This window comes from Erpetoichthys calabaricus, chromosome 2 (genome assembly GCF_900747795.2).
Source record: "Erpetoichthys calabaricus chromosome 2, fErpCal1.3, whole genome shotgun sequence".
Classification (NCBI taxonomy): Eukaryota; Metazoa; Chordata; class Cladistia; order Polypteriformes; family Polypteridae; genus Erpetoichthys; species Erpetoichthys calabaricus.
In genome coordinates this window covers 319,610,177-319,682,265 of record NC_041395.2, presented here as the reverse complement: position 1 = coordinate 319,682,265, position 72,089 = coordinate 319,610,177, and the positions used below count along the sequence as shown (strand labels likewise).

Here is a 72,089-nt window from a genome sequence, read left to right as displayed (position 1 = left end):
AAATACTTGCTGGGGAACTGCACAGTACTTGCTGTAGAGACACCACAGCAAACTAAAATAAAGAGAGGCAGGATAGGAGATCTTCAAACAGACCCAACACATCAATCAACAGCCACAGAGGAGAGGATAAATGTAATATTAATTATACTTACTGTATTGTCATATACTGTACGTTTCTATTTTATTTTTATTATAGAAACAGAATGAGGTCAAGGTCCCTTGCCATTTAATATAGACTGTTCCTACTAATGTTTATGCACTACTGTTCTAGTGCAGGTTATTGTAAAGGGCTTAATGTTTAGTTTTATTATGTTCTTTATGTTGTCAGAGTACAAGCTGAAATTCTATGCAGCTCACATTATGTTAAGTTGTTTGGAAATGGTTATATCGTGTTCCACTTTTAGTGTCATCACAAAGGCACAATCATTAAGATTGGCTCATTTCATATTGTAGTGTGGTGCTTGCTGGCTCCAAGTGCCAATGGGTTCTTGCTTTTTTAAATCGTTCAAGTAGCTCTCACTGGTTAGAATTCTTGTGCAGCTTTGTAGGCTTCCCATTTTTAGTTGCACTGAATCTGCTTATTTGCCTGATGGAATGCCAGCCCATGCTGAGGGTGACATATCTGTTGCAATTAAAAAATGAGAAAAAGAAACTTCCTTCAGTATATGAAGATTTTTTTTTGCACATAGCAAAATATTTGCATGTGTTGACTCTGTGCCTAGGATTTAGTAACACGCTGGCCAGTAAAATGTGCAGTTTTTCATACGAAAGAAGAAAAAATAATTCAAAAGTAAGGCACGGTTTGCAATGTGTTACATTCTTTAATTAGACAGAATTTTGTTTGTCCCAAGGAGGAAGTTACTAGCCTGGTACACCACAGCGTAGGAAAAGTGCACTGACCATCACAGACTGGGAGAAGAAGTGAAGGATGTCACTTCACACATTAAGGGAACGCACTCTCCTAAGGAAGAAGAGCCTGCTCTGCCCTTTATGTTATAGTTCCTGTGACGATGCGGGTTCGGCTTCATGCTCCCATCTGCTGTTTGGGAGCCCTTGAACCCTACACCGTCGGTAATGTTACCAATGAGCTAGACAGTGAAGCAACAACATAGCAAGGGGATGGTACAAAAGTGCAAAAGTGCTTTTATTTAAAATCCAACAAAACAAAAACAAAGTGTCCACAAATAAATAAGTGCAGTGCTTCCCAAAAAAGAGTCATTAAATAAATAATCCATAAAACAAACGTGGAGGTTTAAAAATCAATAAATAGAACAAAAACAATCCTTTAAAAGACATTGAGGTTAAAACGTTGGAAGCCATCTCTTCTAAACTTGGGATTAATAAAGTATCTATCTATCTATCTATTATATAGTGTCTATCTATCTATCTATCTATCTATCTATCTATCTATCTATCTATCTATCTATCTATCTATCTATCTATCTATCTATCTATCTAAGCCCGGTGAGTTCGTCTAACTATTGACTCCCCTGCTTCTCCCTATTCAGGCTTTGCAGCAGGGGAGCCATTCTACCTGCAGCTGACCTTCTTTCTCTCATTCGCACAGGTCTGGAGGCCTCCCGATCCCTAGCTTCGGTCGTGCACTCATCCCAGACCCGAGACTTAGCTTCTCTCCAACGGCCAGGACTCCCACGCTGGAGATTATCTGCCCAAGTCTCCCGATTCCCGCTGTCTTCCACGGCGAGTCACCTCCCTCGCTAGTCACTCCCGCTCTTCTCAAAATGCTCAGCGGGAGCGACTACAATCAACTGCCCTAGGTGTAAGATAAACACGTCGCTAGGGCCCACAGTCCAGCTGCACTCGAGCCTGCTCTCGCTCGTTCGCTCGATCTCCTTCATGCGCTCTCTCTCTTTCTCTCTCACCGGCTTTCTCCTCACTTCCTTACAGCAACCTCTGTCTCTTTCTCTTTCCGTTCATTTTTCCGTTCATTTCCCCTTCTAGCCGGCTCGCGCTTCTATATATATCGAGAGGGTATAGCAGCTGTCGCAAATTAGCAGCCCCAGAGACAATCACGGATGTGGGCGGCCTCTCATCTGTGCACTTAGGTGAGAAACGGCCACATCTCAAATCGCCCCGAGAACTGCTGCAGCCACACAACCACCACGCCCCCTCGCTAAGCCGCGAGCACTGTGATTATTTAATTAAAACTGGCCTTTGCTGACAGCTGTGGACCCGCTATACCACAGTTCCTCTGTCTTACAAGACCAGTCCAACCTATCATTAATGTGGACCCCCAAGTATTTGCAGAAGTGGACCACCACTACATCCACTCCTTGAACAGTGACCAGACATAGAGGCTCTTTGGTATGGCAGTCAGTTCCTTGGTTTTGCTGATGTTGAATTGCAGAAAATTCTCTTTGCACCAAGAAACAAAGTTCCCCACTGGACTCCTCTCCTCTGTGTATCATCCCCTTTATCAGTGCTCCCTATAAGTTTCTGCAAGTGACATGACCTGCTGTTATATTTATAGTCTGAGCTGTACAGGGTGAAGGAGACAGGTCTGCTCCTCATGCTGCTCACAAACATATCAGAGAAACAGTCCTCGAGACTCGCAAACTGTGGTCAGAAAGTCCTTCATCCAGGACACCCTATAATAAGTCACTATATAACATATTTAATTACTCTTTTAGTGAGCAATAAGTAATGTAACTAAGGTACTTCTCAAAGTAACAGTCCCCAGCACTGACACTGGCAAAGAACACCAGAGGTGATTCTGCATTCTCAAAAATGTCAGTTCTGTGATGGAGCTTTGCTGGATTCTCTGGTTGTCCATTGACAAAGACCCATTTCATTCTGGGAGGGTTCTCTGCATAACACATTAGTGCGTTGGGCTTTGAAAAAGTTCCTAACATAAATCTTTCAATTATGATGGACTGCCTAGCGGGATCCAACCGATCAAAAAGAGCTGAACTTGGCCTGAGTTACTGTATGCAGCAAGAGTCCCTTTTCAAATCAGAAACCCACTGGCATTTCACAGATTTCTTATCTATTCATAGATACTTCTGGACCCTGTCACAGATCGAAATAAATAAAAGGGTTCTTTCTAGAACCTTCATATGGATGGTTGTTTTGGTAAAAAAAGGTTTCCCCCTTTGGCCCCTTTATTTTTAAGAGTGTAGGGACTCCAGGCAAAAAACTCCATGAGGCCCTCCGACCCACCCTCTGCTGAGTCCTGACATGCTAACATTTATTACAATTATTATAGTACAAAGATCAACAAGGGGAATTTAATAAACATAAATACTTTATTTTAAATCTGTAAAAATATTATGTAAATAAAACCATACAGTAAATAGATAGATAGATAGATAGATAGATAGATAGATAGATACTTTATTAATCCCAATGGGAAATTCACAAATAAATAAATAAATAAGTAAATACAAAATCTGAATAAAAAATATATTACAAAATTTAAATAAGGCTCTGAGCTCTTTCTTATTTTCAAAGGTGATTGACAGGTTATAATAATAATAATACATTTTATTTATATAGTGCCTTTCCCATGCTCAAGGCACTTCACAGAGTCTTAGAAAAAACAGCAGAGTGCTTGTAACACTGGATACAAATGTTTTCCTGAATAGAACAATGAAACAGATAACAAAGCATTAAATAGAATAAAGAACAATAAACCAGAGTAAAATACTAAATTCAATACTAAAAGAAAAACCTAACTAATAACCTAATTTGTGATATAACAGACACACACGAATTATCCTGAGCACCTGGACAGTGAGGTCAACTGAAAGAAAGGACAGAATGTTAAGTTAAAAGCCTTCCTAAATAGATGAGTTTTAAGTTGTTTGAATGGAGTCAGCTGATGTAATTAATTTCAGGATGTCATTCCAAAGTCTTGGCAATATCGAGCTGATGGCCCTGCTGTCACCCATAGAGTGCAGGTTAGTGTGGGGCACAACAAGATTACCAGAATCATAGGGCCTTAGTAGGCAAACAGGCACATAGTGATTGAGAAGGTCACTGATGTAGTCCGGCGCAAGGCCATTTATAGCTTTGTAGGTTATTAATAAAATTTTATATTCAATCCTGTAAGACACAGGGAGCCAGTGAAGGCAGGCTGACACACAAGATTAGACAGGAGTCCACATGGACTATGATGTTTGCTGATGACATTGTGATCTGTAGCGATAGTAGGGAGCAGGATGAGGAGACCCTGGAGACGTGGAGATATGCTCTAGAGAGGAGAGGAATGAAGGTCAGTAGGAACAAGACAGAATACATGTGTGTAAATGAGAGGGAGGTCAATGGAATGGTGAGGATGCAGGGAGTAGAGTTGGTGAAGGTGGATGAGTTTAAATACTTGGGATCAACAGTACAGAGGAATGGGGAGTGTGGAAGAGAAGTGAAGAGGAGAGTGAAGGCAGAGTGGAGTAGGTGGAGAAGACTTCCAGAGTACAATGGAGGTCAGCAAGAGTGAAAGGGAAAGTCTACAGGACGGTAGTGAGACTAGCTATGTTATATGGGTTGGAGACGGTGGCACTGACCAGAAAGCAGGAGACAGAGCTGGAGGTGGCAGAGTTAAAGATGTTAAGATTTGCACTGGGTGTGATGAGGATGGACAGGATTAGAAATGACATTAGAGGGTCAGCTCAGGTTGGATGGTTGGGAGACAACGTCAGAGAGGCGAGATTGCATTGGTTTGGACATGTGCAGAGGAGAGATGTGGAGTATATTGGGAGAAGGATGCTAAGGATAGAGCTGCCAGGAGAAAGGAAAAGAGGAAGGCCTAAGAGAAGGTTTATGGATGTGGTGATAGAGGACATGCAGGTGATGGGTGTAACAGAGCAAGATGAAGAGGACAGGACAATATGGAAAAAGATGATCCACTGTGGCAACCCCTAAAGGGAGCAGCCGAAAAAAGAAGAAGAAAAAAATTTAAATAAGTAAAAAAGTAAACAAAATGCAATGTAAATGCAAAGTGCTCATGATAATAAAAATAAATACATATTTCAAACACAAAAAAAGTAAAGTGCACATAATAAATTTCTAAAGCAAAATAAAAACCCCAAAAAAACCCAAAAATGGCTAGTAATAGTATTATGGTAACTTTCAAAAGTTAGTCGGGGCACACAACTGGCACAGGACAGATTGAGTTTATGTGTAGCGCCGAGTCCGTCATTGTCTGTGATTTCATTTGTTTCTGTGCCTTTGGAATCCAGCAGGTTCGATGTGAGAGACTTGCATTCCAGTACCGGCTGGACAACAGACTTTGGGCCACAGGTTGCTTCTTTTACTCAGACATTGTCTTTTATTCCAATTTAAATATTTGTTTTACTGATAGGTTCAATTTCTTTCTCACTCCAGATGAGTTATCAGCTTTTTTCCCTTGGTTTGTTCAGAGTGTACGAGACTCTCCTGTGCTTCAGATCAATGCAAACCCCCTGTAACTAAGATCTTTGATTCAACATTACAGATTCTCTGCTACTTTCTACTGTTCTGCTTCGTATTCTCCTCCTGTTTTTGTTTTCTTTTTGTTTGCTCTTTTTGCTTCTGGATATTCTAAAAGATTAGGCACAACACAGATGAAGTGTTGGGGCACCAGCCAGCAATCCCAATATATTATATAAATAATGTGCACTGAAAAAAATCCAGGCAAAAAAAATATTGACGTCTTTCCAGATATGAGTCCATTAACAAGACTGGCCTCTTTGGGTAGTCGTGGCTGTTGTACTGGTTCTTCCCTGGAAGGGGAGGTGCTTGTTATGGAAGTGGGCGTGTCTTCAGTGATCAATAATTCTAAAATCTTCTGGTCTGCAAATAAAAAAGAAGAAGTGAATGACAGTGCCCTCTCATGTCCTGGAGTGGAATTACATTAGTTACATAAGCCCTGAGAATGCCCCCTACTTGTGTGACAACATGTAAATCCTCTTCATGATGTATGATTATGGTGCTTTTTACATTTAATATTTCTTAAAAAGTAATGTTCATCAATCACACTCTTGCAGTGAAGATTGGGTCCCTCCCTTGGGCCTGTGTTGTCACAGTTTGTCGATGTGTTGCTCAGGGTTATCCCTTAGATTTGTCATTGCAACGAGTACCTATGTAAATGGACACCTTCAAGGACCCTCTTCTGGTTTGGGGCCCCAGGCGTTTGCCTGCCTTGCCTTTCCTGTCACTATACCTCTGGAACACACACACATGGGATGGGAGATGACTAGAAAAGTGCATTATGGTCAGCATCCTGGAATCGTCTTTTCTCTGCTGCAGATGACACTTTTACAACCCTGTTTCTGAAAAAGGTGGGACGTTGTACAAAATGTAAATTTAAAAAGAATGTGATGATTTGCAAATTATGTAAACCCTATATTTAATTGAAAATAGTACAAAGACAACATATTAAATGTTGAAACTGAGAAATTGTATTGTTGCTTGAAAAATATATGCTGATTCTGAGCTCGAAAACATGGAGTTTAAACGATCTGAAAATCTTCACATTCTGTTTTTATTTACATTTTACACAGAGTCACAGAGTTGTTTTTGCTGCATATTTAGTAAAGAAGCCAACTGAGGACCTGCAAGGTGTTTGTTTTTCACACTACACTCTCCTTATTCGTCTTGTGCAGGTGTGCATCAGGAGTTTTCCTTTCTTTGTATCCTGGTTAGATCCAGTGTGCCCTCAGCACTCAAGACAGTAACAGACACCTTTGTATGAAATCTTCTGGTTTCTTGTCAATATGTCACATAGAATGACCTTCATTCTGCAAGAAAAAAAAAACCAAAAAAAAAAAACCACAATATACAATAGACTGAAATGTTTCTTGAGAAGGCTGTTTGAGAAGTGAACTTTAGGAAAGTACCATGCAACCCAAGTGAACAGAATAACAGGTTTCAGCTGTGCTAATGCAATTCCAGAGGTTTCACTAATAACCAATTAGCATGTAAACCTGACTATTAAGGATACGCTAAGGGAGTTGATCATTAGGTCAGCGAAGGAATAACTGCAGAAAATGGGAACTTGTGGTCAAGTAAGAATAATCAATTAAAAATCAATCATTTCAAACAGTGACAACCATTATAAACACTAGTAATGCCTTGGCTATATTTTTAAATTAGTTTCATTGCATTTTGATTAATTTCTATTAATAAAATATATAAAAATTTTCTTTAAATAAAACAATTTTATTTACTTTAGTTGTAAATGTAGGGCGGCACGGTGGCGCAGTGGTAGTGCTGCTGCCTTGCAGTTAGGAGACCCGGATTCTCTTCCCGGGTCCTCCTTGCGTGGAGTTTGCATGTTCTCCCCGTGTCTGCGTGGCTTTCCTCCGGGCGCTCCGGCTTCCTCCCACAGTCCAAAGACATGCAGGTTTGGTGCATTGACAATCCTAAATTGTCCCTAGTGTGTACTTGGTGTGTGTGTGTGTGTGTGCACGCCCTGTGGTGGGGTGGCACCCTGTCCAGGGTTTGTCTCCTGCCTTGCACCCTGTGTTGGCTGGGATTGGCTCCAGCAGACTCCTGTGACCCTGTGTTAGGATATAGCGGGTTGGATAATGGATGGATGGATGGATAGATAGTTATAAATGCACTAAAAAGCAAAAAATATTTTTTTGTTTAACCACAATTTTTGTGGTTATATGTGACTAAATAAAATTGTGGGTTGACCATAAATTAATTGATTCAAACAATTTTTGAAACTTGTTTAGCGTGATGAGGAATTCCAATGTTGTTCTTTTATTTATATTTTATGATGAAAGTAGCTATTATATTAATTAATTGAATTGAATAGTGCGCCCAACTCAAGGGCCCAACAGCGTAGAGTCACTTCTGGTGTTTATGGGATTCGAACCGGCAACCTTCTCATGAAAATGGGGCCATCCATCCATCCATTTTCCAACCCGCTGAATCCGAACACAGGGTCACGGGGGTCTGCTGGAGCCAATTCCAGCCAACACAGGGCACAAGGCAGGAACCAATCACGGGCAGGGTGCCAACCCACCGCAGGACACACACACACACTAGGGCCAATTTAGAATCACCAATGCACCTAACCTGCATGCCTTTGGACTGTGGGAGGAAACCCATGCAGACACGGGGAGAACATGCAAACTCCACGCAGGGAGGACCTGGGAAACGAACCCAGATCTCCTTACTGTGAGGCAGCAGCACCACGACTGCGCCACCGTGCCGCCGGAAAATGGGGCCGTGTGGTCAAATAAGAATAATCAATTAAAAATCAATCATTTCAAACAGTGACAACCATTATAAATACTAGTAATGCCTTGGCTGTGTTTTTGAATTAGTTTCATTGCATGATTAATTTCTATTGATAAAATATATACAAATTTTCTTTAAGTAAAAAATATTTTATTTACTTTAGTTATAAGTGCACTAAAAAGCAAAAAATAATTTTTTCTTTAACTACAGTTTTTGTGGTAATATGTGACTAAATAAAATCGTGGGGTGACCATAAATTAATTGATGCAAATGATTTTTGAAACTTGTTTAGCATGGTGGGCAATTGAAATGTTGTTTTTTTTTTTTTGTATTTTATGATGAAAGTATCTATTCTAATAATTAGTTGAATTAATTAATTTATGTGCACCCACCTCAACGGCCCAACAGAGTAGAGTCACTTCTGGTGTTTACGGGATTCTCATTGCCAGTGCATATCCTGTACTGAAAGCCAAGATTATTTTTTCTAACATGACATTGCTTTGGAATAGGAAGAGAGTGGAAAGAAGAACAAGAACTCCGCTGCTTGCCTTAGCATCCAATCCCCCCACTTTTTTGCAGCAGTAACAGCTTTAAGCCTTCTGTTTTGTCTGTCCAGGTTGGTCCATCATTCACATGTGATTTTAGTCCATTCCTCCATTTGTGTCAGGCTGTTCCAGTTAGTTGATGATGCTTGTGCACCGCAGTTTTGAATAGTGAGAAAGATTATCAGTTGGATTGAGATCAAGGTAGTGATTGGCCTACGGAGAACGTTCAGCTTTCTCCATTCGCCATTCATCTGCTGGCTTCTTTGGAGGCTGGGGAAGGGGGGTATGCAGGCCCTCTAAATGGGAAAATGGGCACAAAGACATTAAGCAAATGGTCTTACAGGGAGAGGGTCACCGTAAACCTTTGGCTGTGTAATGAAGGGCAGACAAGGAATCTTAAGAAAAAAATAAAAGGTTTATTATCAAAAGGCTCTGAAAGTTACAGTCGGTCAATCCAATAGGTGACATAAGTGGCTGATAAGGGTGCCATAATCAAGGAGGACCCCCCTGACCTTCAAGTCGTCAAAGTCTAATAATACAGCCTACCTGCTATGGACAGCGAGGGGTGATGTGCATTCACCAACACCCAAGGCTCGAAATGGGCTTCGACCGGCACTACTGAAATTCCAAAATGCTCATAAAGCACAACAAGGAAAAATTGGATATGCGTGAAGGCAATCGGACAGCAAACCAGTCCCGATACAGAATCCAACAATTGTGTCATATGTCATAAACTGTAATCTGCTGAGAGAATTAAAGGCGTGTTCCACCCGAAAAGGATATTTTGCTTACATATTCCATACCTCGTGTGCGTTCGAGTGATGGTAAGAGAAAAAGTTTTAATCTCATGATTTTATTCAGAAAGGAGGCAAGAAAGTTTATGATTCAATGCAGTACAACAGCAAACAATTTCAAAACGTCCATGACACATCCATGAAAAAAATCTCGAGTTATGTGGCATAATCCACATGCAAAGTAAGAATATTGGAGAAAGACATTCAAGTACAATTTGATCATTCAGCGTTCGACTCTTCATTTGTCACTTTGTTTAGGTATCTGTTGAGGTTGGCAAGCTACACACCAGCAGGAGCAGAAAAAACAGTGCAAAGTTACCCCAACAACCAGCCCTGCATTACTAGAAAACTAAAAAGTCTCCTGAATGAGAAGAAGAAAGAATTCAAACCCCGAGACAAAGAGACGCCCAACGAGTGCTGAAGGAAAAGCTGAGAGGAGGGATGGAAGCTTCCAAAGCTAAAATGAAAAAGAAACTCACTCAGAACAACATGAAACATGCTTGGAATGGACTGGGAATAAATACTGGACTCAAGCAATCCAGAGCTCAAGTGCTAGAAGGGGATTTGGACAAAAGCTATCATCCTGAACCAGTTTTTCATAGATATTTCCCTTCCACTGCCACCTTCTTTCAATGATCAGACCACCCCTACTACATCAACAACTCCTACCACCTCAACTGGAATGGACCCCGATTAGTCCACCTCTGACTATCAGTAGGGACTGTCCATAACTGAAGACCAAGTGAGGAGTGTCGTGCCCCACACAATGTCATATGACGTTCCGGGTTGGCTCCACCCTCCCATGTAGCTACTGGGAGCCCCTTGAACCCGGAATCATTGATAGTCATAGATAGAGATGAGCCGGGCAAATGAGTACACACACGTACAGCAAGGAGTCGGTGCAACAAGTGTCAGTGCTTTTATTAAAATCCAAACAAAGGTACTCAATAGTGCAGTGCATCAAATCTTCTTCAAATAATAAATAAATAATCCAATTAAAAATGCATGTGACTGTGGAAGTTACAAACAATCCATTAATTGATAATCTTTAAAACTGAGGATGAAATCCGAAAGCAGGAAACAATTCTAAAGTCTCAGTCCCTGGTGCTTACTTTCTAAAACCGACGTCTCCTCTGGTTACCCCACATGGGTATCCTGAAGCCTGCTGACAGGACATCTCATAGGCTTGGGTCTCTGCTGTCCCATTGGCTCCTAGCAGGGTGCCGCACCGAGCCTCGCACCTCCCGCTCTCGCTGCCACTCCTCAGGGCTTATGTGAGAGCAAACATGGGGCCACTCCAGTTACCCTAAAATGCTCAGCTGAGTGATTCTCTTTTGCCCCAGAGTGTCAGCCCTATGCTCCTCCAGGGGCTCTCCTCCTTCCTTCTGCACCCCGGTAGCTCCTGATCCTGCTTTCTTTCTTTCTCCCCATCTCTGACCTCCATATCTTTCTTTTCTGATCTCCTTGTCTCTGTCTTCAATCTCTTTTCCTCCGCGCCTTTATACCACCTGATTGGGTGCAGATGTGATGCACCGCTACCTGTGAGGTGTGAATGAGGCACCTGACTGATCCGCCCAAAATTTCACATGTATGTGCGATCAGCCAAGCACCCCAATCAACCCCGGAGCGAAGCACGTTAACACACACCCACACCTGATTGGAGCCCACACCTCCTGAGATGCGATTATTTATTTTAAAACTGTACTGTGACATGGACCACTTGTCACATAGCACCGATCCAGGCACCAGGCTCCATGTATCTATCCTGAGCTGCAAAGCTAAAACTAAAACTGTGAGAAGTCTCTTGTAATGTTCAAAAATGTGGATGCACACATTACTGGGACACTATCTTTTACAGTGATCATGTGGTGACATTACACATCACAACAACATTGGCAAACACATTGTATTCTTATTAAACACAATATGGCCGTGATCATGAAAAGCAAGTGTTACAATGAAGGTGTACATGACATCATGTTAAAAATAAACTATAACCATAGAACTGCAACAGAATCATTTAAAAAATTAAATAAATCAGCTGCCATCAAAAAACAAGGATCCTAACAGCTGGGAGACTGCCATGCTTGGTACTGCTTACTAAAGCATGTGTGACTAGGCACTCCAAGGACCACTTGCACAAAACCACAAAAACAAGAATGAAAACTGAAAGGCAAAAGCCAAAAGGTCAGAAATGAAAGGGTTAAGCTACAAAACAAAATGCTTGTGCCAAGCACCATGAGAGCGCTTTAGTTTATGGTGCCTGATGTCCCAACAGGTGACTGTGTTCAGTAATTGACGCAAAGCAAAAGACATGGATGGAAGAAGCTTGGGGTCTCAGAAGGCACAGGGCAGAGTCACAGCCCACTCCAGACAGCTACTTGGTTAAATATTATAGTTCTGTATTTTGTAGATAATCTATTCTTCTATTCATTTTCAAACTTTTTTTTTGCAGTTTTTGGATTATAAGGGACACAGCCTATTCTAGCAGCATTGGGTCAAAGAAAGGATTCGGTCATAAACCCAGAATCACTCACACAAGCCCTAAAGTGCACATCTTCAGGAAGTTACTGTCATTGGCAGCATTCACAAAAACAGGGTGACGCCTTTCACTCTGAGGAGCTGACACACCTCATCCTTCTGTTTTACATATGAGTCAGAAATACAACCCACCCGACCGTTACCCCTTAACCAATCAAATACAGGCAAGTCATATACAGTAACAGAGCTGGCTCTATAGTAGCCCAGGAGGAAGAGGGTGGGATTCATGGGACGGCCCAATGAGGTGACTTGGCTGCATTCAGTAAACAAATATAGGCCGCCCAAGGGACATCAGCTCATCTTTATTAGGTGTTCTAATGCCCATGGGGTTCACTAGTATAACCTTAACCTGTAACTTTTCCCCCAAAGTTCAGACTTTCAGGATTCCATGTTTGAAATGACCTGTCTCGATAATGTTTTCTACTGCTTTACCCTCATGTTTTATCTATCTATCTATCTATCTATCTATCTATCTATCTATCTATCTATCTATCTATCTATCTATCTATCTATCTATCTATCTATCTATCTATCTATCTATCTATCTATCTATCTATCTATCAGCACCTTTCATATCTATCTATCTTATTGAGAAATTTATATTGCAAGAACTTCAGACACATTATAATCCATCCCTCCATTTACTGAGCCTGCCTATCCAGATTAGGCTTGGGGTACACTCATTCACACAGTCACAAAGTCACCAGTTAGCCTAACACAAATTTTAGGGATGTGGGAGAAAATTGAGTAAATCCAAAGACACAAAAAGAACAAGCAAACTCCATGGGGAACAACTGGGCCAGAATCTGAAGCCAGCCTGCTGGAGCTGTGTGTCCATGGCGCTAACAACCATGTCAGCAGGTCACACATAAGGCATAGCACACTTAGGAAAATCCACAAAATATAATGGACAGGGATACGTAACTTCTTCTTCTTTCAACTGCTCCCGTTAGGGGTCACCACAGCGGATCATCTTCTTCCATATCTTTCTGCCCTCTGCATCTTGTTCTGTTACACCCATCACCTGCATGTCCTCTCTCACCACATCCATAAAACTTCTCTTGGGCCTTCCTCTTTTTCTCTTGCCTGGCAGCTCTATCCTTAGCATCCTTCTCCCAATATACTCAGCATCTCTCCTCTGCACATGTCCAAACCAATGCAATCTCGCCTCTCTGACTTTGTCTCCCAACCGTCCAGCTTGAGCTGACCCTCTAGTGTACTCATTTCTAATCCTATCCACCCTCGTCGCCCCAAATGCAAATCTTAGCATCTTTAACTCTGCCACCTCCAGCTCTGTGTGCCACCGTCTCCAACTCATATAACATAGCCGGTCTCACTACCAACCTGTAGACCTTCCCTTTCACTCTTGCTGATAGCCGTCTGTCACAAATCACTCCTGACACTCTTCTCCACCCATTCCACCCTGCCTGCACACTCTTTTTCACCTCTCTTCCACAATCCCCATTACTCTGTACTGTTGATTCCAAGTATTTAAACTCATCCACCTTCGCCAACTCTATTCCCTGCATCCTCACCATTCCACTGACCTCCCTCTAATTTACACACATGTATTCTGTCTTGTTCCTACTGACCTCCATTCCTCTCCTCTCTAGAGCATATCTCCACCTCTCCAGGGTTTCCTCAACCTGCTCCCTACTATCACTACAGATCACAATGTCATCAGCAAACATCATAGTCCACGGGGACTCCTGTCTAATCTCGTCTGTCAACCTGTTAATCACCATTGCAAATAAAAAAGGGCTCAGAGCCGATCCCTGATGTAATTCCACCTCCACCTTGAATGCATCCGTCATTCCTACTGCAGACCTCACCACAGTCACACTTCCCTCGTACATATCCTGTACAACTCTTGCATACTTCTCTGCCACTCCCGACTTCTTCATACAATACCACAGCTCCTTTTGAGGCACTCTGTCATATGCTTTCTCCAGGTCCACAAAGATGCAATACAACTCCTTCTGACCTTCTCTATACATCTCCTTCAACGCCCTCAGAGCAAACATCACATCTGTGGTGCTCTTTGTTGACATGAAACCATACTGCTGCTCACTAACCATCATCTCACTTCTTAACCTAGCTTCCACTACTCTTTCCCATAACTTCATGCTGTGGCTCATCAATTTTATCCCCCTGTAGTTACTGCAGTCCTGCACATCCCCCTTATTCTCAAATATCAGCACCAGTATGCTTCTTCTCCACTCCTCAGGCATCCTCTCAGTTTCCAAGATTCTATTAAACAATCTGGTTAAAAACTCCACTGCCATCTCTCCTAAACACCTCCATGTTTCCATAGGTATGTCATCTGGACCAACGGCTTTTCCATTCTATATCCTCTCCATAGCTGTCCTTACTTCCTCCTTGGTAATCTGTTGCACTTCCTGATTCACTATCTCCACATCATCCAACCTTCTCTCTCTCTCGTTCTCTTCATTCATAAGCCTTTCAAAGTACTCTTTCCATCTGCTCAACACACTCTCCTCATTTGTGAGTACATTTCCATCTTTATCCTTTATTACCGTAACCTGCTGCACATCTGTTCCATCTTGGTCCCTCTGTCTAGTCAATCGGTACAGGTCCTTTTCTCCCTCTTTAGTGTCCAACCTCTCATACAACTCATCATACGCCTTTTCTTTAGCCTTTGCCACCTCTCTCTTCACCTTGCGCCTTATCTCCTTGTACTCTTGTCTACTTTCTGCATCTCTCTGACTATCCCACTTCTTCTTTGCCATCCTCTTCCTCTGTATACTCTCCTGTATTTCCTCATTCCACCACCAGGTTTCCTTTTCCTCCTTCCTCTGTCCAGATGTCACGCCAAGCACCCTTCTTGCTGTCACCCTTACGTAACAAAGACAGAGACTTGGCACAAAAGGTGCAGCTGTTTAAAAACACAAGTATTTCATGCCATCTCATCCATCGTCTATTAATTGTATGTGCTGTTCTTTATCTTGTGATGTCTATCAAACAGCCACACATAATTCTTAACAACATGTAATGCCCTTGAACATATCATCGGTGACGTGGGTGTTTCAGGTTTTTCAACTCCTTGATCAAACACCAGCTTGTGCCGGTCAGGTATGCACTGACAATGTGTCTTGTCATTCAAATTGATTCATAGCTATCTTGAGGCCATGTCTGTGACCTCTGTGGTTGTCTTGTTGATCTTCAACTTCTGTTCCCTGAGATACCAAGAAAAACATTAGCTCTGCAGACACACTGACGTGCAAAAACCACACTGAGTATGCCACTCCTGCCTGAACCACTTGTTGACCATGTTCTTGCTCTTCACCGTTCTCCTGTCATTGGCCTCCTCAGTCTGTTCTTCTCAGGCGACTGCAATAGCTGAGGACATGTGCCAATATTCCCCTGTGGCGGTACAAGGGGCACAATGGTGCATCTGCTTTACTCCAACAGAAGATTTAGGAGGTCATTGTAGACTGACTCAATCATGAATTTATTATGATGAGTTTCACCCTGACAAAGTCTCGGGGTCCATGGCTTGTCCTCATCTCATCCATATGCTTGTTTACCACATACCCATCAACCTAATGATGTTCTCTTCCTCCTTCATGGCTCACTCACACCTCATTTTACTCTGGGTTTCAATGGTCCTTGCCATAGTGGGCATATCATGACACCCCAGGTTGACGAGTATGGTTCAAATAGATCAGACAGGACTTTAATAAAAGGTGTGTGGTGATAGACTCAAGGATACTATCATGACACACGTAGTCCATTACACTGGCATGCCCACTTGGGATGCCCATACTGTACCTGGCAGAGTATATGCCTGATAAAGTAGCTTTATTTAAAGTATTTTTTTCAAAGCATACTCTAAATATCATCAACAGATCTGTAAGGACAGAGCACCAGGTCTAGAGGGTGTTCTTCTTTGGCAAAACTGTCTTCCTATTAAGCATTCACATTTGTTTAATGTTATTTGGCAAGTTTTAGTGGCATCAGGCTTCACAAATAGTAGCTGAAGTGGTAATTTGCACTACAATAAGAAAGAGACATATGGACGGAAGGATGGACAAAATAATGGAAACACCACCTGAGAATGAGTTGAACTTTGAAGTAACAAAATCCCAAATACAAAAGCAGTTGCATAGGTGAGTGGCATTAGGTGGACTAATCATTAAGCATCTGCTATAAAAAGGTCAGACAATTGACACTTCAATCTGGGATTTTTAAAAGCAGCAAGAGGTAACAATGAAAGGTCCACAGAGGCCAGATTTTGGTGTTCAAATTACTGACAAAAACTGCAAAATAATTTTTCTATGTGTCGAGGGGATAAATAATGACAGAATATGCCAAACTGCATACTGGAAACTTGTTAATGGTAAATTTAGCACAAACCATAGACACATGGAATAAGTGGCCAGGTAATGTGGTAGACAGAAGAACTTTAGGCACACTCAAAACTTAAGTTGATGTTATTTTAGAAGAATTAAGTGGATAGAACTGGCAAGCTTTGTTGGGCTGAATGGCCTGTTCTCGTCTGGATTGTTCTAATGTTCCAAAGACAAATAATGTTGGCGAGTCAAAGCTCATTGACAGGGCACTACAAAGTATGGAAAGCCACAAAAGCACCACATGAATCAGCACCAGTGAAGCTAACCAGTCCTAACAAAATCTGTAAGTCATGAGTTTCTCAAAGCTGGAGTTTATGGCAGGGCTACTGTAGAAGAGTCATTTTAGGGTAACATACTGTATCATTCATCTTAAAGAAGTAGCATAAAGGGTTAATAAATATCAGAAACCTGATCAAGTACATCTGGAAACCAGATAAAAGTCAAGTGAACAACAAAATACACATGTACTCAAAGATGACTAAGAGATCAGGGGCCTCATGTATAACGCCGTGCGTAGAACTCACACTATAACATGGCGTAAGCAGCGGGATTGTGCGTACGCACAGAAAAATCCAGATGCAGGAATCTGTGCGCACGCATACTTTCACGTTCTTCCACTACATAAATCCCGATCAGCGTGAAAAGTAACGCACGTGCACGCGCCTTCTGTCCCGCCCCAACTCCTCCCAGAATTACGCCTCTTTGAATATGCAAATCAATATAAATAGCCTTCTGTGAAAAGACAATGGGAAAAGCACAGGGGAAAATATAAGAATTTCAGCGAATACCAAGTGGAGGCAAAGGAAAAACGTACTATTTGTTGGTTTAAACAGTGGTATAATCAACAAAAGAAAGTTGATCGAGTGACAGAGTGTCGGAAAAACTCGAAAGATCAAATTCACAAAGTCGCACAGTGCCCGAAATAAAAAAGAAATCACATATCAAAGTCGCTGTGAAAAGGTGAGTTGTAGCCCACCGTCTGAGTGTCATATGAAAGCTTATTAGGGTACAAACAAAAAACATAGGCACACAGTGGGGAAAAAAGCACGAAATGTCAACTTTAATCTCGAAATTTCCACTTTAATCACGTAGTTTATTTTGCCATTAAAGTAGAACATCATAAACTTCATCTTAAAATCGTTTATTTTACTAGTTTCTCAAGTAGCACGTTAAATGCTTTTTTCTGTGTTTGATCTTCTATGTGCTCTATGTGTGTGAATCACTACGTGCTTCCGTTCTTTCTCTTTCTCCGACAGGACACAGAATGCATTACATTCGAGATATTACAGCTCTCTGAATAATTAAAATACTGAGATGTATACGTGATATCATTTTCATGATGATCGGAATGAAAGCATGTTATTAAACATGGGAACACGGTGGCGCAGTGATTGTTCATATCTCACGCAAGAGGCTTGCTGCACCATGTGTGACCTTCGATGAAATAATTTATTACAGAAGTACTGTCTCTTTCAAATGTACTAACCTCCAATTCCTGTCCATACTTTTCTTTCTCCAATCGCCACACGATCAGCTCTGTAATAGACGTTAAGCCATTTGTAAGCTTAGAACGCCGATTCTTCAAAACTTTTAAGGAACATTGAAATATCTTCGTAGTACATGTTTAATTATTCTATTCGTCTATCCTTCCAGTGTCGCGTCAGCACCAGCAAGAATACAGCGCAAGGCAGGAGCTATCCTTGAACTAGCTATACGCTGCGGCACCGTGTCCTCACATGTTTAATTATTAGCAATACAGATTATTTAAATGAAGTTAAAGTTTTATCTGTATACTATAAGCAACATATTTTGCTGCATTTCATCTTAAAAATGATATTGTCATCATACGCGCTTTATAAAGTAGCGCAGGTTGTGCAATATTATAACTGTAGTGCAAGTTTACAGTGAGGTGATTGAGTGCGTTTAGAGTTCTTGGGATGAAACTGTTTCTGAAACGCGAGGTCCGTACAGGAAAGGCTTTGACGCTTTTTGCCGTGGTTGAGGTAGTGTGTACTTGAAACTATATACCGATAATTCTCTTTCCGATCATCTGCTGCTGTGATTCACACTCAGATACAGTGATATAAATACTCCGAGTGGTGCAGTGAGAGTAATATGGAAAAAGATGATCCGCAGTGGCAACCCTTAACGGGAACAGCAAAAAGAAGAACAGGTGCAGTGAGCGTAACAACGCTAAAGCAGTTCTGGTATTTGGAATACTATGGCTATTCCCTGGACCATTATATTGCAGCAGGTTAATTACAATCAGATGCATTACACTAATAAACAATATGCAGTTAATTTCAGTGTATTTATAAAGTCGCGTCAGGAATGTGGAGCTAAGAAAGAAAGGATGAGCACACAGGAACAGTAGTTTGACCATTCTGTGGACCATTATATTGTTACAGGTTAATTACAATCAGATGCATTAAATTTATGAACGATATGCGGTTAATTTCAGTGTATTTGATAAAGCCGCCGCCGTGGATGTGGATCTAAGAAAGAGTAACCACATAGGAACAGTAACACTGCTTTGACGCTGGGTGCCGCCAGTCTGCAAAACCGGGCGGATAAATTGCGTACGCCAAGGAATGAGTTACCGTGGAAATGTGCGTGGCTTTACGTCAAGTTTAGGTTTTATACATCGCGATTTGAGCGTGGAAAGGTTCGTATGCAACATTTCTGTGCGTACGCACCGTTTATGCATGAGGCCCCAGATGACCTTTATTCAACAAGATTGGACTGTTGTTATATACACAGAAATTTCAAGGGTGGTGGCTCAACCCAAAGGACAGAAGAATAATAAGCTGTCAAAGAAGAGATACGAGTCACAAAAAGATTTGGGGCAGCCACCCGTATAATTATTCCTGGCTGCAAAATAGTTGAATTGTGAGTATATCTGTGTACAGATTCGAGTCCAAAACAGAACTGTCTTGATAAGGCAAAGATGGTTTTAAGGGAGAGTAGAGGACGTGGCATACCATCCCCCCCAATCCCAACCCCCCCAACAGGATCCCCAATGGCAAAGACAGACCATAGAGTCAACCGGACCATCACACAGCTGTTAAGCATGAGCAGCCATCTTGTCTTAGTCATTAGGTTCGATGACAGCTTGAACGTGACCAATAAAGATGAGATCAAAGCTGAATGAGAGAGGTGAGAGGGAGATTGTGTTTACAGGGGGGTCTCCACCATAGTTAGGGTGCTCACCACCTGTTGAGTGAAGCCTTACAGGGGCTGTTAAGTACTTGATTTTAATTTTACACTTATTTGCTTAGCAGATGCTTTTATCCAAAGAGACAGGCTTTTATATTCTGGTGGTGCTTTGTGCCCCATTGCAAAGCACCAGTACAGGCAAGATGGTTTTCAATTTATAGAAAACTCTGGATTTTGAAACACAATTTTGCATGACAAATGCATATATACCAGATTTGTAATTAAAAATCTTTGACTTGAAAAATACCAAACTTATCCTTGTAAGAGTGGTTTTTTGAAAGTCAAACACCTTACACAGCCTCTCCACACCCGTAAAAGTAATTAATGGCATTTTATAGTTCTTTACTGGGATGTGTGGTTCTTCATAACTCCATTGCTTGACCAAAGCACCAAGTCATTCTAGGAAGGGATCTTTACATAGGAAGTGGGTTGTTTGTGCTTTAAAAACCTCCTAATATGTAGAAAAAAAAAAATGAATGAATGGTGGGAAACCTATCAGAACATTAATCGATTAAGAAAACCTGAACTTACTTGTGTTATTATCTGCAGCAAAGATCCTTGGAAAACCAGGAACCATTTTGTATTTCATAAATTTGTTACCATCTATTCATGGTTATTTACAGTGTGGAGCCTGTTATAGATATTATGAATAATTAAAGACTCTTTCTGGAACCTGCATGTGGATGGGTCTTTTGGGAATCAAAATGGTTCCCCTGTGGCATCACTCTGAAGAGCCTCTCTGGTGCCTTTATTTTTAAGAGTGCAGGATGCATTTATGGAAAGTGAATTGGAAGGGGTGGAGTCAGTTGCCCCCACCGGGCAGTTTCTCTGGAGAGAGAAGGAGATGACAATGTTAGTTGTATTGCCCCCTCTCATTCCCCCAAACAAAGCCTATAAGGTGAACCACAAAATGTGACACATCATTAAACCCTTATGGGAGGTTCTGGAATACAGAGTGCAAAACTGATGTCCACCTCCCTCATCCCTCAAACGTCTGGAGGCTTTTCTTCATGAAGAATGGTGCAATACTCCAGTACACTCAGTTCAGGATCTGTATGACAGCATCAACCAGGGGATGAGTCATCAAAAAAATTAGAGCTGACATTCTGTTATGCAAAAGAGCAGCTTTAGTGCCAGCTGCAAGAAAGCCTTTAAAAAGGGAAGGCCTGCCAAAGTCACATGAGTATCCTAACTAGTGTGGCAACGGTGAGCGGCTCTTGTAAGGACAACCAGCTACCTAAAAGAGTGGAGTAAAGAGCAAGAAGCCATTGGCACATGGTGTGGTACTATATTGGTAGGTGTTTCCATTATTTCATCTATCTCATTAAAAAAATGTAATCATATTTCCATTAAGGCAGTTATTCAATGAGTTTGGTCAAGTATGTGGAAAGTTAACTTTTATTTTTGTTAAGTACTAGCTGTACTGTACAGTTCTTTAAAGGCAGAGGTTCTTAACTGAGGAGCCTCAGTTAGCTTTCTGGGGGGCTGAACAATGAATGAAAATAATATAAAATAGCTGCAAAATATTAAAATCACTAAAAAATCAAAGTGACAGCAGGACTGTCAAGTTTATCTTTTAAAAGCTGACCTCTTCATCAATGTTCAAAATACTGTAACATCTTATCCAGGATGCAGTGTGGTGGCTGGACTGGAATCTTTCTTCTCTCATGGAGGACCGAGGCAATGCCTCTCACACTCCTTCATCTCTGTGTTTTTAATCTGTGAGATTCTTGTTAACTTGTCTCATAACAATGAGTTTTGGCTGTTTTGGTTAGGGGTTGTGCAAGTTTCTGTTGCTGAATTTTAGGATGATTTAGGTGTTTAGTCATCCAGTATTGCCTTTGGTCTTTTGTGTTTCTTGTATTGACATTTATCATATTGGAGAATTCCTTGAAGAGTTTTGTTTGGGTGAGTTTCTAGTTGGGTAAATAGTTTGATAGAACTGTTCTGAATGGACTGTTGAATCGAAAGGGATTTGGTGTCTTGATGAATCAAGTCGTTGGTTACATACCATGGCCGTGAGACCCAAGGATCTTATAAGGGAGAAGGTAAACACCATGAAGAGCTGCCTGTCATGTTAATCAGGGAAATATGCAAAATACTGGCACTGAGAGGAAAAAAGGGGCAGCCCTGTGATTGAGTGAAATAAAAAGAAAGGGCTGTGTTGGAGTCAATGGGAGGGTCTGCAGGTGCGGCAGCAAGTACGTCAGACAGATTACAACAGTGTGCAGTATGGTGGCGGGGTTGTCATTGCACTGTTTGGTGGTACGGAAACTGCAACGGGTTTCTGCAATTGCTTCTTTGTTCTGCCACACCTTCTTCCTAAACGGAGTACTGTGTTGCTACAATATGTTATAGATAGATAGATAGATAGATAGATAGATAGATAGATAGATAGATAGATAGATACTTTATTAATCCCAGGGGGAAATTCACATACTCCAGCAGCAAAAAATATTAAATTAAAGAGTAATAAAAAATGCAGGTAAAAAAACAGACAATAACTTGAATAATGTTCAACGTTTACCCCCTCTGGTGGAATTGAAGAGTCGCATAGTTTGGGGGAGGAATGATCTTCTCAGTCTGTCAGTAGAGCAGGACAGTGACAGCAGTCTGTCGCTGAAACTGCTCCTCTGTCTGGAGATGACACTGTTTAATGGATGTAGTGGATTCTCCATAATTGATAGGAGCCTGCTGAGTGCCCGTTGCTCTGCTACGGATGTCAAACCGTCCAGCTCTATGCCAACAATAGAGCCTCCCTTCCTCACCAGTTTGTCCAGGCGTGAGGCATCCTTCTTCTTAATGCTGCCTCCCCAGCACACCACTGCGTAGAAGAGGGCACTCGCCACAACCATCTGATAGAACATCTGCAGCATCTTACTGCAGATGTTGAAGGATGCCAGTCTTCTAAGGAAGTACAGGCGGCTCTGTCCTTTCTTGCACAGAGAATCAGTATTGGCAGTCCAGTCTAATTTATCGTCCAGCTGCACTCCCAGGTATTTATAGGTCTGCACCCTCTGCACACAGTCACCTCTGATGATCACGGGGTCCATGAGGGGCCTGGGTCTCCTAAAATCCACCACCAGTTCCTTGGTTTTGCTGGTGTTCAGTTGTAGGTGGTTTAAGCCACACCATTTAACAAAGTCCTTGATGAGGTTTCTATACTCCTCCTCCTGCCCACTCCTGATGCAGCCCACGATAGCAGTGTCGTCAGCAAACTTTTGCACGTGGCAGGACTCCGAGTTATATTGGAAGTCCAATGTATATAGGCTGAATAGGACCGGAGAAAGTACAGTCCCCTGCGGCGCTCCTGATCAGCAATTCCCGAGGCGCACATACTGAGGTCTGTTTGTAAGATAGTCCACGATCCATGCCACCAGGTATGAATCTACTCCCATCTCTGTCAGCTTGTCCCTAAGGAGCAGAGGTTGGATGGTGTTGAAGGCGCTAGAGAAGTCTAGAAACATAATTCTTACAGAGCCACTGCCTCTGTCCAAGTGGGAGAGGGATCGATGTAGCATATAGATGATGGCATCTTCCACTCCCACCTTCTCCTGGTATGCGAACTGCAGAGGGTCGAGGGCGTGTTGGACCTGTGGCCTCAGATGGTGAAGCAGCAGCCGCTCCATGGTCTTCATCACATGTGATGTTAGAGCGACAGGCCGGAAGTCATTCAGCTCACCAGGACGTGATACCTTTGGGACTGGGCTGATGCAAGATGTTTTCCAAAGCCTCGGGACTTTCCCCTGTTCCAGGCTCAGGTTGAAGATGCGCTGTAGAGGACCCCCTAGCTCTGATGCACAGACCTTCAGCAGTCGTGGCGATACTCCATCTGGACCTGCTGCTTTGCTGGCACGAAGTTTCCTCAGCTCTCTGCGCACTTGCGCTGCTGTAATTGTGGGTGGGGATGTCTCTCCTATGTTGGTATCAGCAGAAGGATGTGTAGAGAGTGCAGTACTCCGAGGTGAGAGTGGGTGGTCAAACCTGTTAAAGAAGATGTTCATTTGGTTTGCTCTCTTCACGTCTCTCTCGATGGTGGTACCCCGCTTCGAGCTGCAGCCAGTGATGATCTTCATCCCATCCCACACTTCCTTCATGCTGTTATTCTGCAACTTCTGCTCCAGCTTTCTCCTGTACTGCTCCTTCGCTGCCCTGAGCTGGACTCGGAGTTCTTTCTGCACGCGCTTGAGCTCATGCTGATCACCGTCTTTAAAGGCTCTTTTCTTCTGGTTCAAAAGGCCCTTGATGTCACTTGTAATCCATGGCTTGTTGTTAGCATAGCAGCGTACAGTTCTTACTGGAACTACAATGTCCATACAGAAGTTGATGTAGTCAGTAATGCAGTCAACAACCTCCTCAATGTTCTCACTATGTGATCCCTGCAGGATATCCCAGTCTGTAGTTCCAAAACATTCTCTCAGAGCATTCTGAGTCTCCGGGGTCCACTTCCTGAATGATCGTGTGGTTACAGGTAGGACTCTCACTTTTGGTTTGTAGTGAGGCTGAAGCAGAACCAGGTTATGATCTCCTTTCCCAAGCGCAGGCAGCGGGGTGGCACTGTATGCGTGTTTAACGTTTGCATACAGTAAATCAATACTTATTTCCCCGGGTGTTGCAGTCCACATACTGGGAGAATGCAGGTAATGTTTTGTCCAGCGTCACATGGTTAAAGTCTCCAACGATTAGCACAAGTGCCTCGGGGCGCTGCGTTTGTAAATTAGCAACAGCAGAATGGATGATGTCACTCGCTAGCTCCACGTCCGCCCGAGGAGGAATATACACGATGACAACAATGACATGTCCAAACTCTCTGGGCAAGTAATAGGGACGCAGACTTATGGCCAACAGTTCGATGTCCCTGCAGCAAGTGGAGATTTTGACTTTAACATGTCCAGAGTTACACCACCGTGTATTAACATAGAGAGCGAGTCCTCCTCCTTTGTGCTTCCCACAGGTACTTGCGTCTCTGTCCGCTCTAACTGTGCTAAACCTGGGTAGCTCCACATTAGCATCTGGGATGGTGTTAGTTAGCCACGTTTCGCAGAAACACAACAAACTGCATTCTCTGTAGGTTCTGACATTTTTCACCAGCGCAGCCAGTTCGTCGATCTTGTTTTATATGGCACAAGATGACCGTTAGTTTTCTCAAAGACCAACTTTAACATTCATTTCATTTATATTGCTATAGTACTAACCTGTAGTTAGAACTGGAATGGGCTGCTCACAATGACCCAACAAGAAAAAGTGAAAAGTAGGCAACAAGCCACACTGACATAAAGAAACAGAGTTTTAAGCAATGTGCCAAAGATGTAACAGTCTTGTGAAGGAAACAGAAGGCCGACTTCACACATACCGCCATGGCACTCACTTTTTAAAGTCACACAGCTGTCAGGGCTGACCATCCTACACAATATGTTTGTCTTTTCTGTGGACTTCATTGTTGTATGTGCAGAAAAAAACGCCTTTGCATTTCCACTTGTGTTAAACGTGGCTGTTGCTGATGGAGATGCTCTAGTGTTGAATCAAGAGGATGATAAAGTTGCTTTATACCAGGGGTCCTCAATCACATTCCTGGAGGGCCGCAGTGGCTACGGGTTTTCATTCCAGCTAGTGTCCTAATTAGAACTCAGTCCTTGCTGATAATGAAAGTTGGTGTTTAACTCTATGCCTTGTTAGTGCCTTTATTCATCAAAGACAAATTTTAGTTACTTTGTAGATCAGATGTCCTCAATTACAGTCCTGGAGGTCTGCTATGGCTGCAGGCTTTCACTTTAGCAAATTTCTTAATTAAATCCCTTTTATTTACTACTAAAGCAATACTTTTTTGGGCTTAATTTTAGTTCTCTTGCCTGTTACCATTCAGAACCCTTAATTGCCTATTTTAGATTTTAGCAGCTGCATTTAAGTTTTAATTGTTGCCTGTTTTCTTAATTAGACATTAGTTAATAGTGAGATGCAGATAACCAATAAACCAGAAGCACTCCAGCTAACGTGCTTACCGTGAAGTATCGGTGATAAAAAATGTTTAGAAATGAATGAGAGGTGAATTGGAAGGACCATTAAGTTTATATCTATTCTGGTCCACAAACCACATGAAACTCTACAGTGCAATTAAAATTGCTCTTGGATGAATGCAAGCATTAACAAGCTAAATAGTTCAATACCACATTTCACTATCAGCATGGACTGCTTTCTAATTAGAAAACTAGTTGGAATAAACACCTGCAGCCACTGCAGCCCTCCAGGACTGTGATTGAGGAACCCTGCTTTATGCATTTAAGTTATGAAACATATGTACAATGATTAATGCTGCATTTAAAAAATTGTGATTTTTTAAAATTTTTTTTAGAAATACTGAATAGTTGCACAGTCATGGCCAAAAGTTTTGAGAATGACACAAGTATTGGTTTTCAGAAACTTTGCTGCTTCAGTGTTTTTAGATCTTTTTGTCAAGATGCTTCTATAGTATATTGAAGGATAGATAGATAGATAGATAGATAGATAGATAGATAGATACTTTATTAATCCCAATGGGAAATTCACATTCTTCAGCAGCAGCATACTGATACAATAAATAATATTAAATTAAAGAATGATAACAATGCAGGTGAAAAACAGAAAAACAGACAATAACTATGTATAATGTTGAATGTTAACGTTTACCCCTACAAGCATTTCATAAGTTTCAAAAGCTTTTATTGACAATTACATTAAATTTATGCACAGAGTCAATATTTGCACCATTGGCCCTTCTTTTTCAAGACCTCTGCAATTCGCCCTGGCATGCTGTCAATGAACTTCTGGGCCAAATCCTGACTGATGGCAGCCCATTCTTGCATAATCGATGCTTGGAGTTTGTCAGAATATGTGGGTTTGAAACTTATGGAATGCTTGTAATTCTACTTCACTATACCATTGAAACATCTGACAAAAAGATCTAAAAACACTGAAGCAGCAAACTTTGTGATACCCAATACTTGTGTAATTCTCAAAACTTTTGGACACGACTGTATGCTTAATTTAAAAAGTAATGCCTAATCCAATTGAGTAGTAAGCAACTTTTGTTGTTGTCAAAAATACCTGCAGTGACACATTCTGAATAATTAGATTAGATAATCTATTACAATTAACTATTAATTAATCATGGTAATCACTGGTTATTTATCCTTAAAAAATGCATATTCATTTTATGTTTTAAGAACATAAGAATGTAAGAAATTTAGTACCATTGAGTCCATTAAGCTCATCTGTTTAGCTCATAGCTAATCTGTCCCAATATCTCATCCCGATTCTTCTTAAAGGTTGTCAGGGTTTCTGCTTCATCATATCTCAGTAATTTGTTCCACACTCCCACAACTCTGCATAAAGAAGAGCTTCATGGCTTCAGTCCGAAATGCACTTCACTTTAATTTCCAGTGGTGATTCAATCCGCTCAAGACTAAACAGATTTAATGCTCTGAGTCTGTCACATGTCCCGAAGTCCTGGGATGCACTTGGTTTTACTTGGTTGCTCTCCTCTGCACAGCTTCAAGTGTGGAAAACGTACAGGTCGTTTTTGAAACGTTTTAATTGTGCGTTATTCCTTAAAATACAAGCAGTGTAGCAGCACAAGAGGGGAAGTTTGTACGGAGAATCCTCACATACTCACGTGGTCCAGTGGGGGTGTCTTTGGGGAATGCAGGCTGGTAACCACTTTTCTAAGGCACTTCACACATTCGTGCAAAACTGGACTGAACAGTTTTAAAGAGCGGCTACCAATCTGGTATCGAAACGGCAAGTGGGAAATTTCAGCTCCGCCTCCTTCAACTGGTTCCTGTTCGAGCGTCTGAGTTGATGGGCAGAAAGTCAACCAATCACAGGCTAGAATATAAACACCTAGCAACAGATCTTTACTCTGAATGGCCACGATAACCTTTACTGTTCCACCTCCTCCATCCGTCGCTATTTCTGATATTTTTGTAGGTTAGAGGGCAAAGACGTGGACCTGGCGAAGGCAGTGTGTTGTACCACAGGATTTTAAAAGAAGTACTCGCTGGACGGGATTACAGAAGGGGCTGCTGCTGTTGATACCGTGTGTCGTTTGCTCCGCGTTTACTTCATTTTAAAGGCAAACGGGCATCTCTTGGTTATTTGTCGTGAGACATTGGGGGGCAGCAAAGCCAAGGCTGGTGTCGATCTCACGACTGATCGATTTGTCGAATCATTCGGTCTTATGTGAAGCCCACCCTTGCTACTAGTTGGGCGCTGCTGACCTTGACCAGCAGATAATGAAGCAACGGGGCCTACAGTCGTGCTGCTCGGAGCGAACCGCCGTTTTAGCAAGGAAGGTAGGTCGCCTCTATTTTCTGTAACTTATTATATTGTCGGCATTTTATTGTCGTTGCTGCAGTTTTAGAAGGGCGCAACCACGCCGTGTCACTGTGACTCCAAGCACCGCCTGCTTAATTTACTCCTCAAGGTTACCCTGTTTTGTATTGACCACGTGCGGCTCCCTTACGTACGAACACGCCTGCTGTGAGCCACGAGACGCCTGCATTTTCACCTTCTAGTTAAAGTAAGAGATCCAAACTGAAACCTCACGTTCGCGTTGCGCGACATCATGGGCTGGACAGGGACATATTATCACCCTGATCTTAGCCGCTGCGAATATTCGGACAGACGTGCACGCTTTGCTGTCCTTTTAACGACATCGTAAATCTGGGGATCCCGGGCATTCCGAATGAGTTGCACAGTGGTCGGACCTTCTGCATCCAAACAGGTCACTGGACCTGCTTGCACTCCCGGCCTTACCCCTGATCATGTAGAAGCCCCACGTTTTATAGAGGTAACCACAGCTGTCATCCCAGAACTCAAATAAAAGTCGTCCTGTGTGTGTGTGTGTGTGTGTGTGTGTGTGTGTGTAGGTTGATCCAGTGCTGCACTGGCGTTCCGTCTAGGGTTCTGATTTCTGTCTTGTGTGAGAAGCCCAAATCTTACTGTGACTCAGAATTTTAATAATCTGCTTAAAATATTGCATTAATGGAGTGTATTGTCTTGATATTATGACAATTCACAAACAGTAACACGTTAAAATAAACATAGAAGCAGTGAAGTTGACAAAATTTAATTTTGCTCAAATTGTTGAGCAGTCAGGACCAGAGACTAGACCATTGGATCATCCATCCATTTCTGATCTCACTGAATCCAGTTCAGGGTTACAGAGTGTGTGCCAGCTGCATTGGGCACAAGGTAAGAACTGACCCACACTGGACAGAGTGGTAGTCCAGCAGTGACCATAAACAACCCATACTGGGCCGATTTAGCAACACCAGCTGACAGGAAGTTGTCTTGATTTGCTTTAAAATTATCATGTATACTAAACAGGAAATTCTGCACGTTAAATCAAATTTTGTCCTATACCATTATACACAAATACAGTATGTAGTGAAATGCTTAGTTGCTGAATTCCAAGACTTCATTAAAGAAGAATTGGCAATAAAACATCACTTTACAAATATGAAAGAATCAGTTTGTTAAATGCATGCGACAGTATGCATTACAAAATAATTACAAAATGTGATGAACATAATAAATTGATAACTCAGTGTAAGAGAATCGACAGCAGGGCTTCATGTTTTTCTGGAGTCTTTCCACATTTAAGGTACAAGTGGACTGTGGACCAAAGCTTCTCAGTCTCTCTGGACTGACCTTCAGGCACCAGTAGTGTTTTCTTGACTGCAGCACAGAGAAGTGGCCGTCTGGTATCGCAGATAATTTTCTTTGCTCTGGTCTGGCATCTCTTTTTGTGGGTGTCCTGAAAGTTAGTGCACACCCGGTGATGCGTTTAGCTGACTGCACTACTCACTACAGGGCTATGCTTTTTCCAAAACATGCGGTAATACTTCCTGGACGTTCTTTAGTAATTTATAACAACAACCTGAAATACCGGAAGCATTTGATGTTTTAAAGACGTTACTGTGCCTCCTTCACCAAGGTTTTGGTATCTTTGGACCATGTCATTTCCGCTGTGATGTGGACACTGAGGTGTCTGAAACTGTCCTCCCTCTCCACCGGAGTGTTAATTCTGAAGGGACGCTAGTGTTGCTGCTGTCACTCCCCCAACCCCCCAAAAGTACACTATTGAATCCTTTGTTTTGCTGAAATTCAGAAGTAAACTTGTCTTGACGCTAGTGTGACAGTCTCTCCTCTTCATTCTGGTAAGCTTGCTCATTGTTGTTCGATATCAGGCCAATTACAGCTGTGTCATTAGCAAGCTTTGCAATGATACAAGAATCATATACGGTCATATGTGTAGAGGGAGTACAGCATAGTATTCAGAACAGAGCCCTGTGAGTATGTTGAGAGTGAGGGGTGATGAACCACATGGAGGTCTACCTGTCAGAAGTTAAAAATCCAGCTGTACAATGAAGTGCACAGCTACAGGTTCCAGAGATTAGTATTGAGGTAAGAGTGATATTATTGTGTTAACTGCTGACTTACATTTTATTTATATTTCACACACAGTTCCCTCTCTAGTTGTCCAGATGGGCCAGTACTGTATGTGAGATCAAGGTAATGGCATCCTTTGTGGATGTACTGGAGTGATGAGGTGAATTGTAATGGATCTAGTTCTTTGGGCAGTAGAGCATATTTAATTTTGGACTAGAGTCTAAAAACACTTCTTTGCTGTTGGTGTTACTGCGAAGGGAGGATCGTCAGTTCATACAGGTTGGACATGATTTCTTAGGTCCAGGGACAATGGTTAAGCTTTTAAAAGAATGTTGATACGACAAGCAAAGGATGCATCTCGTTTCCATCATCTATTTCACTGCTTTATCCTAATTTAGTCATGGTAACACCGTGTTGATCTGAGTCAATCAGGTTTCCCTCTCCTCCACCACATCCTCCCTTGCATGCTTCCAAGCCATCTGTCTGAGAGATAGACAAGCCATCTAGTGTGTCCTGGGTCTGCCCCAGGTCTTCTCCAAGTGGGCCAGCATCTGAACTACTTACCAAACCACCTTATCTGATGCTTCTGGACCCAGAGCCTATTATCCAACCCCAAAAGATTAAATATTATTCAAAGAGACAAATACATAATCAATAGAATTGGTAGAGGCTAATTTATACACTTAAATGCTGAGATTGTCTGTTTACACTCCAAGCTCAAGAATCTACATTATTTGGAAACCTCATAATCTGAAACTGTGCAGTAAAGTATCAGAAGTTGGAGTGCATTATTATAATTTTACGTTAATTGATAAAGCAAAAATAAGTTATAAACGGTGTGTGGATGTCAGAAGAGTTCCAACTGCCAGTGGCTGTTCAAATCCAAATTTGTAAATAACTTGAATGCGAAGCAAGGCCTGTATCGGGGGGCCCTGGGTTTTCAAAGGGAGCTGATATATGCTTATTATACAGATAAAGCCCACATTTATTTTCAGTTCACAACAAATATGCCAGATTGAGTGCATAAGCAACAAATTACAGCCGTCAGAAATTCAGCCCGCAGAGTGTGACACCATAGAATTGCATTGCAACAAGCCAGACACCTGTGGCAAAGGTAGTTTATTTTTTTTTTTTTTTTCGTATTTGTTACCCATTTGTTTGGGAATCTTTCAATAGAAGGAATAAAATTACAAACTGGCATAACCAGCATCAAATACCTTCCTGTAATACTTGTTGAGGTGCCTTCTCTGGCCGTGTTTTTTACATTGTTCGTTGAAACTCAACCGTAGCTGTTGTGATACTGAAGAGACACGAAACTCTTGCTGGATTCACAATAGTATACAAATTAAATTTTAAGAAAGGCACTTTGAGGAAATATGAATTTATCAATACTGAAAGTATATTTGTTTTAACATATTATCCATCATTCCAGTATGTGTATAAATAAAATATATATATTAGAGTAAACCCAAATATTCCCAGAATAAAAAATATATATAATGAAACTAAGAGCGTTTTAGCAAAACCCCCCTTCAAAATACTTTCCTGTAGATGCACTACACGTGTCCCAGCACTTCTATATCCTGTACTCCTCTTTTGTTACAGTGTTTAGGGCCTACTGTGTTTTTTGCTGGATTTTTTTCCTGTAGTAGCAAATTTTTTTCACTTCGTTTTCAGTTTTAATGTTGGGAATGAGATCTGGCAAATATGGGGGTGAAAGGCAACAACCACATTGTTTCAGGTCCAGAACTCTTTGACTGACAATGCAGTCACGGTGCAAGATACTGCTTTGGTGCATCAGACGTGCTTTTCATGATGTTTTCCTTTTAGATGCATCAGTAGTTTAGTGTAATGCCACTGTATAAAAGTTCACAGAGAATGAACAAGTCCATCAGCGTCAAGAAACGCAATCATCATTGTCTTTTTGAAAAAATACCAGAGTGTCTTGAAGAAAACCAGTTGTAGAGTAAATGGCAGAAATATGCACTTGGTGAACTTGGCACAGTGCCACTTGGTGGACTGATTAACTAGACCTGTAGGCACACGATACCTGGCAGCATATATGATAACTACACTTTACTTTCGTACTATTGACCAATTCCGGTAATTTTTGGGTCCCCACTCAAATGTGTGTAAATTATATAAATATTAAGCTTCTCTAAAAAACGGAATTTCCCCATGGGATGAATAAACACCTACAGGTAGATGTTTTGAAGTAATGTGGCAATATGACAGATCTGACCATGTAAACTTGTATTTGGAGGTTATGTGTGTACTTCAAAGTAATGAGGTAGTGGTTAGCTGAACCACACCATGTTGGTTGATTATGAAAGTAGAAATTTCATTTTACCTCTCTACACATCACAATACCAATACTATTGATGAATAAAGAGAAAAGTTAAGCAAAATGACACCTTTTATTGGCTAACTAAAAAGATTACAATATGCAAGCTTTCGAGGCAACTCGGGCCCCTTCTTCAGAAAAGATGTAATCGAGACGTAATCATCTTTACATCTTGCCTGAAGAAGGGGCCTGAATTGCCTCGAAAGCTTGCATATTGTAATCTTTGTAGTTAGCCAATAAAAGGTGTCATTTTGCTTGGCTTTTCTCTACATTCATAATGGCTAACACGGTACAACACCCTAGTACTTAATGAATGAATAAATTAAAAAAACCTGAGTAGTCACAAACACCTGTGAAGCCAGTTGTCCTAAACATTATGGTGCCCTGAAAGTCTTATGCACTTTACTCAAGTCTGAATTGTTAGATTTGCAATTTTAAACTGTGGAGTAGAGGGGTAAATCAAGGAAAAATGTGTCTTTGTCCCAAACAGGGCTGTGGAGTCGGAGACAATTTTGGGTACCTGGAGTCGGGGTCAGCGTCAGCAAAAATGTACAGACTCCGACTCTTAATAAATTTAAATTGTAATGAAAAAAAAATACAGTAAGTTCAAATGTCCCATTTCACAAACAATAGTCATAACTAAGTACTTCTCTGATGTAAGAATAAACCCCAGTTGTGTTACTAGTATGAAGTTCAGCTGAGCTATTATACAACTAGTGTGAAGTTGTAGTTGTGTTACTAGTGTGAAGTTCAGCTGAGCTATTATACAACCTGACATTCACATATTATAATCAGAATTATGATACATTACAAAAAGTGTTTTCATTTTATTTCAGATATAATGTGTTTAAGTTCATTTGAGTGTAAACAAGTGTAATGATGTAGGTGTGTGGTATGGCCTGATGTGTAGAGAGTCGGCTTCCTAGCCAGTAGTTCTGTGGTTGAATGACATGTATATTGCTTTCCTTTAATCAACATGGAAAATGTGTTAGCATATTAAATACAGAGGAGTTGGGGAGTCGGAGTCAGAAGTACCAGAAACTAACGAGTCGGAGTCGAAGGATTTATCTACCGACTCCACAGCCCTGGTCCCAAAGATTATAGAGGGCACTGTAGATGTCTGTCATGGACTAGGGTAGTACTTATGCCAAAAATGTAGTGGATCTTGTCAAAATCATTAGAATGAGGACTGTTAGCATATAAAACGGATTTTGTCTCATCATACTATACCTATAGAGAATGACTTAATTAGCAAAAATGTCATCTTTCAGCATGACCACAACCCCAGATACTTAGTCAAAACAGTTAAGACCTGGAAGTCAGCAGATGGCACGCTAACTGTTTTATAGATTTATTGACATATACAGAGAGAGAGAGAGTGAGGGAGAGGTAAGGAGTATGTGCTGATACAGCACAATGCCCTACCCACCATATAACAAACAAACTCAGGATTCCAGATTAGGACCCAAGTTCAGCCATGCAATGGGTGACACGTTGGCACCACACAAGTTCAGATGGAGAGTACAGAGGAATTCTTACTTGGAAGTGCAACACATACTGGCAGGCCACCAAAGACATCCCCGACCTCAATGTAACTGAAACTGTGTGCAATAACTTAGAAAGGCAGAAAAACAAAAAAGCTGCCTAAAGCAAAGCGGCTTATTGCATTCCTGCAGGATGCCTGGAGGAATGTACCACAGAACGTCCTGTAAAAAATTATACGGCAGGGTTCCAAAGTGAGTTGTTTTAGAAATATTGCTACTTTTTTTTTTTTTTTTTTTAAATCAACGTTAGATATAGCCCTTTTTAGGGGTATAGTTTTTTCATGAAGAAAAGAACACTTGCTACCTCATAGCAAGCTTTTTCTTGGGTGGCCTAAGATTTTTGCATAGGATTAAGCAAGATCAGAAAATCTGTGGACTGTGAACTTTAATGTTATCCAGGCCAAGGAAATTAAGAGACAAAGTCTAGGCTACGGTTACAGTAGCTGATGCTAATTCTGTTCCAAAGGTTGTTGTTTTTTTCTGCCCACAGTTGTGACTTATATTGAAGTGTATAACACCAAGCAGGTAGTAGGTGACAATGGGCAAGTTGACATGAACGTGACAACGGGTTTATCACAGTTTATCAGTTTATCTAAGATGTAATCGAGGTGTGATTTTTAATAAATGTCTTTAGAGTGTTTTCTTGTAATCTAACTAAATTGCGATTTCCAGTTGTTAAACTGTGAAACTAATCTCGTCAGGGTAAATTGCTATTCTGATTTAAATGAGCAACACCGTAAAACAGCCAAAGTAATCAAACAGGCCTGACCGCCTCACTGGAGTTATGCACTCTTCTGAAAATGGTTAATTAAGCACGTAATGTGTGTGAAGTTCTGTTGTGAAGAGTTTAATGACCTTCTGTAATGGATAATGTTTACTTTTTAACTGATGATTGTGAGGTGCATTTTTCTTTCTAGGCATGATGTGATGCTTTATAATAAGTTATGAGAAGATTTTTCACATGGCTATAGAGGCAACAGTTTCATCTCCTGGTCCATCTGAGCTGCCGGCACCAGCTCGTAAAGACTTTTACTTTGTCCGATCATTTGTTGCTGGAGGTGAGTTACATTTTTTAACATTGCTAATACACAGATGAATGTTTGAGAGTATGCTATATTTTAACAAACATACTGTTTCATTGGGTTTTGATGGTTTTGAAGCAGAGTTACTAAGGGCAGATGGCTTGTGGCAACTCCCTTATGGTACCTTTTTTGAAGCTGTTGATCTGTGAACTCCTTATTATCAAATTGTAAAGTTCAAATCAGCAAGGCTTTACCTTAAGTGTCTCTTATTATAGTGTACCTATCCTATAATTATGTATGAAACATTGCAATTTGGCATTCTTACTGTGTACGTATTCCATGACTTGATTAACGGTTCTGATGGACTTTTTCAAGTCTGTACTTACCTGCGCTGTTGCCCCTACATTGTGATCATTATTGGAAGAATGGTTTGAAGAAAGTGTTATATGTACATCACCTGGCTAATTTTCCACAATAAATAAATGACCAAGCATGATCATTTTTCTCATTTGTTTAGCTGTGTCCTCCATATCTATTTTTAGGACTTGTATGAATCTGATGATGATGTTTTAAGTCTTATTTATGCAGGAATACGGAAAATTCTGAAGGTTTCAGTAATTTTCAAGCACCATTGAATATTTTGAATACAATGTGTATGTAAATAGATGTACATCTTTTATAATGTCTATAATTTGTTCTCTCTTTTTTTCTTTTTCTTTCTTTTCTGTTCAGGTGTTGCAGGATGTTGTGCCAAAACCACTATTGCACCTTTAGACAGAGTGAAAATATTACTGCAGGGTCAAAATCCTCATTACAAACATCTAGGTAAGTGACGGCTGGTTTTATTGATTGTGGTCTGTGTCATCAATTAACAACAATTCCCTTGTTGTTCGAGTTGGATAGTTTTGTCCATGGCAAGTTTTGTGATACAGACACAAATGCAAACTGCAATATGCCAAAACACAAAAGATGAAAAGTATTAATATTTGCCCTCGGTGTTATTTAATAAATTACATCACAGGCAAATAATCATGCGTCTGAAAAGTATACAGGCTACTGGTTGATGTCCATTTAAAAAAATAGGTCAGTTCAGCAGTAGGTTAACACTAGAATTACCAGAGCCTATGAATAAACTCGTAGATCCGGCCCACCTTAAATCCCATCGCACCCCTCCATCAGCGTCTTTTGTCCTGTAAATGTGCCGATAAAGACAAGAAACAAGCAGCCTGCTATTCCATCCCCCCACTGCCGCAGACCGTGCACAAAGTTCTCCTAGCTCATGCCTTGATTATCTGGGAGTGAAGTGCTGGAGTTTTAGAGTGGAAATAATAGATCGTTATTTGTAACAATAATGTGTGTTCCATTTCTACAATAGTCTGTGTAAACACATTGTTAAAACAGAAATGTTTTCATATTTTAGGTAGTAAATGACAAAATGTTGGCATAAACTATATAATGTGTGAAGCCTGAAGTCCAAAGATCAAATAAACACTTTCACAAAAGGTTCAAGGATGATACAACCGCTTCTGTGGCGTAACGGTAAGATCTGCTGACTTGTAATCAAGAGTTCCTGGTTCGATCCTGTCTGACTCCGATATTTGCCATTTTACAGTAATGAGCTGCTCTTATTGTTAATATTATACAGTACACACATACATTTGGTTTGCGTCTGTAACAGACAGTGTACATTTGTAGTACTTGTAAAAGTTACCTCTTTTTTTTTTCACTTTTATTCTCTCAGTCACGATCACGACACATACTACGCATGATTGCATATTTATACTATTTATATTTTTATAATTATTAACCTTTACCATCCGAGTGGAAGTAAGTGACTGAGCTCTGTCGTTACCCCGACCACTAATCCGCTGTTCCGTTATTTGCTGCCACAGCATTGTTTTCCCACCGTTATCACTTGGCACAAACCAGCCCTTATTATTTTTATCATAATCAAAAATTATCGATTCTTTCGTAGAATCAAAATAGTCTCGAACAGTTTTCGTATATTTTAGAAGCAAATAAGAGCGCTAAAGGTGGATACAGATAATCAACAAACAACATATTTTACATTTTTTCTGTTTTTACGTGGTGAAATGCAAGTGGTGCTGCAAGGTAAAGATATCACAGTGCTCCATTGTCACGAAAAACTGACAGCTTTCAAAATGAAGCTCGAACTATGACATGGAAAGTTAGAGAATAAGAACTTTGCCCCATTTCCACAGCTGAACACATATATTGATAAAAATGAGCTTAACGTTGATGACGATATCCTTGAGGTGATGAAACAGCATGTACAGTATCAATTCTTAGCGAAGAAATTTCTCACTATTTTCCTGACCAACGAGAATTTGAAAAATACCAATGATTTATCAATAACCCGTTTGTACTCTCCATTAGTGACCTGCCTTCAGAGGACAATTTAATTCAAGAACAGTTTATTGATTTGATAAATGATGGGGGCGCAAAACATGTTTTCCGTGAAATGTGTTGTAGTGATTTTTTGGATTAAAATGGCACAGTCCTATCCCGATGTTGCAAAGATGGCTCTAAGAGTGTTGATTCCATTCGCAACCACCTATGAGTGTGAGACGGCTTTTTCCACACTACTTACTATCAAAACAAAATCTTGAAACCGATTAGACACGACAAATGATATGAGAGTTGCACTGGCCAAAACAAAGCCAAACATAGAAGAACTGGTTTTAAGGCAAAGCAGATGCATCCATCCCATTAAAATTTTAACTTAAATTTAATAACTAAGATGTACGTAATATTTTCTGAATAAATAGTTGTTTGTCCAAAAATGTTTTATTCATAGCAGCCTGTACCTATGCAGTGCCATGCAGTGGGTATGTGGCACCCTTGTGCAAAATATTTGGTGCCTCCAATATTCTTGAAATAATATTGATTTTTTTAATTTTTAATAAAAGGGTCTGCGAGCCATCGAACAATTTTTAAAGGATCCGCCATGCAAGAAATTCTAAAGAAGTTTCAGAACCACTGGTTTAAACTGACACGTGTGTTATTGGGTGAGGGAAGAAAACCAGCACAGATATGAAAAGAGAGATTCAACCCCAAGACACTCAACCTTAAGCACCCTTTACTGTTTTGTTTTTTTTTTAAACTCCATACTTTTTTCTTCATTGCAAGCCTTAAAAATACTTAACTGTATTATTTATTATTAGTTACCCTTCTGCATTATATTTTATTGGATGTGGATGATCTGCATAGTCCTAGAGCAGTGGTCCCCAACCTTTTTGACAGCAAGGACCACTTTATTAGATGCAAATTTTTCCACGGACCGGTCAGGGGGGTTGGTGGGGGGCAGTTTTATACACAATTTACATAACATTTCTATTATTATTAAAGTTATTAAGCAGTTCACATACGTTTGCAATCTGAGATTTTTCTTCTTTTTTTTTTTTGCATATAATAAAGACATATGCTTTACATTTGCCAATCCAACAGATTGCACATCACAAACATTAACACTGCTATCTTTTTTTCGTGTCTGCCGTTTCTATAGGAGGGTGACAATGAGTTAAATTCTAATGGATGTTTTTCAAATGTTGACAAGCAATAAGCAAAATGAATCACTGAAAACCACAGACAACAAAAACAGCAAAAAAAAAACAGTACGAGGAAAGTTCGAAGAAAGAGATTTTTTTACAATGTTTCTGTTTGGGGATCGTTGTGCAAACGTGCACAACTGAGCTGCGACAACAGATCTAACTGCTCTGTGGATGATTCGTTCAAGCATTTCAAGGTCACTTCGTTGTAATGAAAGCATCTGTTGAATGTACTTCATAGTAACGTGATTTCTATAGACTCATGTCATATGGGGAAACTGTCGGGACCATAAAAATACTTTGTTGTAATGGTCTCTCACCTCGGTCTCTCTCCTCTCTCTGCACCGCTGCAAAGTCCCGCCCACCAAGCGTTCTGAAAAGTCTGAGTGAGTTGCCGTTGCTGGCAGTTCTCTCGCGGCCGGCTGTCAGACGGCTGCGGACCGGGGGTTGGGGACCCCTGTCCTAGAGGATTCAACATCCCAGATTCATTCAGGTATACTTTGAAACTTCATTAGATTGAGGAAGAACCGCATTGCCATAATAAGAGCTTCTTTGAGCAACTGTGTTCAAGCTCATAATTCATTTATTTTGCTCCGCTTTTTCTGGGACCTAATATGCCTTAGCAATGAGGTCCATATGTCCCTTTCCCCAGCCACACTTGGCAATTCTTACTGTGGGATCCTGAGGTGTTCCCAGGGAATCGAGGAGCTATAACCCTTCGGCGAGTCTAGGGTCTTCCCTGGGGTCTCCTCCCAGCTTGGTGTGCTGGTAAAACCTCTGTGAGGAGGCATCTGGGAGTGACCCGTGCTTGAACCACCTCAATTGGCTCCCATTGATGCAGAATTTTAGCAGCTCTATTCCTAGCCTCTCCGGGATGTCTGAGCTTCTCATCCATTCACTATGGGGGAGCCCATCCGCCCTGCGGAGAAAGTTCATAAAGTCTCAAGAAATTTATAGCTTGGGTTTCTGTGCTTTAAAATCTCATATTTTTTTAGTCAAAAAAAAAAAAAAAAACACATACTAAAGGCTACAGCTAGAATAGAATGTGACAATTGCAGGAAAAGTTGGGTTGTAAAATTTCAAAACCATACTCTCAAACTTGTTAGTCCTCACCAGACCTGAGACTATCAATACAGCTAATCATGTACAGGTAGTCCCCGGGTTACGTACAAGATAGGGACTGTAGGTTTGTTCTTAAGTTGAATTTGTATGTAAGTCGTAACAGGTACATTATTTTAATAAATTCTATTGTTGACCAACTGTAACCAAGTGCTCTGCCAATGAATGATGGGAGTTTCACCTCTCTCTGACCTTTTTATTTATTTCTGCTTTATTTTCCATGGTGATAGTTTTTCTCCTCTTTACTGTATCACCAGCACTTGCATCAGATTTGTGTTTCAGAGGCATTGTTGAAGGGTGAAGAAAAAAGGTTAAGATGAGCTATTCTGTACAGCACTGTACACATTATCACAGCAGGCAGACACCCCAGCCATGTGAAACTGTATTGCAAAGTCCAGTATTTTAGAACATTAGAACAATCTAGATGAGAACAGGCCATTCAGCCCAACAAAGCTCTCCAGTCCTATCCACTTATTTCTTCCAAAAAAACATCAAGTCGAGTTTTGAAAGTCCCTAAAGTCTTACTTTCTACCACACTACTTAGAAGTTTAATGCAAGTGTCTATCATTCTTTGTGTAAAGAAAAACCTCCTAATATTTGTGCGAAATTTACCCTTAACAAGCTTCCAACTCTGTCCAAGTGTTCTTGATGAACTCATTTTAAAATAACAGTCTTGATCCACTGGACTAATTGCCTTCATAATTTTAAACACTTCAATCATGTCACCTCTTAATCTTCTTTTGCTTAAACTGTGTATAGGCTCAGGTCTTTTAATCTTTCCACATAATTCAACCCCTGTAGCCCTGGAATCCTCCTAGTCGCTCTTCTCTGGACCTTTTCTAGTGCTGCTATGTCCTTTCTGTAGCCTGGAGACCAAAACTGCACCCATTACTCCAGATGAGCATAACCTCCTTGGACTTGTACTCCACACATCAGGGCGCTATATAACTTCTCATTCTGTTAGCCTTCTTAATGGCTTCTAAACACTGTGCGGAAGTCGATAGCTTAGAGTCAACTATGACTCCTAAATCCTTCTCATAAGGTGTACTCTTGATTTGCCGACTGCCCATTGTGTATTCAAACCTAACATTTTTACTTCCTGTGTGTAATACTTTACATTTACTGACATTAAATTTCATCTGCCACAAATCTGCCCCAGCCTGTATGCTATCCAAGTCCTTCTGTAATGATATAACAGATTCCAAATTATCTGCTAATCCACCTATCTTGGTTTCATCTGCAAACTTAACCAGTTTTTTACTTATATTCCTATATAAATCATTTATATATGTAAAAAATAGCAGTGGCACTAGCATTGACCCCTTTGGAACACCACTCTTAACATCGGCCAGTTCTGATGAGGTTCCTTGCACCAGCACCCTCTGCTTCCTGTGTCTGAGCTTATCCACCCTTCCAGGGGGTTCCCCCACCTGTGCACCCGGAAAGCAACACACTGTGTGAAACTTTGTCTCTGGAGGACACCAGCACTTCAATCCCCCTAATGATTGAGTCCCCAACTATCACTGCCTCTCTCTTTCTGGGAACTGGTTTTGGGGTGACCCGTTGGGGATCTTCATCCCTGCCTTCCACCTCAGAATCATCAGAGACACCATCCAGCTCCGCAAGGATGTGATAACGGTTTGACTTTTCTAATTCTGGGTTTGATTCCTCCGGGCAGTGTGCACCCTTTACCTTACGCCTTATAAACATGACCCTCCTATTTCTACCTGTCTGGTCTGGAATCTCCTCCCGCGCCACCTTAGGGGTGCACACTATCTCTCTAAAAGACTGCCAGGTCTGCCAGTTCTCTACTGTAGCGCAGGGCAGACAACTTCTCACCAGTTCAGTGACCCTGAGCTCCAGGTGCTGGATCAGCTGGCATTTCCTGCAGATGTAGCCCTCCTAGACATCTGGCTCTTCCAAACCATCATCTAAAAAGTCCAACATCCAACAGGACTTGCATTACACTGGCCTCATTACTAAAATTTGATTTATGGTCCGTAAAACTGCCTTGACTTTTTTTTTTTTTTCTTTTCTTAAAAGTAAATGATTTAATTAGTAACACTAACAACTGCTTCAGCTTTTTTACACCTTGTCCCCTTAAGCTTCTGTCCTGTCCTCCCTCTCAGCTACCTGCTATTTGTTCTTCTATGAGGCTAACTTTACTTTTCTCTCTCTACTCCTAACTTTGCGCTCCTCTTATTCCTTACTTATAAGCTCTCCACTCGCACTGTTTGCATTCCCCGTATCAATGGAGCCTTACTCTGTCACCCGCTTAACTGTACTACCTAAAATAAGCAAATATATAAAACTTTACAACCTTATCTGCCCCTACAGCCCCTTGTGCCTGATCGCTCTTAACGCTGGTCGCTTACCTTTACACTGCAGAGCCCTCCCTTTATTGCTTTGAAGTCAGCTGTGGCCTTTTTTTCTTTTCTTTTAAACTAAGGAATCGCTGTTAATGACATGGTTATTTGCTTACAAATGCCAATATCAGTTACTGCTGCTTTTTACCCTGCCTCCTCAATGCCAATTCAGATATAGATAACATGTACAAGTAACCTTTCCAAGCATACCTCCAAACACCCAGCTACTTTTGCTCTTGTGCGGGCAAAAAAAAAAAGCAAAAAAAAACCCCTTCTAAATGGGGGAAAAAAACTTTAAAAGTTCCCACACGGTTCCTTAGCATCAACCAAAACCCAGGTTTTTAAGTGTAAATGTATTTTTTATTTAACTCTCACACCACAGAAAACGGCAAAAACTCTCAGCTGCCTCTAGCATTTGCAAAGTACACATCAGCACGCTTCAAGCCTCTGCACGTCACTCAGCATGTCACTTCCACAAGCCTCGAGACTTATTTCTGTTTGCCTTTTCTCCTTCCTCCTTCTTTACTTTTTAAAAAATATTCCGTCCACACTGGTGCCTTACAATGGAGGCCATGGGGCACAAAGCACAAATGGTAGATAAAAGCCCAAAACTTAACTGAATATGTTCTTTTTGAGTTTGGATAAAAGAAAATATGCCTTTTGTGTTTCCGATTTATGTTTGTGACAACAACTGAGATCAGCAAATAATCATTTTGTCAAATATTCCTGGTACAGTTTTTCTCAAGATATACAGTACTGTGCAAAAGTTTTAGGCAGGTGTGAAAAAATGCTGTAAACAAAGAATGATTTCAAAAATATAAGTAATGATTGTTTGTTGTTATCAATTTACAAAATGCAAAGTGAGCGAACAAAAGAAAAATCTAAATCAAATCAATATTTGGTGTTACTACCTTTTGCCTTCAAACCAGCTTACAATTCTTATAGGTACACTTGCACAAAGTCAGGGATTTTGTAGGATTCTAGTCAGGTGTATGATCAACCAGTTCTTCCAAACAGGTGCTAATGATCATCAATGTCACACGTAGGTTGAAACACAGTCATTAACTGAAACAGAAACAGCTGTGTAGGAGGCTTAAAACTGGGTGAGGAACAGCCATACTCTGCTACCAAGGTGAGGTTGTGGAAGACAGTTTCATGTCATGGCAAGATTGAGCACAGCAACAAGACACAAGCTAGTTATACTGCATCAGCAAGGTCTCTCCCAGGCAAAGATTTCAAAGCAGACTGGGGTTTCAAGATGTGCTGTTCAAGCTCTTTTGAAGAAGCACAAAGAAATGGGCAACGTTGAGGATCGTAGACGCAGTGGTCGGCCAAGGAAACTTAGTGCAGCAGATGAAAGACACATCAAGCTTATTACCCTTCGAAATCGGAAGATGTCCAGCAGTGCCATCAGCTCAGAACTGGCAGAAACCAGTGGGACCCAGGTACACCCATCTACTGTCGGGTGAAGTCTGGCCAGAAGTGGTCTTCATGGAAGAGTTGCAGCCAAAAAGCTATACCTTCGATGTGGAAACAAGGCCAAGCGACTCAAGTATGCATGAAAACATAGGAACTGGGGTGCAGAAAAATGGCAGCAAGTGCTCTGGACTGATGAGTCAAAATTTGAAATATTTGGCTGTAGCAGAAGGCAGTTTGTTCATCGAAGGGCTGGAGAGCGGTACAATAATGAGTGTCTGCAGGCAACAGTGAAGCATAGTGGAAGTTCCTTGAACGTTTGGGGCTGCATTTCTGCAAATGGAGTTGGAGATTTGGTCAGGATAAATGGTGTTCTCAATGCTGAGAAATACAGGCAGATACTTATCCATCATGCAGTACCATCAGGGAGGCGTGTGATTGGCCCCAAATTTATTCTGCAGCAGGACAACGACCCCAAACATACCGCCAAAGTCATTAAGAACTATCTTCAGCGTAAAGAAGAACAAGAAGTCCTGGAAGTGATGGTATGGCTCTCACAGAGCCCTGATCTCAACATCAGCGAGTATGTCTGGGATTACATGAAGAGACAGAAGGATGTGAGGAAGCCTACATCCATAGAAGATCTGTGGTTAGTTCTCCAAGATGTTTGGAACAACCTACCAGCCGAGTTCCTTCAAAAACTGTGTGCAAGTGTACCTAGACGAATTGATGCTGTTTTGAAGGCAAAGGGTGGTCACACCAAATATTGATTTGATTTAGATTTCTCTTTTGTTCATTCACTGCATTTTGTTGATTGATGAAAATAAACGATTAACACTTCCATTTTTGAAAGCATACTTTGTTTACAGCATTTTTTCACACCTGCCTAAAATTTTTGCACAGTACTGTGTGTGTGTGTGTGTATATATATATATATATATATATATAAATATTCATTTGCTTATGTGAGTTTTTGCATAAATACAGCAGTATATCTCAAAACTACATGGCACAAGAAGTTTACTGTGATTTGTTCTTTTGAGGGGAGACCATGCCCCCAAGGGGAAGTGACTATTGAGTACAGCTAGTCTTGCTTTAAAATAACTAAATCAAATAATATTGGTGTTTGTATGTTCTCATGTTCAAAAATGCCATGTATCGGCTATTTTACAATGTGTGTGTGTGTGTGTAATTGTTAGACTAGGATCAATATTTGGAACTGTTTTGGCTTGGAAAAATTGACATATTCAGTAAGTTTTAAGGCTTTTGTTTTCCACCTGTTTGTTGTAATGTAAAATACCAGTGCAGGCAAGATGTTATTAAAAATATAAATATATATATTAGTTTTATTAAAATCAGATAAACTTGATATGCATGTATGGAATGTTAACAAAACTAGTTTAGAAACAGAAAATCAAATGTTTTTGTTTTTTAAAGTCATAGAAAATGTTAGACTTTGGAACACAATTTTGCATGGCAAATGCATTCAGTATATACCATGTTTGGGAAGAAATAACTTGAAAAATACTGAACTTGTCTGTTTAACTATTGTGGGTGCTGCATATATATTTATGTTGTATATATGCCTTTTCATGTTTCTTGTTAGTCATATTTTTCTTTTTGCCTGCTTGATTTTAACTCGGTTATTTAAAATAACCAGGTGAAAACTGCAACCTTCTAAAAATTGGGACTCTTGAAAACACAGCCCTTCACAGAAATTGGATTGTCTGCAGTTACGAAGTGACATGATCTGAAGGAAAGCACAGTTTGCACACAAAAAATGAGGATAAAATCACTCAGAATTGCTCAAACATGTTAAACACTAATAATAACCATAACAATCAGAAAAAAGTAGGTGTCTGGCAACAGATTAGGTGCGCAGGATCACATGTGCAAACACGTATTTATTACACAAAAATACCTTAAAAAGGTTTCAAGAAAGGCACAATACCGTGTTTCCCCGAAAATAAGACTGTGTCTTTTATTTTTGCTCCAAATGATGCACTAGGGTTTATTTTCTGGGGATATTGTATATTTATTCAGTCAGTCAGTCAGTCATGTACAACAATATATACTTATCCAAATACAGTCATGTCATCTTCTGGAGTATCGTCATACCTCTCCACTTTCAAATCCTGTATTCCAGCCTGAATTTCTTGCTACCCCAGCCTCTTTTAGGATCCTCCAGGATGCATGTGCATGCTTCGATGTTTGATGAATGGTTCAATGTGGTGAAGTAAAATGCAGACATACAAATGTATTCATGTTGCTTTGATAGTTAAGCGTCGCATATTGCCCAAAGTAAAGACACGATATATTTTAAAAGTCTCGTACCATCTTCTGTGCCGTCTTTTTTTGCATCTTCACAATACCATCAGAGTGTACGGCGGGGTATTTGAGCCACAGAGAAGAAAAATAAGGACTGTGGAAGCCAGCCCGGACACAGACAGACGGACACTGTAGGTTTAAAACCCAACACACGTTTATTATACATAATTAAATAAAGTGACAGCACACAACCCAGTACTCCTGTACTTTTTCACCCACAAAGTCCAGGCCTCTTATCCAATGCCTCTCTCTTCAGGTCTGCCTCCACTCCTCTCCCCCAAACTTTGTCCTTCTTCCACCCGACTCCAGCCATCGAATGGAGGGAGGTGGCCCCTTTTATGCTCACCCGGACATGCTCCAGGTGCCTCCCAAGTACTGCCGGCACTCCCTGGTGTGGCGGAAGTGCTGAGGGCCAGGGCTCCTCAGGCATCTGGGCGTCCCCTGGCGGTGACCACAGGCCCCTATAGGGTTGAGCTTCCATGCTCCTTTCCTGTGGTCCCCATAGCCACCAGGGCGGTCGTCCCCTTGTGGTCTGGAGAAGGCATAATCCCTCCTCTGGTCCTCCTCTGGTGTGGCGGAAGTGCTGAGGGCCAGGGCTCCTCAGGCATCTGGGCATCCCCTGGCGGTGACCACAGGCCCCTATAGGGTTGAGCTTCCATGCTCCTTTCCTGTGGTCCCCATAGGCACCAGGGTGGTCGCCCCCTCGTGGTCTGGAGAAGGTGTAATCCCTCCTCTGGTCCTTCCAGCGTCCATAGTAAATGTCATCTTAAAACCTACCCAGTTGTTAAATCGCTACGTGCTTCTGGGGCTTCCTCCTGCATTGACAGCGGGGTGGCATGGTGATAGAGCGGTAGCGCTACTGTCTTGCAGGGAGTCACATCCCTTGTGATCCCAGCCTGGAGTTTGCATGTTTTCCTGGTGGGTTTCCACAGTGTGCTCAGTTTTCCATCCAAAGACATGAAGGTTTAGGGATTTGGTGAAGCTACAATGACGTGTGTGCTTGTGTTCACCTTGTGATGAGCCGATGCCCTGTCCAGGGACTTTGTTTCTGTCTTGGCGCGCATCCCCTAATTGATGGATTTAATCATTAAACATCCTTTTCAGAGATATTGTGGCAAGGTGTCCTCGGAATTTAATGGATGTTTCGGGCACACACGTCGCAGCTCATGAAGTATAAACCTGGCCTTAGCCGCCTTACTTTTCAGCTGACGATCTTGACTAGGGCTTATTTTTGGGGTAGGGCTTATATTACAGAGCAGTCTGAATATCATGCTAGGGCTTATTTTTGGAGTAGGTCTTATTTTCAGGGAAACACTGTAGTAATACAATTCTTCTCACTCTCCGCACCTCCCAGGCAAGTTTTGTCCTCTTCCACATGACTTCAACTAGCCTGGATACGGTCGAGTGGCTTCTTTTATGCCAGGCCCAGGAGCACTTCCGGTGTTAGGGCATAGCCCGATGGAAACACTTCCAGGTCAATCAGAAGTTCCAAAAAGTAGGGCTTGTCCATGTGGGTGTCTGTGTTGGGATCCTAACCCCTTGCATATTGGGGGAGAAAATATTTATCTGTGCTCATATTTCCCAGTCCGTCCATTATACTGGACTCCCAGCTGGGTACAGGTCATTGTTGAGTCCTAGCCGGGAAGCCAGCCTCTGCATGCCGTCCATTTACATCAGTTAGATTAAACATGCAGTACAAGTGAGCTTAATGTTCTGAGGCCTGCATGATTTTTTTTTTCTTAATTATTTATAGAGTTGCCATTAATATTTGTACTTTTTCTCATGTGGGTCAGAATTGTACACTGTTGCATGAAAGATTAAAACAAATGTGACATTTGGAAACATAGCTCTTTACAAAAGAGGTTCCCATTATGCACAAAGTGACAAGATCAAAGAAAAAGTTCAGCTCCGGATGCTGCACACTGTCTGTGGTCTACATAAGAAACCCAGAGAAAAAGCACTTATGTCTGTTCTAACATGTTAATATGCTTTTTGATTTCTTGACTTTTTGATTTTTTTTTTGGACTGCCAATATCTTTCTATATTGAGCCACTGTGAGTCCTTACATGTTTCACAAATGAAACGACAGAGTATATTTACCTCTACATTAAAATGGTTTTCAAGTATTTCCACTGCATTCGAATTATTCTGTTACCAGATGGCTTTATTTGCAGCATCTGAAACACCCAACCTCATTATTACAGAATTTGTTTTCAAGAAATTATGGCATTAATAAACAATATAGTGGAAAATATTATAAAGCTAAAAAAGTGCAAGTTGTGCTGGAAGCAACTTGAGACTTTGCAGGAAGGGACGTCGGTTCAATGCTGGGAGCAGGAACAGTTAGCCAAGGAATAACTAAACAAAATTGCATTTCTCTTTCTTTTTCCTAACCTTTATAATGGGAACAAAAATATAATGCAGGTTACCTGAATATAAAGATAATGGGCATTTTAAATTGCCCCTTATTGTTTTAAGCAATGCCAACTCAGACTATGCTTAAAAGTGTGTGTTGAGTGGAGTTGCTAAATTAGAATTGGTGACATTGAAAGAGCTTTCTAAAATGGCAATTGTAAAGGTACTATAACAATAAAAGCAAAATCAGAAATATGACAGTTTATTTTTCCATTATCAGTAATGATAAAGGTAAACAGATTTTGCATTGTGTGATGGATGTTTAACCTTTGTTGTGCAACACAGTGCGTTTAGTCACAGGTTCAGGAGTGACTTGGAACAGAATCGGCAGTTGAACAATACTTTTATAGTACCAGAGAAGTGTGTCAAAATCTATTCTTGATAGCTATTGATCCAAAAGCAGTGAGGTAGAAAAAAAATCTGTCCTAAAATATACCGTGAAAGGGTGCATATAAGAAACAGAAGGTTGATCATGGAAGTGATAAGCAAAACTAGATCTGTTTAAAAAAAAAAAAAAAAAAAAAAATTATTTGTATATATGTATGTGTGTGTTATATATATATATATATATATATAATAAACACAATGCAGAAATTAGTGAGAGGTAAAGCAAACAGCCATTGCTTTACAGTCAGTCAAAATCTTGACATGTTTTTATAATACATTCAGTTATTAATGTTCAATCTCACAGCCATAGGTGTGAGCTTAGTTGGAATGAACATCTGCAGAACAGTGTCAAATGTGATTCTTTATGTGTTGGTGGATAACAATATCCACATAAAGAACCAGCTGTAAGGGAGCTATAGGTGGTAACTTTTTTTGGATGAACTGTTTTCCCATTATGGGGCTAAAAGAAGTGTTGTGCATTAAAAAGCAATTTTGTACATCTGCATGAGGAACATCATTATTACCAACAATGGAAATCTTATGTAGGCTTGAATAATCTTTTTTTTTTTTTCTTTTTTCCCCCATTAGGAGTTTTTGCTGCCCTTCGGGCTGTTCCAAAAAAAGAAGGGTTCCTGGGACTCTACAAAGGAAATGGAGCAATGATGGTTCGGGTTTTTCCATATGGAGCCATACAGTTTATGTCTTTTGAACGATACAAAAGGGTAAGTTGAATTTTACTGTTACAGTTGTTCTTATTATGACACAAGAAATGCTGAATATTAAGGTATATGGTATAATGCTGAATATTAAGATAATGTTGCCAACTGCTTCAATACATTTGCAAAGAAGATTTGAAAAGTGTTTTAATATGTGGCCTAATCTCAGCCACATTGGTTTCCGATTTTGTGTATTTTTAATATTGTTATTGTTGTTTTATATACAGTGAATTCAGAAATCATTCAGACCCCCTTTACTTTTTCCACATTTTGCTATATTGAAGCCTTGTGCTATCATTTAAATTAATTCCCCCTCTCATCAAGCAACACACAATACCCCAAAATGATAAAGGGATTAAAGAATTTTATAAATTTTTGCAAAAAACTGAAATATCCCATTTACACAAGTAGTCTGACCGTTTACTCTGTACTCCGTTGAAATCCTTTTGGCAGTTATTACATCCTGGAGTCTTCTTTGGGTATGAAATAACAAGCTTTGAACACCAGGATTTGGGGATTTTCTGCGGTTCTTCTCTACAGATAAAAGCTTTGTCAGGTTGGACAGACACTGCGGGTGGACAGCTATTTTCAGGTCACTTCAGAGATGTTCGTGAATGCCCTTGTTTTGCACAACTAGAGCCTGGACTTGAACCCAAACATACAGTAGTTGTCCATAGGGTGCAGTCCTGTGTTGTCTTTACTTTGTGTTTAGGGTCATTGTGCTGTCTGAGGTGAGTATTCTGGAGCAGGTTTTCATTAAGCATATTTCTGTACTTTGCTCCATTCAGCTTTTACTCAACCCTGATTAGTCTCCCAGCCCCTGCTTTTAAAAGACAACCCCACAGCATAATGTTGCCAATGTCACACTTCACTGTAGGAATGGCATTGCACAGATGATTAGTGGTGCCTGTATTGTTCCAGATGTGATGCTGATTTTGGTTTCATTAGATTAGAGACTCTTATTTCTCACAGTTTGAAGAGTCCTTTGTTCCTTCTTTGCAATCTCCAGATTTGCTTCTTCTGAGAAGAGGTTTCTGTCTGGCCACTCCTCTGTCATAAAGCCCAGATCGGAGAAGTGTTGCAGTGATAGTTGCCCTTCTGGAAGTTTCTATCAATTCCATCTCCACACAGGTTCTCTGGACTTCAGCCAGAGTGACCATCAAGTTCTTAGTCATACTTCTTGCCACGGCACTTCTCCCCCAGCTTGACTCGGCTTGGCTGGCCAGCCAGCTCTAGGGAGAGTCATGGTTGTTATAAATGTCTTCCATTTAAGAATGGAAGAGAATGGAAAAGAAGGCCACTGTGCTCTTGGGAACCTTCGGTGATGCAGGAAGTTTTGTGCTCTTGGGGGACAATCGGTGCTGCAGAAATGTTTTAGGTTACATTAGTTAAAACTTTAATCCCATGGGGAAATTCACAATTCATTTTGTTGCCTGCCCAGATCTGTGCCTTGACACAATCCTGTTTCTTAGCTCTATAGGCAAGTTCCTTTGATCTCATGGCATGGTTTTCACTCTCTTTCACATTGTCAACTATGGAGCTTTCTATAGACAAGTGTGCCTTTCCTAGTCATGTCCCGTCAATTGGTGTAGAAATTGAGTGGGATGCTTCTGAACCATATTTCAAATGTCCTAATAAAAACTCTGAATACTTGTGTGTGACAGTAGTAGAACTGTCACCGGGTCTTTTGTCGGTGTGGGGAGCCGGAAGAACCAGCATCAACCGCTAATTAGCCAAATTTAATAATGTAAAAAGTTGACAGGTGCAGAGCTGAAAGATTCGTAAAGTTAAATGAATCCCCACAAGACACTTAATATTAGTGCATCATTTTGGTAAATACCAGATTTTTGGTTTTTGATCATGCCTTCACTTACTGGCTTGGCAGAGTCCTCTTCTTGAGCGGATTAGCCACGTTAGTGGTCAGTTGACGGGCAGTTTACATACTATGCGTGTGTGGCTGTGTACTCCCTTTATGCTGCTAAAAACCAGGCAAGCAGCTGATTTCGCTACAGTCGTGAGAAACGAAATGGGAAAGGGGTGAAAGCAGTTGCAGTGCAGGGCTGGTACTAGTTTTACTCCACTCGTTCATGTATTTAATGTCTTGTTGCTGTTTAAGAGTTTAGATGTAATCCACAGGGATGTGTGAGATGTAGGTAAGATGGTGTATGTGTAGGAATAAAGTGAGGATTAGGGAGTGTTCCCTCCCTCTACCTAAATAGTTGGAGCCCATTGCCTTTAGGCAAGTGGGTAGGAAATATTTTAAAGACCTCAGTGCCATTAGTAGGGAGGTGAGTGTTGAGGATAGGTGTCGCTCTTGTGCGTATTGCAAACATTCATTCCCCCCCCAAAGTTGAAAGTTGTCTTAAAGATATTGTTAAGCCTTTTTAAGCCAGTGAGTCTTCTAGATTTTGGGGAGAGCTTCAGCTTGTTAGATTGTAACAATGTTCAGTTTCTGCTATAGAGCCATTGGACCAGTATTTTATTTTTTTGGCAGCTTTGGACTATATGTGCATTTTATGAGCCCTTGTCTATAATTACCATGCATGAATGTTCTTAGTAATTCATTGAATTTGTTCTGTTTGTTGGATGCAACTATTTTGTTTTGCTGGATAGTTTTTTTGTTTTTTTTTTTGTATTGTTTATTCCTTCATGATTTTTTTTTTTCTGTGGATTTTGTCTTTTATCTTCCCCGTAAATACTGGTTTATGATTTTTCATGCAATAAACATTGGTGTCTTTGATTTCAAGAGACTTTATGAGGGTTTTGGGGTAGCCTTGAGCGCTATGAACTGCTAGCGGACACTGACTGAAGACAGTGTACCATGACATTTTGTCGGTGGTATAGTTCAGTTTTTTTTACTTAAATAAAAAAAAAATTCAAAAATTTCTAAAATCCTATTTTTCGCTTTGCCATTCTGGGATATTCAGTGTTGCTTGATGAATGGAAAAATGAATCAAAACAGTTTTAATTCAAGGCTGCAACATAGCAAAATGTGAAAAAAAAACTGAAGGGACCTAACAACATATTAATTAAAACCTCTGCAGTGCATTCTCAGACCTACTCGGTCCAATTCAGGGTCATAGTGGGTCAGATTCTACTGCTACAGTATTAGGAACGAGAGAAGGACCACTTTTGATGTTGTACCAATCTATCACAGGGCCCACTTAGGCATACACATACCCACAAGTGACATCAGACCAGTTCACTTAACACACACACATACAACATATTTTTACAATAAAACATTTCTAATGATTTTCTAATGTCTTCGGCCCCTCTGACTAATCTGCCCCTCATTGAAATCCTCTGCTATGCCTGATTCCAGGTTGTACGCTTTATTGCTTGAGGCAGTGAACTGTAAAACAGAAATGGCACCACTGACTTGCCGTTTGTGATCCTAAACCACTTAACCTGCCATGGTTCTCTACTTAGAAAGCATATGAATGGTTTCCTGTAGCAAGGCAATAAAGTGAAATTTGTAGAAGGGTCTTGGATACCAAATATGCGATGAAAGCATTTAAGCCTTTGAAGCCTTCATCTAGGCCACAGTATCTAACCAGGATTATTTATTGTTATTGCATAGTTGGCAGACAGCTTAACACAAACAGTTTTACAAGATCATGACACATTACAACTTTTTTTTTATTTTATTTTTTAAACAGTCTGAGTTTATGTAGATTAAGTGACCTGCTCAGATTAACACATTTAGCTAGAGGGAGAGTTGAAGGTGCATTTTTGTTTAAAATTAGTACCGTTTATGCCACACTACACATAATTCCAGTGTTTAGCAGGTAGTGTTGAGCACAAAGACTTTCTGTAGTTAGAAACTGGGTTCTTGCATGTTATATGAATAGGATTTGCCTGGATATGCTTTATAACTATAATGTCATTGTCATGCTAAAATGCCTGTGTTTGTTGTAGCTTTAGGTTGTGTCTTGGGTCCCTTAATGATGGTGAGTTTTCAAGTTCATAGTCGAAGATAAGCACTCGTCACTGATGGTCCTGGTCAGGACATATGGTGTAAAGGGCCAAATAAATTTTTTGAAAGCATCTGTTTTTATCTGTGCTTCTGTTTGCTGAGTAGTTTTGTGTCATATAATTCAAGTGTTGTATAAACACAGCTTCAACAGTTATGTGCCCCGTTGTTTTCACACTTTCAATTAGTTGATCCCCTTATTGCTCAGTAGTATAAATCGTAATTCTTTTCCATTTTTGTTTTGTAATGATTTTGCAACTTTAATGCTAATGGACAATTGAGTCCTTTTTAAACTGTAATTAGGGCTTTATAGCATTTGCCTCAATGACCCTTTGACCCAAGTTAATAAATGAATTTTTTATTATTTTGTCTTATACACTGAATGTTTAAGTTTTTTTCAGGAATTTTTTTAAACGTTAATTTGTAAGCCCTCAGCATAGAAATGTGAAGAAGATTTATTCAATATTCAGACTTTCCTTTCATTGTGCTTTTGACAGATACTGAGGAAAAAATTTGGGATTTCTGGACATGTGCACAGATTAATGGCAGGATCCATGGCAGGTAAGGATCTTTATATCATCTGGTACTGTTATTGAAAGATTTACAGCTTTACAAGAAATAATCTATGAAAGGGAAGTATGTTGATAGGTTCAAAAAATCATACTGCTGTTAGTATGTGTTCATGTGCCAAGTCTGCTCAAAAACAATGCACTGGTTCCAAATGAATTTGGGCATGGTTATTAAAATTATAAATGCGTTCCCAAGAGATTTAAATCCATCCATCCATTTTGTTAATCTGCTTATCCATGGCATGTCATGGGGAAGTTGGAACCTCCACCAGCAAGCATCATATGCAAGGCAGGAACCAGCACAGGGTCCTAGTCCATCACAGGGTACTCGCACACAGACCTATTTAACAACCACAATTCACCTAAGCTACATGTCCTTAGAGAGTTACATTTATTACAAATTTTAATTTTGTTATGCCTCAAAAGCACAGTCTGGGATGGATATTTTTGATAACATGATATGACTCTATGATTTCTTTGAATGTAATAAAATATTGACCTGAAATATTTTACTGCTAAAATTACAGCTTCATCTTGGGAAATGCACATGTTGAACACATTAGGTTGTTGATATTGTTTCTTTTTTTATCGTTTTGTGCAGGAAATAAGTCAGTAATTCCACCAAGACTGTGGAAGCGATATACAAACAGCCGAAAGGGACACCAGACAGACAGGGCACCAATCCAGTAATTAAATCAATCAGTAATCAATCAATTTTAAGAAGTCAATTGGATATCGTAATTTATCTATGATGAGAAATTATTTCCTGCTGTAGTAAAACTTTACTCCTAGTGCTTCAGTGTTTACTTGGTAAACTTAATTGAATGTCTGCAGGGAACCGTTTACGAATGTGTACACATATAAATGTATGCATTTCCTTATTTGTAGGAATCACGGCTGTCATCTGTACATATCCTCTGGATGTGGTCCGAGTGCGGCTAGCTTTCCAGTTCAAAGGAGAGCACAGATACTCTGGCATCATCCATGCCTTCAAAACCATTTACAGAACTGTAAGACACTTTTGAGTTCTCTCACTCTCACCAGAATTCTCTTCTATACTTGTGCAAAATGGGGTGTGCATTAAACATATAACAATGTATTTTAGTATGGGATGACATTAAACTATGTTGTATTAAACTGTCTTCTATTTAGTGTTCAGAAGCCATTAAGAAGGCTAACAGAATGTCAGGTTATATAGCGCCCTGATTTGTGGCGTACAAGTCCAGGGAGGTTCTGCTCAAGCTGGTGAAGCCTCATCTGGAGTACTGGATGCAGTTTTGGTCTCCAGGCTACAAAAAAGGACATAACAGTGTTAGAAAAAGTCCAGAGATGAGCGACTAGGCCGAGTCCAGGGCTACAGGGGAAGAATTATGAGGAAAGATTAAAAGAGCTGAACCTTTTCAGTTTAAGCAAAAGAAGATTAAGAGGTGACATGATTGAAGTGTTTAAAACTATGAAGGGAATTAGTCCAGTGGATCGATCCTGTCATTTTAAAATGAGTTCATCAAGATCATGGTGACACAGTAGGAAACATGTTAAGCGTAATTATCACACAAACATTAGGAAGTTTTTCTTTACATAGAAAATCATAGACACTTGAAATAGTTATGTTGAGCTGAATGGCCCAGTTCTTGTCTAGATTGTTACAATGCTCTGATTTGCTTCTTTTTATACTAGATTACCATAAAATAGTAGCACATTGTCATATTCACAATGTAATGTTTCTAGATGTGAAATAGAATTCAAGACAGGGTCATCATTCCTTATACCTTCGTGGAAAAGAATCCAGTATAGGTTCAAAGTCTTGGAATTGTTTTTGTGTGCACCTGAGTGTTTTTTGACATGCTTAATTTCATCTTTTTTTCCCCCTTTTTGAAGGAAGGAGGGTTTTCTGGCTTCTATAGAGGATTGACACCTACAATCATTGGCATGGCGCCTTATGCAGGTATTGTAGCTTTCAACATCTGGTGTCATGTCTGCCCTTGAGCCCTGGCTATATTTGCAACTGTTATAGCATAAAGTAATTCTCTTTTTTTTTCTTTTTTTTTTTTTTTGTTCAACAGGATTTTCTTTTTTTACTTTTGGGACCCTAAAAAGTGTTGGACTTGCCCATGCACCAGGTCTCCTTGGCAAACCTTCTTCTGACAACCCTGAAGTCCTTGTTCTGAAAACCCATATAAATTTGCTGTGTGGAGGAATAGCTGGTGCAATAGCACAGACCATTTCGTAAGTTTTATATTTCATTGTTTCCTTCAGAATGCACCTATCATGGAGAAATTCATCTTAAAGCATTTATCTGAACAACAGAACATTTTAAGTTTTTTTTGTTTGTGTATTTGGTTGTCTTTCTTAATTATGCAAAATCAGGCTAGAAGTAAAATGTATTACAATAAGTCACAGGATGGCCACATTAAATTGTATTCTTACAGAGAGTTCTGAAACCTATTCCAGCAGATAACAAAACCTATTAAGAAAATCTAATATGGATAAGTTCATATGCTGGCCACATTTAAAACAAAATATGTGTGTGACACTATAGCATTGAATTTTATTTTTCACATTTTAGCCTGCTTTAAAGGTGAGTCTATCATGGTGATTTAATAATAAGATAATGAATCAGTCTCCTTTTGTAAATTAAGGCTCAGTAACTGAATTCTCTTAATTAGAAAATTTTGAATTTTAAAAACTCAAAGCTTCAGCCTTAGATTGAACTCGGAATTTTCAAAAGGCTATCTTTGATTATAGTGGAATATGATGAATGCCTTATGTTGGATTTTATTTACACAGTAATAGTGAATTAGTTGAATTTAAAGCAAATGGATTAAATTGGAATGAAGTTGTTTGCACCCTGGTCTGGATCATGACTAGGTTAAAAAAGTCCCATTCCAGTGGTACATTAAAGAGCATAGTCAAAAGATATTTTTTAAGTTTGAGAGAAATATTGGCCTTCCAAAGCTGAGCTGTGCAGCCAGCACTGGTAGCATGCTTTGGATGTTAGTGCTTCTCTTTTTCTGCAGTGTGTAGTAAAAATCTTCAGTAATGTATTTCATTAAAACATTGCCCTTATAAGGAACCGATTCTGGGTTTGCAGACAAAAAAGCCCTAAAGGAAGTGATGAAAGTTATCTGTTGTGTCTTTGAGTAGAATCGGCATTGAGTTTTGTAACTGCCATCTTCATTGACCTACAGTTAGGTCAGGTCTTGCATCATAGATAAAAGTAGAGTAAGATGCTGGAGAACAAACAGTAATTTCATAGAACGTGTAAAATAAACGAAAATTATGATTTTAGTGATCTGAAGAAAAAATTATTTGTTTGAATTAATTTAAATTTCTGGCACAGTTATTTAAAATGAGCAAATGCATAAAGCATACAAGAGAAGCCAGTAGTCTGGTACAAAACTGCTTCATCCGAATGGCAGTTGGATTCCCAAACAAGCTGAGAGGTAAGCCGTCCATCTTGAGAAAGGCTTTGATAATGCAGGGGCTATCTGCAAGTGAGCAATAAATGCATCCCTCTAGTTAATGCACCAAGTATACACGTCTTTATGCTGGTAAATATTGACGATGCTAAAAAGTATTGTTTGATTTTTATTGAATTTATTCAATGCTTTAAGTAGTAATTTTAGTTTTCATTACAGACCATCCCAAAGTATTTTATTTTTTACTTTCTCTGTTTATGCGGGTGTGTGTGACTGTGTGTGCACCTGCGTGCACTTGTGCATTACGCAGGTCTGCAAAATTTAAACTCATAAAAAAAATTGTTTGTTGTGAATAGTTGTTTTTGTTTGTATTCATGAACACAAAAAATATAATTGCTTCCATCACATCACAGTTAAATTACAGAATTGAAAAGCAATTTAAATTGAACAAATTGCACAACTTATTCATGTTTACAATATTGTTCTGTATCAATTCAACATGAAAATATTTAGTCAATCTAACATTTTTAAACATGTATATAAAGAAAACAATACATATTCATTTACTTGCACAAAGCTTCTCTAGTTTTGCCACTTCTTAGTTTTTTTATATTGGTAGCCCGTCATTTGTATCTTTTTCTGGTGTATCCTTATGAATCATCCAGCAGTAGTCAACCATCATATTGATATCCCAATGGCCCAGGTACCTTCTTCCCATATGCTTGATATCCTGATGAAATCTTTCAACCTTCTATTCACTCACTGTGCTAAGATTTTCAGAGAAAAATTCCAGATGTGAGCTTTGAGATTCGTGTTGCAAGCCAATTGAACACTAGAAGCTTACCATGTTTTTCGTTGTCCCTGACGTTAAATTTTCTTGACATACAAGAAGCTCGTAGCTCCTCACTGCACTAACAGCCCGTTTTTGTTTTGCAAATGTGTGGTTTAGCAGAACGCAGGTTGCTACACACCCCACCCCATTTAATCAGATGAAGGCATCACCCTGCTGTATTCCTCACAGCTGAAGTCAGTGTTGAAATGTTTATCTGGTGATACGTTTGTAAGGAATTATATAGGTAATGAAATACTGTGATTTGAAATGCATACATTTCACGTGTGTTCTTTGTCTATAACGATCTGTGTAAATATAGAATGACAGAGGAAATGTGAGGCAAGAAATGCTGAACATGCTGCTGAAACAGAAAATGTTTTCATATGTTAATAGTAATAACGACATAATTTTGACATGAAGTATAGGATGTGTGAAGCCTAAATATCCAAGAAACTCTTTCACAAAAGGTATAACAACAAGTATGCTTTTATTCAAGAATAAAACAGAAGAAAAAGAAATTACTCAATTGACATGTTGCTGAAGCCTATCTATCAGTCGGTACAAAATAAAATACGATCACATACATGTGTGTTTGCGTGTTTCATTTTCAGTTTGTTGTCATAGTGGTAACGCTGCTCTGTCATGGCTCTGCGCAGATGGCACAGTGGATAAGCTGCCCTTTAGCAATGGCGAGGTAGTAGGTTCAAATCTCATGACATTTCTGTGTTTAGCACTTTGAGTAGTGATCTGCTATTATTGTTAATCTTACAGTAATTAACAAAAACATACATTTGATGTGAGTCTAACATCCTGTGAAAATTTATGGTACTTGTAAAAGATGTTATTTTTCCTCGCACACATTTTATTATATGCTGTAATAGTAACAATGATGGCAGCTCACTACTCAAAACGGTAACTGAGAGGCGGACCCGGGATTTGAACCCACAACCTCTTGTTTATGAAGCAGCAGTCCTTAACTCTGCACCAGCCAAGTGAATGTGTCTTGGGCTTAAATTTTTACACATTGTCAGTAGCATGTAAATTGAACAATTTCTTTTTCTTCGGTTATGTTCTTGAATGAAAGCACACTTGTTTTGTTATACCTTTTGTGAAAGTGTGTATTTGATATTTGGAGTTCAATCTTCACATATTATACAATTCATGTCAGCATTTTGGCAATTACTATAATGTGAAAAAAGTTTCTGGTTTATTTATGTGTTCAACATTTCTTGCCTCACATTTCTTGTCATCCTACATTTACACAGATCGTTGTATTTCAAATAACGATATACAGTAATCCCTCCTCCATCGCGGGGGTTGCGTTCCAGAGCCACCCGCGAAATAAGAAAATCTGCGAAGTAGAAACCATATGTTTATATGGTTATTTTTATATTGTCATGCTTGGGTCACAGATTTGCGCAGAAACACAGGAGGTTGTAAAGAGACAGGAACGTTATTCAAACACTGCAAACAAACATTTGTCTCTTTTTCAAAAGTTTAAACTGTGCTCCATGACATGACAGAGATGACAGTTCTGTCTCACAATTAAAAGAATGCAAACATATCTTCCTTTTCAAAGGAGTGTGCGTCAGGAGCAGAGACTGTCATAAAGACAGAAAACAAACAAATCAATAGTGCTGTTTGGCTTTTAAGTATGCGAAGCACCGCGGCACAAAGCTGTTGAAGGCGGCAGCTCACACCCCCTCCGTCAGGAGCAGAGAGAGAGAGAGAGACAGAGAAAAACAAACATGCAAAAATCAATACGTGCCCTTCGAGCTTTTAAGTATGCGAAGCACCATGGCTTCACTAAGCAGCTGCACAGAATGTAGAAACGTGAAGATAATCTTTCAGCATTTTTAGACAAGCGTCCGTATTGTCTAGTTGTGCGAACAGCCCCCCTGCTCACACCCCCTATGTCAGGATCACAGAAAGCGCAACAGAGAGAGAGAGAGAGAAAAGTAAGTTGGGTAGCTTCTCAGCCATCTGCCAATAGCGTCCCTTGTATGAAATCAACTGGGCAAACCAACTGAGGAAGCATGTACCAGAAATTAAAAGACCCATTGTCCGCAGAAATCCGTGAACCAGCAAAAAATCCGCGATATATATTTAAATATGCTTACATATAAAATCCGCGATAGAGTGAAGCCGCGAAAGGCGAAGCGCGATATAGCGAGGGATCACTGTATTATTTACCCTATACAATTTCAGACACCTTACTCCCAGCTCTGAGAAGTTTACGTCTGACTTGACTTCATCTGTCTTAGTGGGGGACGGGATAGCAGGCTGCTTGTGCTGATTGAGACATTTGCAAAACACATTGCTGATGAGGTGCGAGAGAATTTAAGGTGGCCCAGCATTACTAATATTTTTGTAGGCTTCAGGGATTCTAGTGTTTAAAGCCTAATATTTTTTTTCACAGTTTCTTTATAAAGTTAATCTTTGTTACCTAAAAACCTTAGAAATTACTTCTTTGAATTCTACTCAAGCCTCTCATTCCTGGTTGTTCAACGCACCATCAAAATTCCACATCAGAAATCAGTTTTTCTAATACCAGGACTGGCATAAATGCTTTCCTGTTTGCCTCAGACAAACTTGAACTCTTGTGGCACATATACGTAAAACAGGCTCCATCTTTGGATAAGGCTTTGACAGATTACCATAGTTCAATATCTAGGTAATGTGCTATAGTTCTCTCTCAATTTTTCAGATATCCATTGGATGTTGCTCGACGTCGGATGCAGTTAGGGGGCTCTCTTCCAGATTCTGACAGATGTCTGTAAGTATCTGAAATATAGCAACTGTTTATTTATTTTAACTGCAGAGTAAGGAATCCCAATAGCAGTAAAAGGATCAGTTTGTACCAGTAGGGATGGGCACATGGAAACCAGTCTTTTGCTCTCAATATACAAAATATGACAGCTTATTTTTTTACATTTCTATTTCTTGTGTTTGTTAGTATTGTACTGGTGTTGTTAGTCTCTGGGAGGCATGAGAAATACTAGAAACTTTAGATATGATGAGAACAGATCATTTGGCCCAACAAAGCTCAGTTTTGAATGTCCCTACACTCCTACTATCCACCACATATCTTGGTAACTTATTCTAAAGTTACCTCATGTCTAAACTTCCTAACGGTTGTGCAAAATTTACCCTTAACAATTTTCCAACTGCCCGTGTTCTTGTTGAACTCATTATAAAGTCACAGTCCACTGGACTAACTCTTTCCATAATATAAACACTTCAGTCTTCTCATCTCTTAGTCTTCTCTTGCTTCAACTGAAAAGGTTAATCTCCTTCAGTTTTTTCCTCGTTACTCATACCCTGCAATCTTGGAACTTTTTCTGGCGATGGTATGTCTTTATAGCCCAGAGGCCAAGACTGCACACAGTACTCCGGATGAAGCCTCACAAGTGCGTTATAAAGCTTGAGCAGAATAACCTCCTGTGACTTGTATTCTACACGTCAGGGCACTATATAACCTGACATTCTGTTAGCCTTCTTAATGACTTCTGAACACTGTCCTGATTCTGATAGTGGGAAATCCACTTTGACTCCCAGGTCCTTCTTATGAGGGGTACTTCTAATTTTCAGACCTTCCATTGTGAATTCAAATCTTAACACTTTTACTTCCTATGCATAGTACTTAACATTTAGTTGCATTAAATTTCATCTGCTATAAATCTGCCCAAGGCTGTATGCTCACCAAGTCTCCCTGTAATGATTGTGGGTTCCAAATTATCTGCCATGTCACCTAGCTTGGTATCATCAGCAAACTTGTGCAAGTAAGAATTGCATCATACTCTATACGTGGCACACTTGAACTTAAGAAAATGGGCAGTAACAATAAAAAGCTGAAAAAGAATACTAAAGAAACGGAGCATGTTGTAACATCACCTTCTCTGACCTCCTGCTTAATCTTTTTTTTGGAGGTCAGGGAAAATAGGGCAGTGAGCTCCAGGCAGGAACAGACTCTAAATCTATCTAGTCTATTATAGTGCCCACAAGTTAGAATAGTCAGTTCACCTATTGCACAGGTCTTTGGAAAACTGGAGTACCGTGCAGACATGAGGGGATTGTTCCAGCTGCATGGTGGACATTAATTTCAAACCCATGGTTCTGGATTTGTGAGGCTCTAGTTCTAAATGCCACATCATCATGTCAGCTATATTGATTATATCAATGACTCCATCAAAGGTCATAAGAGTACTACTGTGGCTTCAGGTTTTCAATCTAACCCTTAATCAGTTACCAGTTTTTGCAGCTAATTAACTCATTTGCCTTCATTTTAATTGACTTGCTATTTAAGACTTTTGCCCTCGTATTTGTTTTTTTTTTCATAGTTAGCAGCCAACCAATAATGTGGTACAAAACAAGCCAACACGTGACCTGTGTCCATCAAATAATATCTTAAGGTGGAGGTCTCTGAAATGTTGATCTGCTCAGGTCCACAAAACATTTTGATGGTGTTCTTAGAACAAAGGAAAGTCAACAGTTTTGGAAATGTCTGTTGTGGCAAAATAAGAGCAGCAACAACCCATGGAATTAAATAATGAGTTTAATTAATAACAAGAATTGGCTTCTAATTAAGAAACTGATTGGAGTGAAATTGGTTGGCTGTTGGCTCACTTCACATCTCATGTCTGTTAGGCTGCCATTTAAACAAGGAAAATAATACACAGTGCATCCAGAAAGTATTCACAGCGCATCACTTTTTCCACATTTTGTTATGTTACAGCCTTATTCCAAAATGGATTAAATTAATTTTTTTCCTCAGAATTCTACACACAACACTCCATAATGACAACGTGAAAAAAATTTACTTGAGGTTTTTACAAATTTTATTAAAAATAAAAAAATTGAGAAAGCACATGTACATAAGTATTCACAGCCTTTGCCATGAAGCTCAAAATTGAGCTCAGGTGTATCCTGTTTCCCCTGATCATCCTTGAGATGTTTCTGCAGTTTAATTGTAGTCCACCTGTGGTAAATTCAGTTGATTGGACATGATTTAGAAAGGCACACACCTGTCTATATAAGGTCCCACAGTTGACAGTTCATGTCAGAGCACAAACCAAGCATGAAGTCAAAGGAATTGTCTGTAGACCTCCGAGACAGGATTGTCTCGAGGCACAAATCTGGGGAAGGTTACAGAAAAATTTCTGCTGCTTTGAAAGTCCCAATGAGCACAGTGGCCTCCATCATCCGTAAGTGGAAGAAGTTCGAAACCACCAGGACTCTTCCTAGAGCTGGCCGGCCTTCTAAACTGAGCAATCGGGGGGAGAAGGGCCTTAGTCAGGGAGGTGACCAAGAACCCAATGGTCACTCTGTCAGAGCTCCAGAGGTCCTCTGTGGAGAGAGGAAAACCTTCCAGAAGGACAACCATCTCTGCAGCAATGCACCAATCAGGCCTGTATGGTAGAGTGGCCAGACGGAAGCCACTCCTTAGTAAAAGGCACATGGCAGCCTGCCTGGAGTTTGCCAAAAGGCACCTGAAGGACTCTCAGACCATGAGAAAGAAAATCCTCTGTTCTGATGAGACAAAGATTGAACTCTTTAGTGTGAATTCCAGGTGTCACGTTTGGAGGAAATCAGGCACCGCTCATCACCAGGCCAATACCATCCCTACAGTGAAGCATGGTGGTGGCAGCATCATGCTGTGGGGATGTTTTTCAGCGGCAGGGACTGGGAGACTAGTCAGGATAAAGGGAAAGATGACTGCAGCAATGTACAGAGACATCCTGGATGGAAACCTGCTCCACAGCGCTCTTGACCTCAGATTGGGGTGACGGTTCATCTTTCATCAGGACAACGACCCTAAGCACACAGCCAAGATATCAAAGGAGTGGCATCAGGACAACTCTGTGAATGTCCTGGAGTGGCCCAGCCAGAGCCCAGACTTGAATCCGATTGAACATCTCTGGAGAGATCTTAAAATGGCTGTGCACCGACGCTTCCCATCCAACCTGATGGAGCTTGAGAGGTGCTGCAAAGAGGAATGGGCAAAACTGGCCAAGGATAGTTGTGCCAAGCTTGTGGCATCATATTCAAAAAGACTTGAGGCTGTAATTGCTGCCAGAGGTGCATCGACAAAGTATTGAGCAAAGAATGTGAATACTTATGTACATGTGATTTCTCAGTTTTTTTATTTTTAATAAATTTACAAAAACCTCAAGTAAACTTTTTTCACGTTGTCATTATGGGGTGTTGTGTGTAGAATTCTGAGGAAAAAAATGAATTTAATCCATTTTGGAATAAGGCTGTAACATAACAAAATGTGGAAAAAGTGATGCGCTGTGAATACTTTCCGGATGCACTGTGTGTATATGTGTATATATATATATATATATATATATATATATATATATACACATATACACAAATGCTTTTTAAAAACCACTCTTATATTAAGTTCAAAATTGTACTAAAAAGTAACAAATAAGTCTCTCATACATCACTCGTAAAAATAAAAGCTTGGGCGCTTTTGCAAAGATTTTAAGAAGTGTTTTTTGAATGCTGATGGATGAAAAGCACCCACGCTTTTATTTTTACGAGTGATGTATAAGAGACTTATTTTTTACTTTTTAGTACACTTTTTAACTTAGTATAAAAAAAGCATTTTTTTATATATATATATATAATTTTCAACTTTTTACTCTTGAATTTGTTTTAGTATAATTTTGTAATCAATATTTTAACACTTCCTTGAATATTTCTATCCGTTACTAGCGCCATCTATTGGTGAAATCTTTAACTAATCTTCATATGAAAATTTCATTTCTTAATTAACATGGACTAATTGATCAATTAGTGAAACTGATTATTGACTCGTGTTGTCATTGGAAGTGAGTAAGTGTGCAAAAAAAAAGTAGTTTGGACAATATGAAGTGGATTAAATATCGATTACAAGATTTGTACCAGACAACAAACGGGTGAAGTTAAAAGAAGCGTGGTAAAAAGAGGAGTGAGTCTTTTAAAAAAAAAAAAAAAAAAAAAAAGAAAGAAAAAAAAAAGTCAATTAAAATAAAGGGTAAAGAAGTGAATTATCAGCAAAACCTGGTCACTGGTTAAGGAAAGCGTAACAATGAAAACCTGCAGACACAGTAGTGCTGCAGGACTGGAGTAGGAGACCCCTGAATTATATTATAAGTTAAAAAGTAAATTGTTTTCCAGTTGCAAAAGACTTTGAAGAATTAATAGGGCATGTAGAGAATCTCACACATGGTAAAATGATTCTATCATAGAGAGCTGCTAATCAGAAAACTTAACCTGAAGCGTAAGATCAGTTCTCTGAGCTGCAGTGTGTTCTTCATGTTGCAAGTCATATTCAGTGAATCCACACGTTTTGACATAGTACAGTTTTCCATGGTGCGATGTTAGTACTGCAACCAGGGTTTGAAACACAAGTCCGGCATACTGTCTTCATGCAGTTGTACATCCTGACTCGTGTGCATCACTTTTACTTCACCAGTTTGGTTTACCTTCTACATTTCAAAAATGTTGAGGTTAGGTTATTTGGTAACTGTGCTTTTGGTCCAGGAAGAGCAAGTCTGGGTTTGTTAATGAGTGGGTCCTGCTTTAATCCTGATGCTGCTGTGCTAGCCATTGGCTCTGTGTGACCTTCAACTAGGCATAGAGAATGGATGGGTGTGTATTGAATTTAAGCAGACATAATTCTCAATGTGTAAGAAATTTAAAGGGCATTCACTGTACAGAAGAACATGGCAAAAGATCTGCCAGCATAAATGTAACAGTGTTTCAGAGACCACTGTTCTACTGCGGTTTAAGAAGAGCTACTTCCTTTGACTTTTCCTCTTAAGTCATGCCAGGAAGTGACTTGTGTGCTACATGAGTGGTATAAACGAGATGGTGATGGTCTTTTCTGTAAAAAGCCTGACTTCCCTCTGGGGGCTAAGTATCCATCCATCCATCTGGGTATAAATGAGAATGAAAGCAGCATCAGTATGCTTATCAACAACTATCAGTGTGTACCAAACCTTTCATATCTCGGCTTTAGGTGGGGTTCAGTAGCTTCTGCTGGTCACAAAGTCAAGGCTTATCTGCATGGATGAGAAACAAAAGCTGCCACCTTAATGTGAATTTTTAGTGCAAGATTTTGTGAAGAGGCATATGCACCTTCCAAAAGGGGTTCATGAGCACATTCCTGATGTGTAATTGTGATGTGAAATTTTAAACCTGAAGAAAAATACTCAAGTGTAAGCTAAAATGAAGAATGTCTGTACAGTTTAGAGAAGAAAGCATGTAGACAATTTTCAAGATTGTTCTTTGCTGCGAATTAAAAAATTTCCAGATTCTGGTGTGCTGTCATGTGACATAATTACCCCTTTTCTGATTCTCTCCAGCAGTCCTAAGTTGCACTTCTTGTTTTACAGTTCCCTGTCCAAGACCTTGAAGCACGTATATGTACAATACGGAATTAGAAGGGGGCTCTATCGAGGTTTGTCAATAAACTACATTCGCTGCATTCCTTCCCAGGCTGTTGCTTTCACCACTTACGAACTGATGAGACAAGTTTTATATCTCAACTGAGCTTTAAAATCACTACAATGTGAAGATCAAATTTGCAAGAAAACGTATCTGCCTGCCTGATAAACTGTAATGGCTGGTGTTGAAGAGCAACTTGAAGACGATGATGCTACTGTGTCCCACCATGGTGTCATGGAAGGCTTTTGGATCCTGCAATATAAATGTTATTTCAAACTAAATCACAGTATAATCATCAAAAGTGCAAATTATTTTTTCAACTATTATTATTAAGGATTTGATGTTTACTTTTCAATGTGATTTTTATTTTTGCTCTTCATTTGAAATTTTTAATGTGTATAATAGAAAAACCTTCATTTTCACCATTGAGTGCTCCTGAACAGTTTTGGTATTTGGACACGTGAAGTATTTTTACTTTCTTTGCATTTGGCTACAACTCCTTAATTTTTTTTTTTCAGTGATTCAAATAAAGTGAAGTACACAGTAAATTGTCTCGCTCTGCAGTGAAGAATGATGCTTCTTGTCCGTGAGCAGAATCTCTTCCGATTGATTGATTGATTCTGTGTTCACTTGCTATCGGAGTATTCATAGCTCCCGAGTTGTGATGTTTCACCTCCCCACATCAGTACATTCATGTCGATTTCCATTTAGACTATCCAGATTAAGTGCAAACTCGATATCAATTTGTTAACTTGGTCTGCAAAAAGTTAAAAAATGAACTAAACGTGTTAAATGTGAATCACTTGTCCCAAATGGAATTTGACTAAAAAATGTCAATTCTGGCTGACCAGGTTATATTTTTTATGTTATACAGTTGATTAAGGTGAAGGTCACAGCTCTGATAATTTGGGTAGCTTTATTTTTTCCAAATTATGCGACTTGTAGCTCCAGTTTTTTGGATGTTCAGTTGGAAGTACGTAAATGCAGCATTAGCATAAATGAAGAAGGCTGCCATCATCATCACTATCAAAAACTGTTGTTGGTCATGTTGTAAAGTTGTGCAGGTTTTGTATTGGGTAACTGTTCTGAAGCCAGTATAATTATGCTAATTGATGATGATAATGAATTGGTATCATTCACATTAGTCTGAGCTGGAATAGACTCCCCAACACTCGTAATGGGGTATGTTTTTCTTTCTTTTGATTACACAGTTGTCTTATTTAGTTTATTTGAGGCACAGATAAAATTGACTGATGGGCATAATTTCAATTATTGGTCTTTCTGAAAAAACAGCAGAATTTTGTGTTATGCAGTTTCATATTTTCTGTTCCAACGTGACTACAGTTTTTTGAAGTGTTTATGGCTAATAATTTTTGTCACTTGCAGATTTTCTCATTGTGGTCATTTTATTTTCAAAGCTGTCGTTTGGTTTCAGAGTTGTGTAGCTGCAGCAAAAAGTAAATCTAAAATTACAGATAATGCCATTTCACAGCGGGTAAAGAATGTTAGCAAAAATGTTACATTTCTACCCGTACCTTTTAATTCTCCAGATGTCTTTGTTCCTGTTGATCAGCCATTTTAAGTTGTGGCCTTTTTTTAGATTTCTAAACCTCTACACCTATTTATTCATGTTTTTTTTTTTCTTTTAAAATAATTGTAAATATCTTGCTAATATTAAACACAGAAGGCATCTTCCTTTTGTGATCAGTAAGATTTGACAAGAGCAAATTGTTTACTTCAGGTGCAGTGGGAAAGCAGAATGAACACAACTGACTATATATTGGCTATACAACACCGACTCTTTGTAGGATTCTGGCAGTGTAGTAGGCAAGATCACCTTTGGCGAGTGTTGTGGTTTAGGCTGAATATTTTATCCAAATGCCTTTTGCATTTTGCTTTAACTTTGTACGTTTATTAAATTCTCATTTTGGATTTAGTGATTAAAGAGCAGTCACGATGAGGGATTTGCTGCGCTTAAACATAATGTTTGTTGTGAAGGGACCACACAGCGAATTGTGGTTTTGATCCTCTGCGCTGGTATCTCTTGAGTAGCCTCAGTAGCTTGTGTGCCTCTTCAGGAGTTGAACTGTTTAATCAGAAGCTTGCTGCTTTTTACTTGTCGATCAGCTGAATTTTAAATTCTGTTTTCTTCCAAATTACTTTATTTCTTTGATTTTTATTTCATCTGGTGTTTGCTATCCATCAGTGAAACATGTACATAGTGCTTTGCTTGTCTATTTATATTTAAAGAGCTCTGGAATTTGAAATTCTAATAATTACTCAATAAGCACACAAAATGATATATCCATATGAGTCTTTAAATCAAACTGTTTTCATGCTCTTAATTATTTCATATTGACAACTGATAAAGTTTGCAAATGTACATTTTCAAATTAATGTTTTTTTTTCTTGCAGAGGATATTTGTTTTATTTTAATATAGTTTTATTTTTGACAATATGCAGAACACAGTTTCACTAGTGTTTTGAACATCTACATTTTTATCAAATTCTTGATAAATAAAAATTCTCTTGATTATCAGAACACGTTAAATGTTTTTATGCACTTTTTTGTAAATCTTGTCCGCTTGACTATGCGCTTTTAAGAATACAAATGTTGGCTTTGAAGGTTGAGGTGTCATACTGTTTTTAATATTGCGGTGTGGTTGCTGTGTAAAAGCCTTCACATTGAGTGAGGGTCTCTGTTACGTTCTCCTTCAGTGGGGTTTCAATTAAAGGACCGTGTGCTGAATAAATAGAAACTGCTACACACACCTGAGCCTTGAAAGGTTTGGTTTCATTTTTTTTCCTTCCCAAGGAGGTTTTTGTTTGTACCTGATTACCAAATTCTTCAGTGTAACATCTTACATCGCGTGCCAACTTACAGTGGAGTCATCAAGTGCTGAGAACCTTTCACTTTTTCACATTTTGTTATATTGCAGTCTTGTGTTAAAATCCTTTAAATTCATTTTCTTCTCACATCATGAAAAACCATTGTGTGACAAACCAAAAACAGGTGTTTGGACATTTTTGTAAAATTATGAAGAATACAAAACTGAAATCTCTCTTCAATAGAAGTGTTCAGACCATTTGCTGAGGCACTTGACATTTGGCTCTGGTTCATCCCATTCTGTTGATCATCACTGAAATGTTTCCACACCTTGTTTGGAGTCCACCTATGGTTAATTCATTTGACTGCACATGATTAGGGAAGGCACACGTCTGCCTATATAAGATCCCACTGTTAAAGAAATTGCCTACAGAGCTTAGAGACAGGATTGTGTCTGGGCGCAGATCTGGGGAGGCCCCAGAAACATTCTACAGCATTGAAGGTGCCCAAGAGTGGAGAAAAGTTCCAACTTAAGTTGACAATATTGCTGGAGAAGATAAACTTAGGATGATCCTTTGGACTCTTTTGATGTTGAGGAGAACTGTCAACCGAGGCCCACCATGGAAATGTATTTACTGCATGGAAACTTGACCACAGATGTTCCTTTAGGATTAGTTATTTAATTTATTTTACTTGTGTATCCTTGGTTTATTTTTTTCTTGTGCTCAGTTATTCACCAGTAACCCCGCGATTCTGGAAAGAATGGCAATTACTTTCTGTTCCCTCCGATATTTGGAGGGATGAAAAATCATGGAGGGTGGGTGCGTCCTGAGAAATTTTTCATTCAATTAAATAAACTTATTTGTACTGAAGCGGTTTCTTTCTGGAGCTGTGACTCATCTGGTTCTGGTGTTTCAGAAGTGCGTTGTAGGCGCCTTCGTTTATTGTTTTTATCCATGCTGTCTCGTTTTTGTTCTTCTATAGCTGTGTCGTCAGCGAGAAGTCGTTTGCTGACGGTGGCGGATTCGCGTGCTGAAGTGACGATGGCGGCGGACCCAGGCTTGGAGGGGCACATTACTAAATGAAGGTGGTATATGTGGTGGTGGGCGGTCGCGTTCGGGCAGCGGTGGTAGTGTGTATGGCTTGCCTGTTGCCTCTGGCATCTGTGCATATATACTGTACAACCTGGTGTGCACACTTCACCTCAGGTTTAGTTTACAGGTCGTATCCATACAGGCTCGTTTTTGTATTTCTAATCGTTGAGCTGTTTCTTTTTGGAGCCGTGACTCCTTTGCCTCTGCTGTTTCAGAAGCGCGGTCTGGGTGCCTTCGTTCATTGTTTTTATCCATACGGGCTCGTTTTTGTATTTCCGTTAGTTGAGCTCTTTCTTTTTGGAGCCGTGACTTCTTTGCTTCTGGTGTCTCTGAAGCGCGTTGTAGGAGCCTTCGTTTATTGTTCTTATCCATGCGGTCTCGTTTTTGTTTTTCTGTGGCTGTGTCATTAGGTAGAAGTTGTTTACTGTTAGGAATCATAATTCAACTTACTTTTAATACTGAATTACCGTTATGTGATTCAAATACGCCACACTGACTGCTGTCACGGTGGATTAGAGCAAGTTTAGTTCCAGGTTGTGTTGTTTGGGTGCATCTATGCAGTCTCGTACAGGTTGTGTTGTTTGGGCGCCACCTACCGACTCTGCGAAGCCGCTGGGTTTGACTCTGGGGCACTGAGGCGCTCTGGCGCATACGCCTCGGTGCCTCCTGCGTCCGCTGTCCGTGCATATATTAAACTGTCGTTTAGTAATATAGATTGAGATTAAGATATAATGTATGGCAATGTGAAAAATACACAATTACAGATATGTATGAGAGGGGAAAAATACAAAAGTTATTTAAAAAACCATGATATTTTGGAAGTTAAACTTTAGAAACAGAGAAGTCATAAACCCTTCACGTCCAAAAGAATTCAAAGATGCCAATTCAACCAGAGGCAGCAAAACCACTAATCATCCATTAAGTGTAAGTTAAAATCGAAGTAAAAGCCCCAAGCACTGCACAGCTGGCCTTTCATTTTTAATGCTATTTTCTGATGCCCCATTTATTCTCGAAGCTGAGCCTTCCAAAAAGCATTAGTTTTAAAATGAAATCTTCCTGTGTCCAAAAGATTCATTATATGGATCTCTCCGTCGACACACTAGCAAAAGTTTTAAAGCACTAGAAGTAATATATCTGAGATATCGATGAAAGGCAAACAGAGAAATCTAATAAAATAATTGTGGAGATGCTGATATTTAAATATCCAGACTGGAGGGGGGGGGGGGCCTCATTTATAAAACTTGTGCGTGAAAATAAATATACTCCAAAAAAACAGGAAAATGCTGTTGGGAAATTGAGCCCTTCTGTAATATTTAAATGTGTGTTTTATTTCAGTCTTTTTATTTTAGAATTACTTGCGTTGTGGGCTCGGAGCTCATGTGGGAAATGTTCTGTAATTGACAGGGCAGGCAGGTACAAATGACCTCCTCAGCTCATTAATATTCATGAGGTAGTTCCCCAAGATGCTCAAATTTTGGAAGTAGATACATTTGTGGGAAGTATGCAAAATAGACAGACAGGAATTCTGGGAAAATAAATGTAAATTGTTAGAGTGTCATTGTTTATTAGAATGTTTATGTTTAAGCTTAGAAAAGTGACCAGTGTATGTATTTTTGT

At 39.9% G+C, this 72,089-nt stretch overlaps 1 protein-coding gene across 2 annotated transcripts; it reads left to right on the top strand.

Moving 5' to 3' along the window:
- The first annotated feature begins 20,934 nt into the window (after positions 1-20,934).
- Positions 20,935-66,961, top strand: slc25a16 (solute carrier family 25 member 16). 2 transcript variants are annotated; one of them, XM_051923508.1, is made up of 10 exons: positions 20,935-20,953; positions 34,893-35,033; positions 35,730-35,822; positions 49,186-49,319; positions 53,787-53,850; positions 54,747-54,868; positions 55,737-55,803; positions 55,922-56,084; positions 60,817-60,885; positions 66,500-66,961. In XM_051923508.1, the coding sequence occupies exons 2-10, from the start codon at positions 34,937-34,939 to the stop codon at positions 66,654-66,656; spliced, it is 966 nt and encodes a 321-aa protein (XP_051779468.1). In that variant the 5' UTR covers positions 20,935-20,953; positions 34,893-34,936; the 3' UTR covers positions 66,657-66,961. The 2 variants fall into 2 exon arrangements, with proteins under 2 accessions (XP_051779468.1, XP_028651772.1); XM_028795939.2 differs by lacking the exon at positions 20,935-20,953 and adding an exon at positions 27,571-27,986.
- Positions 66,962-72,089: the final 5,128 nt, after the last annotated feature.

Bases quoted from the DNA above. Each gene is read 5' to 3' on its own strand.
- slc25a16 (XM_051923508.1), top strand. From the start codon at position 34,937: ATGGCTATAGAGGCAACAGTTTCATCTCCTGGTCCATCTGAGCTGCCG. The intron at 35,823-49,185 runs GTAAGTGACGGC...TTCCCCCATTAG, and splicing joins TCCTCATTACAAACATCTAG to GAGTTTTTGCTGCCCTTCGG. The intron at 60,886-66,499 runs GTAAGTATCTGA...CTTGTTTTACAG, and splicing joins CCAGATTCTGACAGATGTCT to TTCCCTGTCCAAGACCTTGA.